A 72,089-nucleotide genomic window follows, 5' to 3' on the forward strand; every position below is an offset into this window, starting at 1 on the left:
AGATAATATAGCAGGCACAGACAGCTGCAGCTGTCTCTCAGCCAGCAGTATATGAAATAGCCTACCCTTCACCCTCTAAGTCTCACATGGGGGATATCCAGTAAGCTGCCATCCTTCCAAGTCATCACCAATAATAGGTGCAACATATTCCATGTCCTGGGGCACTGCACATGAGGGTCTACCTTCAGCACAAAAGCTGGGTCCATGCCCAGCTGTTCCTGGACCAGAGGGGTTCCTGTTTTGGAGGCATTAGTGAGCACTACTACGGACTGCAGCAGCTGCAGCACTGTCTGTGGGAGCTGAGCTGGGCACTGGTGGGCATAATTAGCATCACTCAGAGCACAGTGCTCTGCACAGCACAGCAAATGTGAGGGACATGCTGGGTCCTTCACATGCTCATCATTTGGGAAACCTATCCCTACACAGAATCAAAGAGTTTTCCATCTTTGTATGGCACATTTCACCCAAGAAATGCTGCCTTTCCAACTCATTGCCTTGTAGAAATGGAGATGGTTCAAAACAGCCATGAAGGATTCTTTCCACCCTGGACAATTGCACTCATCAGCTTTGATTCCATGGATGCAGCATGAAGGAAGCAGTTGAAGATTTAAAAGAGCATTTAATTGCAGACAGCACAGAATGTCCATTGAGTGACCAGAACTTATGTCTTTCCTTCTTGCTGCACAGAAACTACAGTTTCTGTAGGCATGTAGGAACAGAAAATGTCATTTCACCTAAGCAGCAATCTCTCCTGCGTTTGGCAGAACATATGAGCAGAATCTTCACAATGAAAACGTTCACATTGGGTTTTTTTGTTTTGGTTTATTGTTTTTCCCCCTCCCATTTTAGTCCCTTTTTTCACAAAGTTCAAGATCCTTTGGTGACAGAACAAGGGGAAACAGCCTCAAGTTTTGCAAAGGGAGATTCAGTTTGGATATCAAGAAAAACTGCTTTGGAGAAAGGCTTGTTAAGCACTGGAATAGGCTCCCCAGGGAGGTGGTTGAGTCACCTTCCCTGAATGTGTTTAAAAACCATTTGGATGTGGTGCTCAGGGACATGATTTAGCAGTGGGTTGTTAGTAAGGGTAGTATGGTAGATTGTGGTTGGACTTTATGATCTTGAAGGTCTTTTTCAACCTGAGCAATTATATGAACAACTTCAACTGGAGGTTCGATTTACAAAGCCTGCAGCATACTTCCTAGTTAGGAACAGACAGTGATGTTACATCCTCAATCTATATTTTGAAAGGAACAGTGTCCTGTCCCTCCAGGTGCTTCCCTCCTTACCTGCACTTTGTTACCAGAGCCCTACCAACACTGCACCTGCCATTTCTAAAGAGTGCTAGAGGAAATCTTATAATAAACCCAGCTATTGCATTACAACCCATGTGGCATGCAGCATAGAACTGCAGAAAGCCCTCAGTGACAGATTGCTGGGTTATAAATAGGTGCAGGGTTGACATAGCTGGAGTGACTCGTAGCTGCAGAGCAGCCCTCCAAATTAGTGACATTTATGATGTTTCTCACTGCAGCTGGCTTGCTGGCTGCCCAATAACTGGATCTGTATAGCTTCCCTCCAAGCACTTGTACTAGGCATGGCCAGCCAAGGAAACCTATTGGAACATGTGCAAGCAGAACTGAAGGCAGACAGGTGAGGAAAATGAGTTGATAGTGTATTTCCAAGTTTATAAATCTGCTACATAGTGCTTCTCTTCTGCCTGACAAACTTTCTGGCAGCATGGGGGCTGGGAGGCACATAGTACAGCACACTGAGAGACCTTCTTTGGGCGCTCTCACCTCAACAAGCACACACCAAATGAACTAGTTAACACTCAGTTAAATAGAATTAAATGAGAACTTTAAAAGAACAACTTAAAGCAGCTTGTATTTGCTGTGAAACAACAGCAAGCCAGCAGATGGCTGACAGATTAGCTGAAAAAAAGGCAATCTGCACTTTTTCAAGTCTTACATAACACAACTTCATAATCTGGCTGAGGTTTAAATACCTTCCCAGCTCCAAGAGCAAGTAATAGTGCTATCCCTTCCAAGGATGCATCCTTTCAGGTACTTCCAAGGCCAGTTCTCTGACTGGGGCTGAGCACATGGAGGTGTTGGCAGGGAACACATCAGGACCGAAGACCTGAAGATGCCTATTTTTGCCCAAAGCAAACAGAGTTGAACACAAAGGGACAAATATGACTAAATCCTCTCAAAAATCCTACCAGAAATCTACAGCTAAGCAAAGGTCAAAGCAACTTCATCAAGGAGAGGAGCCACCAGAAGCAAGATTGATGGGCCTCATCTTTCTGGCAGAGCCACAGTATGAAATTGTAGAGAACCAGCACCTCCCCAAGAGCCCCACATAGGGCCTGCAGCTGAACCTGCACAGTGTCCTGTGCTCCCCTGTGACTAACCAGCCAAAGCTTAGTCACCGTTACAGTTTTGAACAGTGTTACAGAAAAAGTAAATATGCCACTAGTGGGTCTGCGAGCAATTTCACATTAGTAGAAGAAGGATGGTTTGCAGCAGTCATCAAAGCAGGAGGAAACTTCATCTTGTTATAGGTAGCAATAGGAGTTCAGACTGATACGGTAATGAAAAGTCTCAAATGGGATTTAGTCACATTACACTGAGTCCCAACTTTATCTTTCTGGCTAAATCCATTTCTTTACATTCTTGCCCCTTAAAATTGATTGCTAAAATAACATGTCGAATATATTCTGTTTTTAAGGAAAGACTTTCTTAGAGATTTAATTTTCACATAAAGTCATATAATGGATTGGATTAGAAGGGATCTTCAGTTACCTATAGCACAACCTCCCTGCTATGGGCAAGAACAACTCCCACTAGAGTAACATGCATTTCATGGGGACTGCAGGCATCTCCCACACCACAGACACTGCAAAACAAAAGCAAGAGTACTCAGCATCTTTGAGAGTATAAGCCTTACTGAAGAAGGTAATGACACACTGCAGGAGTCTTTAAGCCCCCTACAAATTTTATATCATTTTAAGTGACAGTACATCATACATACATGTCCTGATACCTGCTTTACTTTTTTTTTTTTCCTCCTGTTTTTAATTACCCAAATTCTTTGTTTCATGTATCTTTTATAGTGGAATGTAACCTGTTATATACTGTGTCATAAAAGTAAGAAATTATTAGTTTCCCAAGTAGTCAAATACTAAGAAGGCTGCAAACCAGGTCAGTCTAGCTTCTGTAGACTAGCAGAGAAGTTGTGCTGCTTTTCCTTAATGAGACCTTTCTTGCTTGCTTTTAACATCCCTTCTAAACATCAAAGTCACTTCTTTATAACCCCCTTGCCCACAGGCTCAAATACCCAACTCTGTCTTTTTCATTTACTGCTCATATCCCCCCCAAAATGTTTTTCCTATCACAGGCCCATTGCTTTCAGCTTCTTGCTCAGCTGCTGGCCAACTGGCCCAGGAGTTGGGCACACCATACATCATATTACATCAGCGAGCTTCTGAAGCCAATGTACAAACAGTCTGCAGAAGACCTTAAACACTCATTGGAGAGCTGACAAGCTTGCAGTGTTAACTGCAGGTCTAAAAATACCTCCCCAGGAATTCAGAATACATGGCATAGACATTAGGACTTTTGACTTCCAATTGAGCCAGAAGGTGGTTTAGCTTTAAAACAAAAAAAAAAACCACCAATTTTTTAGAAGGTCTTATCTCATGAAAGCTTTCAAATCAATCTTACGGTAGTTTCAGCTGCTACTGAAGGGCTTTAGATTAAGTTAGAAGGCAAGAATAGAAAACCAGAAAACAAAGCCCAGCCCTTTCCACAGAAGTAACATCTGCAGTGCCTGGTGGTAAAAGTTGTTCCCTCAGCAGTAAACTCCTCATTGAAATCCTATGAATATGACAAAACTGCCTGTGATATGGGACTGGCAAGTGTGGAAGTACCACACAAAGTAACTTCTGGAAATGATAGGACTAAGCAGAGGAAACTTTGCATCCTGACCCGGAACAGACAGAGGTGATGCCTGCTAGCAGCCAAGTACATTCTGCTGTTGCTAATCTTTTCTCCTTGTAGCATGCTACAGAGCAGCTCTTGGTAGCATGAGGAGCTGCAGTTACCTATACAGGTATCTAATCTAGTATACACTGGGTTAGAAAAATACCTTTTTTCCTAGTTCTGCCATCATCTGCTGTCTAAAGTTTGTCCTCCTGTAACTCTGCTTCCCTGCTGGTGCCATTCCTCTCCTAAAAACGTGAGGTACTGAGAAAGGAATGAAATGAGAGCAAGCAGGCTGCTAACAGAAACTAATACCAGGAAGGAAGATGTAGTAAATATTTATTTCATTACTATTTGTTTCGTTGTTTTTAAAGCAATCTCATATCTAGAAAGCGACACAAAAAGGATGAAGCAGAATTGTTGTCTTAATCAGCTGCTAAAATATTTAGCTGGTAAAACTAGGGTGTTGGTTTTTTCCCAGCAATGATTCTTTCTAGCATATCAGTGAAATCTTCAGCAGATAGGCCCCAGGGAGCAGTCTGCATCAAATGTACAAGTCCATAATCATTTGGGTTCCAGGATACACAGGTTAGAAATTTTCTATCAGCTCTTGCAACCAAACGTCATAATGTTCTGTAAGGGGAGAACAGCTAAAAATAAAGAAATATCAAAGCTGGGAAGACTGCTTTGTGTTCTTTGGACATTGTTTTGATGTATCTCAGTGCTCTGGAAGTAAGGCTTATAAATTATAGATGTTATTGGGAACTGCATGTAAATACTGCAAGACAGAAGCAGGTTATTAGAGAGAAGGCAGTGAATAAAGAAAGATGGAAAATTATTTCAGATAGCCTAGGGAAAAACAGCAAAGGCTGCTCTTGGCTAATACTGTTCATACAGAGAAGTCTTAATTGGAAGAGGTAACTTCTTCTGTCAAGTACAGAAGCTTTGTTGTCACTGACACCCCAGCAACAAACAAACGTATGAGTCAATACTACGCAAGATACAGCGCAGATTAATGAATTATCACCATCTCCTACACATCTCCAAACCATGCTAGTGAACGCTAGCGAACAAGGCAATAAGCTCCCCAAGTGTTTATCTCTAACACAGCTTTCTCATTAGGCATGATGGACAGAATTTCAGCATAAGGAATTTATTTTGGAAGATGTCAACCTGCCAGAAGTGTAAGCTGGCCATAATTCTAAATCATCAACTGCAATTTCAACCATTTTCTGACTCAAACAACTTGATCTAGCAGAAAGCAAGCAAGCACAAAGCTGGAACAGAAACCAAATGTTTTCAATGCACGAAAAAATGCTTTGGCTATTCATTTTGAACATCACAAATGCAGAGTCCAAATCACTAATCTAACTCTACTTCCTGCCATTTCATCCAATTATGAACAGTTGACAGGAAGATAGAAAGCCATAAACAAAAACATGAGTTATCATTTTTAGCAGCATTTTATTAGATAACCTAGAAATGAAGATGTCGCATTCCAAGAAAGTCTTCAGTGATTATAAAAGCATTTGGCTTAAAGAGGAAACAAACCCAAGCTAAACTGTGACAAGAGTGAAATTAATAGTCAGTAATATAAATGTAAACACAAAATAAGAAGGCTGAAAGAAACCTGAATTTAGGACAATAAAGAGGACTGGATATCTCTGAGCATGCAAAGAAGAAAAGCAAGTGATATGGAACCAGAGTTAGCAGTAGTAATGAATACTGCACTTCCTTCAGTGGTTATTTCAGTACTACAGGAATAGGTAAAAGAACATGTATTCATCACACATGGAGATGAGATACTCAGCATTATAAAAACAACAGGAGAGTGTTTAATGGAAACTAACTCAGAGTTGAGTTATAAGAGAGATGTCCAAAGAATTATTCAGATCACTGAGAATGAATCTTCAGCTCTTTGAATGTTGAAGTTCTAGGAGAGGACAAGAATGTCCACGTTGTACCACGGAAGACAAAACCCTAAGTCAGTAACAGAGTTGATAGTGTTTTTTACTGTCCTGCAGTTCCTCAGATCATTAGCTACAGTCATAAACAACAGATTGTTTCCAAACACACATGATTTTGTTAGGATTCTATAGGAATCAGCATCCACCTTCCATTATTTACTGCTTGGGTTGATCCTGCCATTGACCTCAAAGCACAAACAAGCACTCTAGATCAACGGTTACAAACAGACAGGGATTTGAAGACTAGCAAGTAGTGAGGACAGCCTTCAATGCTTGAAGGTCTGAATTGCTGGTTTGCTAAGGACAAGAAAGTAGCTCTTGCTCCAGGAGGACCAGCTGTTTTTAGAAAGCACTTCTGTTTCTGGCAATTACTAAGCCACTGTGACATACTGTGGCCAGTAAATTTAAAGTACACAAACGGGAGAACATCAAGAAACCAAACAACTGCTCACTTTGCTTTGTTGCAGCTATTGCTCTGCTCCGTTCTAGTATCCATGTCTAGAAAGCAGCTGAAAAATTCATAAAAGGATCAGTGAAAAATGAACAGAGTGAAAATGAAGGATGTACACCATTCAGTCTATTTAATTTACAGAAAAGAACATTACAAATGTTTTCATCACAGTTTAATCATCAGCTTTCACAACTGCCATAACTAATCACTCTTAAATTCAGTAACCAAAAGTACATCAGGATCCAACTGATGCGAGAGGAAGCTAGGAAAGCTCACACTAGAAAGAAAAGACAAAGCAAGAGGAACTAATCACTCAAATTACACATCGCATACCTTGTGACAGATCATCCCTGGAAATCTTGGAGCAGAAATGAAAAGCATCATCTGGAAGCATCATCAAGAAGGCCAATGGCATCCTGACTTGTATAAGAAATAGTGTGGCCAGCAGAAGCAGAGAGGTGATCACCCCCCTGTACTCAGCTCTGGTGAGGCTGCATCTCAAGTAATGTGTTCAGTTTGGGGTTCCTCACTACAAGGAAGTCATCGAGGCTCTGGAATGTGTCCAGAGAAGGGCAACAAAACTGCTGAGGGGTCTGGAGCACAAGTCTGATGAGGAACAGCTCAGGGAGCTGGGATTGTTTAGCCTGGAGAAGAGGAAGCTCAGGGGGGACCTCATTGCACTCTACAACTTCCTGAAGTGATGAGGAGGGGCTTGGCTTCTTTTCCCAGGCAACAAACAGGACCCGAGAAAATGGCTACAAGTTGTACCAGAAGTGGTTTAGAATATACCTAAGAAGGATCTTTATCTCTCAGAGAGTGGTCAGGTGCTGGAATGGCTGCCCAGGGAGGTGGTGAAGTCACCATCCCTGGCAGTGCTCAAGTGGTGTCTGGATGACGAGCTACAAGAGATGGTTTAATGGTTTGCTGTAGCTATGGTAACGGGAGGACAGTTGGACGAGATGATCTTGTAGGTCCTTTCCAGCCCTGTAGTTCTATGATTCTATATTACAGATCAACAGTGAAGTGGACTTGGCATTATCACCCTCCTAGGGAACTGTTATGACGTTTACAACACAAGAGGTGATCACATATGAATTCTCTAAACAAATTCTTCTCAAAACTGCAACTTAAAGTTGGAACATAAGATAAAACCCCAAGAAAATGCACTTCCAGTACTCAAACCTCAAAATGGACTATGCCATGTTTTCACATCATGGGTACATCCTTGTGTGCCTGTAATGCTGATTGCTTAAAGAGTGGTTTCTTGAACCAAATACTGAATTCTGAAGTTGATTTTTGCTGGTTCTTACTTCACCTTAGCAATAACATCTGAAAAGGCCAGGACAAAAGAAAATTATGAACTGACACAGACCCTAGAAATGGACTTTTATCCAGTCTCTTGTATATTTAGAGAATACACAGAACAAGTTTTCAGAAGTACAATAGACTTCATTACTAAAGAGAGCTGCATGTCTACAGCTCCTCTCAAGTGATATCACGAACTACAGCTCGGTCATAAGATTAGGCCATCAACTGTACTGGTCACAGCACTCTGAGCTGTCACCTCTTGCTTTACAGAGGGTTGGCCACACAACACCATACTATTAAGCTGTTCAGAGTTTATAAAAGGTGCTGCATAGCTCACGAATTATCAAGAAGTTACTGAAAATTCTCATCTCTGACTGCCTCATTGACTCAGCCACTCAAACTTCAGGACACAGTGTTCAAATGGAAATAACTTATTGCTGTCTCTTATCTATTATATGCCCCAAGGCGATGATGAAAAGAGTCATTTCATTTTGGAGCCTGAGGAAATGCTACAGATGCTTATCAAACCTTATGAATAACCACCCCTGTTGTTAACTGCAGTTGTTCTATAGAAGGGGTAAATAAAGAACCATGCATGAAGAAAAAGACTCATCAGCAGTCCTCTACAATTGGAGCAGCTCTGAGAAAGGGACACTGGAAGGAGGATACACTTCTTAAATCCAAACTGCACGATGCCTGGATTCAATTAAGTCAGGAGGTAGAGAACACACATAAGGAAAAAAACGGGTGAGTACTAAGTACAGCTTGGGCACTGTCAGGGAAGACAAAGTTCAATTTAATTGTCATGGATCAAAGGGTTTCTTCCTTTGCCTATGGTAGTCCTATGCCCCAGCTACAGCTGGCACCTCTTTGTCCTTCTCAGAATTCCTCTGCTACCAAAATAAAACAGCAACCTCCATATTTTGTATCTGCTGGGTATTTTCTGATAGTTCAAGGGAATTAAATGCTGCTGTTTCAGAAAATGGCACATACAACAGTCAGCAGAAAAAAAAGTAAAATAAAAAGCTGGTGTCTCTATATAAAGCTTCAGTTAACGCCTTTTGAAATCAGCATAAAGCCTTGCATTGATGTCAATGAGCTTTCAGATTTGTACCATCGGAAATATAAATTCAAGTTTTCCAGTAGCAGAATTCATGTAATAAATCACAGTTTTGATGTACTGAACATTACAGACTCTCTTTTGATCATCCATAGCTATCTCCTTCTGCAGGTTTAAAGTGCATTACAAAGGGCAGCAAGCATCATCAGCTTCAATTTACAAGTGAGAAAGGAGAGGCAGAATGATTAGTTAAGCTGCATAATACGTCAGCAGAGAGATGAGAACATTGCACACGCTTCCTGATACCCAACAAGGGTTTTATCTAATAAGTCACACTGATAGAGGATCTAGATTATTACACAGATATCAAAACAATCCTCTCTATCTTCCCAGGCAAGGCTTTCAGAAAGAATGTGCTCCAAAAAGCTTCAAACAGAAATTCCAGCTGATATGGAGGTATAAAAAGTAGCAATGACCAACCAAGAAAATGAGTAACTATGAAACAGAGCAGAATCCCTGTGATGGACCTATGTGGCCTCTGCATCATCTGAGACCGGGCTCAGGTCCACTGCAAAGCCTCATGTACAAACATACCTGTAACTGAGGAAAGGTCTATGGGAGATGTAATTTGTAGATTCCTGTTTTCTTTCTCCTCCTTGAGCTGGGCTCCCTAACCAGACAATACCTTCCTCTACATCCCCATATGTCCCTTTCTTGCTGTTTGGACCACATCCCTGCCTCACGGCATGATCTTCTAGAAGGCAGCAGCCCAGCTGAGCAAGTTGGCATGACAGGGTAACAACCTCAGTTTCCAGAGGCAAACTGGAAGTCAGCGCAGGCAGGAGCTCTGTGCACAGCCTTCCTTATCCCCCTCAGTGAGGTCAGCCATCCCATGTTCAGCTCCCCCAGGTGCCTCTTTGGGCTCACCTGCTTTTTGGCCTGCCCGTTGATACCAAAAATCCTGCCTTTGGGATAGACAGCTACAGTGCTGTGCTGCACCCCATCTCATCTCATATAGTACCCTGCATATCCTCACAGCAGGAAGAAAAATGAAGATTAAATCTATTAAGGAAAAAAAAAAAAAAAGAAAGAAAAAAAAAAGAAGCTTCACAGATGAGATTCTTCATATTTCTGTGTCAAGGCATGATACCATGTGCTGACCGCTTGGCGCACAGGTAGAGAAAGGAGAAAAGTCATCAGCTCACGTTAAGTCAAGCAATCACATAAATTACTCAGTAAAAAAAAAATGATAATAATAAAAACAAGAATGTCAGGTCAGTACAGATAAGAGAATCTAATATTTAACACATCATATCCTCACTCAAAACCTCCAGCAGAATTAGTCCTTTGCAAATAGCTTGATTTCCCTAAACGTCAGTGGACAGCATGAAGATATAGCAATATTGGATTGGCTGCCAGAAATGCTCATTGTTTATGCAGAGAAAAGCCTGATTAATTAATCAGTGTGGGTATTTTTGTTTTCTTTAAGCACAGAAGTGGAAGGAAAAGCAGAGATACAGAGCCACACTCCAAAAGACTCTGTAAGGAAATGCTATTTTTACTAAAAAGGATTGGCTCACGGTGCAGCACTCAGAGTCAGAAGGACTTAAAAAGCATTTTCTATTTCTGTTAGCAGAGCAGTCAGTTCGGGAAGCTGGAGCTCACTGCTTTTTGTGTATCAGAAACAAGCCTATTTATGTAAGCTGCCAAGTGTTAATATACACAATCACAGAAAGCACGGTTTGTAAACAGGCAGACAATGTCAGAGAGCCAGTAATACAAACACACACACTCTGCGAGAGGAACAGGGAACACAGTGCTCTGAGCTACCTGAACTTTGCGTGCACCAGGCAGACCCGAAGCTGCCAGATCAATGTTCTGCAGGACGCACCTGTGCTCATCAGTGTGACATCACATGGCAAGCCGGATTAGCCTCAAGTGCTTGCTCTTAACCTGCTTCTGCCATGTCATGCTACAGCTTGTGTCCTTCCAACCTCTTGTCCAGCCCTAGCATCCCGCCTGCGTCTATGTGAGATTGCCCTTATCTTGTGGCCATTGCTACATCCTTTTAGCATCTCCTTTGCCATGGGAGGCACACAACAAAACAAAGGTAAGGTTCTGCCCATGGGCATGGGACAATTCTACACTGTGCACCACATATACTCCCACACACCAATGAAGAAATGGCCGAGCATTTTTTTTGTCACAAGACACATACCAGTAACCACACCACCATGACATCCCCTTGTCTCCAGAGATTCCATAGGGTGCTGTTATGTTTAAACTTAAAATCCAGTTCTTCACCTTAGATGATTCCCAGTGATCCAGAGGAACACAAGCAAAAGATTTCCCCTGTCAGAAGAATGACTTGATATGTACTCTTCCCCCCACCCTGCCTAAAATCAGGAGTTTTCAGTGGGGAAAGCCTTTAACTCCCTAATGACATTGTTTCCTCTTAAATTTTGCTGCTGATGGGATTATTACTGGAAACTTCTCCAGCTGTTACCAGTATCCCACCTGCATCCATGTGGGCTCCATCTACCAACACCATTGGGCAAGCATGGAACACAAAGCTCCTGCGGTCTTGGGCAGTACATTCAGGCTACACTCCTCTTTGCTGATACAGATACTTGGTTGCCCTATTTAGGTTTCTAAGATGCTCCTCTCACCAGAGTAGGTCACAGACAACTTGGAGGCCTGGCTGGCAGCTTCAGTGGCAGATGACATCTAGGGTAAATCAGGTTGTCTGGGTCTTTCCTAAGGAGATCGAAATCCAGAATTGTTTTGGAGTCTGTTGAGCTGCACCAAGCTCGTCAGCAAAGCCTGGGAAGCAGGGCTGTGTCCCTTCTCTTGCTGGGCAGTGGTGAGGGTGGTGATAGGGATTATTCACATCCAAGGGAAGGATTTTGCATTAAGAAAAAAGTCTGTATTAATTTGAAGCAGCACTATCATAGGGCTGCCTGAAGCAATATTAGGACTACATCTTTGTGGAATTTACTAATCATACATAAAATAGATATGTTCTTCTCCTGATATTCTTTAACAGTGTTGGGTGCAGATGGGGCTGAGACTGCACTTTATGGTGAGGAGGAGCAGGGAGCTCTGCCTACTGGAAAGGCAGAAAAACCACTACCATAACAGACTGCAATTTAATATTAGGAGAAACTGTATCCCCTTAGTACATGTTCTTGAACTAGGCTTTATGTAAGTAAACACAGAAAAACCTCATCCATTCTTATGTCACTAATCCACACACCTCATAATTTGCACTGGGTTGAGGGAGGAGAGAAAAACAAACAAACAAACAGTGCACCACTATTTTCCAGCCAAAACATAGCATTAATTTTTCACTGGTAAGGTTTCATTAACTTCCTACTATACAACAGTGTTTACTGCTGCACACAAAGCCACACACAGACGCCCAGTAGGGGTAGGCCACAGTAGGTACTTAGTAGCCTTTGATCTTCAATAGCTATGTATAACTGGATGCCTATGCACATCTAGGTGCACAGTATCTTTTTGTCATGATACACTTTAGAATGAAATAAAAGCTCCTTAATTGTCTGAGGGCATCACATCTCTTTTCCTGTATTGTTGAAGCTCAAATATCTTTTACAAATCAACATGTCGTGTTTTGATGTATTTTAGGAGTAAAGTCTCTGCATCTGTGTATTGACTACTCTTGGAAAGACAGCTCAGTCATAAACTCCTTTGCTCTTCCATCGCTCCCCCCATCCACATGTACTCCAGATGCACTGAGTAACTCAATCACTGTTTTCTTTTAGCTGCCTCCTGCCCGCTTTGAGAGCACACTCCTAAGAAAGAGACATACCCCCACACATCAGACCAACTGAGTCATACATGGGGACTTGGTAAGCTTCCACCTCATGAGGCAATGGATGTGCTTTATGATCCATTGGCAGTACCCAACAGAGTGTCTATATAGGCAGGAAAAAAAAATGAATTAGTTGCTAAACTAATGAAAATGAATTAGTTGCAAAACCTTTCTCAGGAACCACACTGCCCTCAGATTCAGTGATGTCATCTGCTGGCTTTTGGGGCTCTTCCTAAAAACAACCGATTCTGTGAAAACTGGTTTGTTTGGTTTATTTCATTCATAGGCACATCATTCTCAAGGCCACACGGTAACATCCACTGAGTTTGAAGCTCTTGTTCCTCAAGCATACCATCACATTATTTAAAACTCCCAGTGACCACGGATGTCTCATTCCTCCTTAAATGGGCGCCACAAGACTCCAGTTCTCCTTTGCTATCAGTAGTCCTAAACAAACATACCCATTCAACAAGCCAAAACAGAAACATCTACCAGCAGGTTTCCAAATTTTTCCTCTGAAAAAGAAATGTTATTGTTGGTAGTATCCTATGGACAAAAGCTCACTGTTACATCAGCGTGAAGCAAAGCAATTATCACAGTATTTAGTGAAGATGTCTTTGGGTAAGGTGCAGACATCCTGGGCACAAGCTCATTCACAAGTGCTGAATAACTGCATCAACACTTCATCTCCTCTGGTAGAAAGTCACATTCCCAATTGCTTACCCTCACTGTTGTCAGTAATACTGCTTCCTCTTGTGAAAGCCCAGCACTAAACCATGGCCTCCTGACCAATTCTGTCTCTTCACGATCACCCACAGACAGATGTGGAGAAGGGAATCATTTCTTACTATCCAGAAAGCTACTTTTAAAGCAATCCAAGTTTGCTTCATTCAAGGTATTTACTTTACCTTTCTCACCCAAACTTTATGCCACTCATCCCTGCCTGGAGGCAATTACTACCGTCTGGGTTTGTTTTAGGATTCATGAAAATGCTTCTATAGATTTTGGCAGCAAATATGTTTGTTATTTTTATATAACACTCAGAGTGCAAATGATCACTGAGGGCGTTATTGCCAAAGAATTTCCTCCAGGTTAGCACCAGCGTTATATTACTTTAGAGTAAATAAAAGGAAAAGCAGCTCAGTTTTCCTGCCCACGCACACAGATCAGGAACAACAAAGCCTTTAGATGAAAGATATGCAGTCTGATCCTCCACTCGTGAAATTGCTCACATATTAAAGAATGATTTGTTTTGTTTTAAATGGAGAACCGCAGGCTCCAACCTACAACTTCATTTTCCTGATGCTGAAATCCATTCACAAGCAACTGATGCATTTCACAGCTGTCCTTCAGCTTTTGGAACCTACTTGTTAGAACCAGGTTTGAATAAGTGACCTGACGGTGATTAGAAAATATTTATCCTCAGAAAGAAATGGTGGGACATGGCAGGGATGAGATGGTGATAGGACATGATCTTAGTGGTCTTTTTCCAACCTCAATGATTATATAGCAATGCAGATGGGCTTATCCCATCACCCTCCCACTGAGCCATCTGAGCTCCAGAAGCTGGAGTCAACACTCCAAGGCAACTCAGTTTCTGAAGTACAAACTTAAAGATCATGCTGTCCATTTGGAAGGGAAGAGAGCAAAGGAATGTGGATCTCCAGGGGTGGAAATTTTCAGGTCATTATCACACAAGTAAGGAATTAGATTTATTTCTTTGCCACTTAGAAGTCAATTTAAGTTATCATACAAACTTTAAAACTCAGTGTAGCTACCAGGATTGCAATAGAGTATGAATATAAAAAAATCTCAACACAATTAAGATTAAAAAAGGAAGTGCATTAATAAAATAACTACATTAAATAATTATCCCCTTCTTTGGATTAAAAAAAAAAAAATCCTTTAAAGGATTACAGAATAAACTTGAAATACAAATCAGTCAATCAGGCAGCAAGTATGCAGCTTGGATGACAGAAAGCAGGCTAGCAAATTGTTTGTGGAAGGTTACTGCTGTGGTATTCAACCTCAGGGTCAGCTAAGGAGAAGATGATGATGGAGTAAAACTGAGTAAGAGCAAGATAAACAGTATGAAGTACCAGCAGAGGGAAAAATAATGCCGTTGGTGGACTGAGGTGGGTCAGACTGTAAGCATGAGCTACAGTCAGCTCCAAGTGTGGAGACAGGAATAGAGCAAGCAAGCGATTAAAAAAAACCCTGGTGCTAAACATGATATAACTTAAAATCTGGATTTGTAAGTAGACACTTAAATATGTACACAAATTTTGGCTTGAACTGCCAAAATTGTGAGTAATTTTAAAAGCATGGGTACAGAGATACAGACTTGTTCTGTAATTATTCCAGCAGTGTGGTTTCGATAACTAGACTGGAATTTGAACTCTTGCTGATTTATTTTCTAGGTTAAAGTGGGGCTGATAAGAAAGCAAAAAAAAAGGACCATTTTCTGAGAAATACTGCATTCTGTCTGGAACAGAGTAATTGAGTGTTCCAAAGTTAGAAGGCAGGGAACAGAGGGAGTTCTAGGGGGAAGAAAAAGGAAGAAATAAAGATATTTTTCCTCACAAATTATCTCCAGATTTCCTTTCCATGTCAGTCCCAAGACAGTAAAAAGAAAATAGGATGCTTAAAAGGAAGTTTGCAAACTTCAACACCTGACTGTTAGTAGAGAACAGATGCTAGAAAAGCATCACCCTTTTTCACTAGCTACACTATGCCATGGTAAATATTCAGATAAAACCTAAAGGAAACTTGCTGATAAACCATATACATACACCTCTCTTGAGGTTACTGTTTCAAAATGCACAGCAAACACCAGGTCAAAAAGGCTGTTCATCTTTCACTTCCATTCAAGCTGCTGACTGTAAGGATAGCTTTGAGGAAATTAGGTCGCCAACATTGTGATCATAGGTCTGTTGAACTGTTGAAAGCAACTTTCAAGAGCAAGAAATAAATGCCTATAAAACAATTCAAAGGAGACAATCCTAGCTTCATCCACGCAGCACCCAAACAAGGGGAGCATACTTCTGGCAAACAAAGCATCGCATTCCAAAATTCACATTTTAAGAGAAATGTTATTGGAAAATTATTTTAGATTACACTTTTTACCTCATCAGTGAAATGAAAAGTTCCCTGGTAGCTACCCTGAAAACAACACGTAAGTGCTCTTTAAAGAAATAAAGCATATGTATACAAATTACCAAGATGTTAAATCCCTTTTTGGCACATCATTTTTACTTCTCCACAGGAAGAGTTTAATCATAGTTACAAACCCTTTTGTTCTTTTTAACACACTCTCAGCTAATTTTCCTATATTGCACATTGCAAGTTTTTGTGCCAGTTCTTGCTGTCCCCTTTTCTCACAGAGGGACCAACTTCAACATACTGAAGCTAGAGAAAAGGCACTGAAGGAGCTTGTGGCCCTCAGAGCAGGAACACTGCGTTGCTACAGCCACAGAATTGCCCTTGGAAGCATGGTATGTTCTTGGTGTTGGCTTGGAGCTGATGAGTTCCAGGGGGCCCAGCTGAACTGTACCTTCGGATGCAGCCAAAAGATATGCCAGGAGTCGATATCAAAGCACATGTCAGTACTTCTGAAGGTCTCACATACATAAGTAGAATTTCATGTTCACACTAAGACACAAGCCAGGGAAACACATCCATTTGGTCTCACTTGCAGACACGTAGTCATAGAAGAAAAAAGGTATTGTCAACATCTACCCTCCAGGTACACTGACAGCAGCCCTGCAAGTGCTATCAGCCATAAACATGGACATTGCCTTCTCACAAGAGTACAGGCTTCCTTTAACTATCACCCATGCTGCAGAGCCAGCTGCTCAAAGACAAGCTCTACCAACAGGGCTCGGAGTCCTCCTTCCTACCAAAGTCAGGCTGGGCCAGATCCTTCTCTGAGCTGGCTTCAACCATTTAGAAATCTGTAAAACAAGGCAGTTGCGTAAAGCTCCTCCGCCCACTCAGATATACAGTTTGCAATAGCTGATACCTGAGAGTATTATCCACCAGGACATACTGATGCTACCCCATTGGAAGAAACACCTGCCTTTCAAAAACTGCCAGCATCAAGCCACATCAAAGATGGTCGACTTGCAAAGCTGAAAAGCTTTGACAAGAGTTAAAGAGTTTCAGCGGCAATTTTATTTCATTTTAGATACATACCCAGAACATCAAGTCCTTTCTTGGAATGAAGAACTGAAAGGTTTCATTGCTGAAAAGGTCAAAGTGAAGTACTCTGACCTTATCAAAAGGGATTTTCAGTTATTTTCCTAAACAAAACGTCATTGGAATGATGTATTTCAGCAATTCCCTCGCTGCTAATGAAATTAATATTTACGTATTAAAAAAGTAATGATTATCGTTTTCCCAAAGAAGTGGGGGGGAAAAAAAGAAATCAAAACATTACTCCAAAATTTTTTTATCAGATCAACTTAAAAGAGAATTATCTACAAACAGAAGGAAAATAGTCAATCAGCCTCAGCTGAACACAAAGGGGTACTCAGCCTTGACACCCACCTGGCATGGAAAATCTTAGTTCAAAATAGCAGAAGTTTAGCAAAGTTATAAGGAACTGAAACCTGAGTGCACTGACAATGCAATGAGACCGATGAAGTCAGCTGGATAATGATGAAGTGCCCACGGCCCCTCTTTGAGGCAACACAGCCAAACTTTCATGGCAAAAAGGTTGCAGGGAAGCATAGAAAGTTTCCAGGTGTGCAAAGCTGCTGATGGGTTGGAAGCCAGTACTGGGATGCCAACTGGACCCAACAGTCTGACCAACAGTAACAGCTAACTTTGGTCCTCACTGGCAAGATGAAAGCTTCAAGAGATCTCAGACTCTTGGATGCACACAAAACATCTCCAGAGCTCTCTGTATGTATCATATCAGCACTAGGGCTCAGGAGACTTCATTATTTTTTCCCCAGCTCTACCAGCAGGATAATGAGAGACAGCTGTGTTTTAGAACAGTGATTTTTTTCTTCTAGGTGAGCACCTGTACACCAGCTTATTTCTGGCCTCTGCATTGATCTTAGCCACCCATCTCTCTCCACTGCTCAGAGACAAGGACTGGAGTAGAATTTTAGCCATGTAGGAACTTTCTGGGTCACTCTGAAACAGGCCAATGATATCAAACCCTTGAGTGATGAAAGGTTGTTTTGCTGTGCGCAGCTCACACCACCCTTGTCTTTCCCTGGTTAGCAGCGCATCCCGAGAAGCCCAGCTATCAATTCCTGATATCCCACCACACAGTACAGGTCCTGCATCATATCCAATTCCAAGGGAGTTATTTCTTCACTTCTGCATCCAGTTTGCCCTATGCATTTCTTCTGTTTTTCAGCATCTCTCCACCCCCCCCCAGTCATTAAAAGCATTTCAGTTTTTTCACCTTTAAGGTGAAAAGGAAGCAAGGAGAAATATCATCTCCAGCTGAAATCGAAAGGAAAATTTTAATAGGTAGAACATTATTATTCTGTGGTTGCAGGACATGTGCCTGCAGTGCTCCTAGAAGCATCTTCCAAACAAATACATAGAATAAGAGAGGCTAAAGAAGTGAAATTTCTATAAAGTACCTCTTTGGGATCTCACAGTAACCCAGATCTCCTTTTGCCCAGTTTCCCCATACATGACCCTTGCTCTGACAGAGTGCAGTATGTCATGATTCCTCCGCTTCCTCATGTACAATGCATGGTCATCTTAAGCAAAAGCAAGGCAAAGGTAGCAGGAGCTTATTTACTTAATTCCCCAGCAGCTTATCAACTCAATTCCAGCTCAGTCACCCTGAGAATGCAGCTGAGAGGGACATAAGAGCCTGGCTTGCTAGAAGCAGCTCTTCCCAAGGTAGTGGGTGGGAAAAGGCCTGGCTCTACAGAAGCCCATGCTGAGCCAGACTGGTGCATATCGAGTGGCTGCAGCTGGCTGATCCCCACCCAGTTGGGTGTAATAGAGGATGCCTGCTGTCTTCCTCAGCATTCAAAGCCAATAGGATGTATGCAATTAAAATGAAGAAAGCAGACAAAAATATTCCAAGCCTTCAGCAGGCATCAGCCTGTCCCAGAAACCAATCTGCCTACACAATATATGTAGTGATTTAGACTGAATTATCATTTAGCAGTCAAAACATCAGCCCTACCGCACCTGTACTGGCCCTGTCTCCACAGTCCCTGCTGTCCTTGAACAGATTCCCTCCATCACATAGAACCCACCAGCAGCTGACCCAGCCTTGCTCCTGCCACAGGGATCTGTGGAGACAGCAGCAGTACTGAGCGCTGCTAAAGAGTCACGTTTGGTTTTCAGAAGTTTACACTTGTCTCCTGAGAGAAAATTTCTGCAAACACAGCTTTAACAGGAGCCAGTGAGGACAGCAAGAAAACAGGTTTTGCTCATTAGCAGTGCAAGCTGCAGCCTCCAGAAACACTTTGTGCAGGTGTCCAAGAAGAAAGCTAAGAAGAGAAAAGAGCAATGCAGCACACAGACTCTTTGCACAGCAAAGCCCTGCCAGCACCTGTCGGGTCTGTACCCCAGACACCTCCCAAAGCACACAGCCCCGCAAGTCCAGGGCCATCCCTGCTGTCCAAGGCAGTCCAGCCAAACAGAGTCCCTGCCAGCCTGTGCTAGATCTCATCTTGTCCAAATACGTCAAAAACAGGAGCCCAGGGCGGGATGTAGGTTTGCTGAGATCAGGTCTATTCTGGTGCAGACGAGCTATGTGCTGTTGATAGGGAGGATTAATGAGCCAGGCTGCTCATCCATTGCAATTAGAAACAACACTACAGCTATTCTGGTGCCATTTCTCTGCTGAGAACTTGGGCTGCTTATCAACAGCTTCTCCTTACATGCCTCTGTGTAATCACGGCTACATTAAACATAGGATGGCAAACTAGCAGCAACGCTGTTGGCACACATTGCACTGTGCCTAGAGCTAAGGTGCAAAGGGCCATTTGCAGGTGCTCACACAGCAGTAAAAGTGGTTTACAAAAGGGCACTAAAAAGACTTCTGCGTCACCTAATTGGACTAAAAATTGCTCAGTGCATACAGGAGAGATGGGCACATAGAGGACCAACTTTGTTTCGACTCCAAGAAGGGGGAGCTCAGCTAGCGAGATTTCAGCCAACCGCAACACTTTTCAGCAAACAGTGGAAGTTTTAAGAAACAGATTAGTGGTGTTAGTAAAGCAAGAGAACCCCTGGGCCATTGGCTCTCTGTTCCTCATTCTGCTCTGTAACCAAACACATCTCTGACCCACAAAACAACAGGAACACCACCTCCGTAAAGGCTGGGTACTCACCTTCTGCTTCCACAGGGTAATTTACACACGTGGGCAAATCTTAAGGTCAGAGAAGAGTTCCTGAAGAATCCCAATGCCATGTATAGCAACCATGCTGTGCTTTATACAGAGCTGTAATCATTTTATCTGCCTACACTAGAAAGGCTATATATTCGCAACTGCACACCAGCAGGCATAAAAAAATGCATAGAAACAACTGAGCTCTCATTACAAGCTTTCCAAGATTCTTAGTAGCACTACACAAGCAGGAGCTCAGCTGACAGCAGCCCATCTGCTGCCTGCAAAGTCCCACAGACCACATCAGGGACCCCAGCCCAGAGCAGCTAAAGAACAGCACAGATAGAACATTCCTCAGCACCTTCCTAACTCCCACTAAAAGGCAATCACTGCAAGATGACCTCAGGTGTCAGAGTATTAGGAGACAGGGCCAAGCAATCTGAGGCACATGCACCAAACTACACCTGACCTGCATGCATTTGGAACAGCTCTCAGACAGTTGCTACCCGGGCCAAAGCTCTGTACAAGATTGTTGGATAAACCTTTGAAAACAAACAGCTCTAGGTAATTCCTCAGTCAGTTTGCCAATACCTCATCACTTTTCATTCCAGCATCCTCTTCCATTATCTCAATTAATTTTACCATTGACCACAACGTGTTCTCTGGACAGCTTCTACTATAACTCTGTCAGAAGCTCTATGCCTAAACACGCCTCATAGCAGAGCAACACCTTCCAAACCCAGTGGCTCTCTACTCAGAGCCCTTGCATCACACACAACCTCTTGTCCATCCTTAGAGCAGCTGACCACAGCACTCTATGATGTGATCTTCTCCAAACACTCCACTGTGTGCCAAAAGCGCAACCTGATATAAAAACCTCAAGTGCCAGACAGCTCCTTCACCTCTCCACGACAAATAAATCTTCACGATAAACCCACGCTCTCTTACATCACATCTTATATATAGACAATCAAAGGAGCTAAGGTACAGCAAGAAATATAAAGTCAAAGTACATGAGTCAAATTACATTTAACCTCTGACTTAGTACCTTCAACTAATAGTTTGCACTACAGTGTTTTAACTTTACTCTCTAATTAATATTAGTTCCCTTAAGTATTTCTTGCTGTACCAAACTCTCCCTATCACAAATACAGCCACAGATATCATCTGTCACCAACCTTGAGGTGCTCTTCCTTTGTCCTGGAGATGAAGCCAGTCTGAAGGCAGGAATTCACTAGAACAATCCACTGTCGTTTGCATAGGAATGCAGCAAACAAAAGAGTAACTTCTGATGATGGGTTTAAGCCTGACTGGGTCCAACAAAACCCAACACGAGCTCAAACTTCTGAAAGCAAAAGACTATTTCTGTAGACTCCAGCACGCTGTATCCACACAGTCACAAAAAGATCAGCCGCTGACTCACCAGCAGGTTTTCTGCATCTCACACTGATTAGCTACAGCTGCAGCTCATTACACACCTGCTATGCCTCCCCACCCTAGAGAACATGAGCTGGAAAGACCTGCATGCTGCTCAGCAGGTGCTTGTGATGTGTAATTGCTTCACCTCACAACGTCCCTTACCCAGTAACAGAATAGCTCCAAGTAGGGGTTGCTGCAGAACTTAAGTCTCTGGAGTTTTGGAGAGAGATGCTGCCTGGACAATCCTCAAGTCAAACCAGGAGCCCTTCAGGGTGCCTGAAGACATGCAGGGGCTGTTAAGAGGAAGGCAGCCCCTCAGCAGATTTAGTGCTCAGCTGAGCAGGCTGATCAACATTGCCCTCACCAGCAGGAGGACCTGAGGGGCTGGCAGCACCAGGGGTCTGTGGTTCCTGAGACCACAGCGTAGCTTGTGCCACCTCCTTCCACTGCCAGCAGAATGCTCAAGTGTGCTCTGTGCGATCCACAGCACTCCCATCAGCTCCCGATGTCAGGCTGTGCTCCCACTGTTGTAAACCTGACATTGGTCAACACTTGTGTACCTATGGGAGGGCAAACAGGCTACAGGAAAATAAACACCCGCTAACGAGCCGGCCATCAGCCACTCATAATCTTTGATTGCTGCCTTAACTCTACCGTAAAGAGATCATTTATTTCTGTCCTCCCTTTCCTCATGAGAAGCCTGATGGGACCAGTCAGGCCTTGAGGAATACATACTCTCATCCTGCTGGGTGCCCTCCTGTACCCCTCACAGCTCCTGCCTCAGCCCCGTTAATTCCTGGGAGTGCTTTTGAACCTTTGTACAACCACTGGCTGTCAGACCTTGTGACCATACAAGACATTGCTTCCATGTATGTTCCATCCTGAAGCACTGGTAGGCTGTATCTGCCAAGTAAGTCGGACAGGGACCTCATATTTGCCTTCTCCCCAAAGGAAATGGAGGAAGGCACCAACAAACAGTAACAAAGGGGGAGGCTCGTGTTGAATTTAGCCCTCTTTTGTTCCCCTTAGGCTTAGGACTGCCATGTCCTAGGTTAACATACTCCATTTTCTCTGTAGAACTCCAGCATTATCATGCAGATTCTACTGACAGTAATGTAGGCTGCTACAATCTCAGCCAGCCCCTCTGCTCTTTCCAAAAGGCCTCCCCTTCCTCTGGTCCAGAACTGCAAGCAGTAAACAGCTTTTCTAACCTCCTCTCTGCCTGCAAACAACTTGACCCACGTGCAGCCATCTGCAGTTCATGCAGAACAGCTGAAAAAGGCTGAGCCCAATGGCAAAGAAAGGAACCCATCTTTAGGGAGGGATGTCCTTTCCCACAGCAGCATGCTGTCCTCAACCCACAGCAGCTGGAGCCCAGCAGGGTTTGTTGCCTGGGTAATGCTCCCCACCAAGGGCATCTCACTGAAGGGACCAACCATAGGAAAGAAAAAAAAAATCAGTTCCAGTAGAAAAATAATTTAATAAAGGGATACGTTTCAAGAAAATATCGGTATAGTAACAACATTTTAAGTAAAATGTCCACAAAAATATACATGTCTAATGTGATTATACAGAAGTTTTCTGACAGGTCCTGTTTTAATCTTGGTTCAGTCCACATTGGTTTTCAACTAGGAAAAACCTTCCAATGGCTACAAGGCTTCCTGGGATATATATCAGCTTGCACAACAGAATCATACGAGAAATGTTTTGTTTTTTTTAAGCTCATTTTAGACTCAAACAAATTTTAAGTTGGTAACAGTCTGGAAGAGATCAGTTTATACCATACCATTCATTAAAAAAAATACAAACAAAGAAAGCAAAAGAAGTCAGCCACCTAAGGGACATGGCTGGGTAGAAGCCTCGCCATACACACCACACTTAACAGTGACACAACTGGGAAAGGATGAAAGAAAAGTGGGCAAAGGGAAGGAAAAAATCCAGCAGGACCAGGGATCGTGGAACTGCTGAAGGAGCAGGAGCTGCTAAAGGAGCAGGAGCTGCTAAAGGAGCAGGCTTTGGAGAGGCCAGGGAAAAAAATAAAACCAGAAGAACACTCATCTCTCTCTAGAAATTAGTTCCGAAACACGGAAGGTAAGCTAATTGCAGGAAGATGGAAAGGAATCGTTGGAAAATGTTTATTTCTTATTTGCTTTAAATAACTGTTGAGCTGTAGGTCTGTCCCAAAAAGCCCACCTCAGTCATGCAAATTTATCTGAACAGTTCCAAGTATGGTGTATTTCCAGGAGATTTAAAACACAGCTACAGAAAGCAAGGGATGCAAGAGTACAGAAAGGAATACAGAAAACACGTTCCACCAGCAGAGGACAGGAACAGGACACTGAAGAAGAGATGTCAAACAAAAGATATCAGCTTTGTCAATGGGCATTGTGCACTGCAAAAGAAAAAGCAAACAAAAACAACCCCCCCCCCCACAAAAAGAAAATCAAACACAACCAAAAGCCCATCCGACAGAAAGCAAATGGAAAACTGCTAAAGAAATAAAAGGACACACATTTCCCAAAGGATTTTTTGCTTTTATAATCAAATTTCTTTTACATAGACAACTGAAACACACCAATATTTTGTGCGAAAAATAGTTTTAAATAAACTTTGCTCGTTCTCGGTTTTTGTACATTCTGATATACATATGTAACAAGGTTTATGGCACTGTAACTAGGATCAAAATCATATAAAGGAACAAAATAATTACTTTCACCTATCCCTTCTGAACCAAGCCAGCTGCCATTGCACTATTAGACTTTAAAAATTATCTTATTATTAGTGGGCAGCCAACTCTAATTGGATTGAGCATTCAAAACAAATCCCAAATTATTATTGCACAAGAAGCCTGTGAAGGCATATGGCATAGAATGATCCAAGTCCCTTTCTGTTAAAACCTTACACCCCAAGATAGAAAAATAGAACTGGAACATGAAACACGCCGAATAAACTTTTTTTTTTTCCTTCTTTAGTTCGAGTCAGGAGTGTGAAAAGTGCCTGCAGACTTTTTAAGCTGCTCTGATCTCCTTTGTGTCAGTGAGTGATTTGCCAGGTGATCTGTAGCAACGCCTTCGCAGAACGAAGGCCCTCATGCTTCAGCAAGTTTTTTCTGCTTCGTTTTGGCTATTTGTGTTTTGTCTTCAGCTTTAGGTTTCTTCAGTCTATGAACCTGCACAGACTACTTAGCCATATACTCTATGAGTAGCCGGAGAGGAAGAGGAGGAAAAAACCAGCCAACAAACAAACAAACAAACAACAACAACATCAAAAGCCCAATATTTCTTCTTGGCTTTTGGATTTTAAAAAGTACTCCTCTTGCTCCAAAGCTTCTCAGCTCTGCCCAGTGCCCAGGAAGGAAATCACAACCGCATCCCAAACATGGCCAAGTTCTTGGATCTCTTTTAAAAACCTTTCCTTACAAAAAAAGGTTTTCATTCACAAAGAAGTTTGCTGCAACCCCCTCCCTGCCCAAAAGCTAAAAAAACAAACAAAAAAAACCCCACAGCCCACCCCTCACTGCCCTAAATCAGGTGAAGAACAGGCTAACCCCTTCATTGAACCCCTTCTTTGCAGCTTCACCGTCACACAACAGTTTCTACGCCGATCAGCTTTGGTGTGAGGATTCGGGGTGTGACGCCATTGTTTAGGTCTTCCTCAAACTCCAGTAACTGCCCCATAAAGTTAAGGTTAGGGGAAATGATTGGTCGTTTGCCTTTTACAAACTTATAGGCATCCGTCATGGTCATGCGCGTGTGCTTCATCAAGTATGCAATAACTATGGTGGCGGATCGGGACACTCCGGCCTGGCAGTGAATGAGAAGACCTTTTCCACACTGATGGGCTTCCTCTGCAAACAAGAACAACAGAAGAAAGTAAGCTCTCTACTATTTAATAAATTAGCAAATCTCAGTGCAATGAGAAGTAACTTGATGTGAAAAGTTCCTCTATTTGGCTTGAAGCACAGCAGCATCTCCTCCTCTTCCTCCCTAGTCTACCCTCCCGTAGGGAGTCAAAGCTACTTCATGTGAAACATATAGGCCAGTCTGCACAGCAAGCTCTGTCTGTTTCAACTGGATCTTTGCCTCACAGCCCAACTTTTGTTGTCTGAAAAGGCTACTGTCATCTTCACCCCTTAACATTTGGAGCACCTCATTCTGCCAAATGCTACCTTTCCCAAACATCTCCCTAGGAGCAGCAAGGAAAGAACAAGGAGGGGAAGGAGAAAAAGGACAACACACATGTGCAGTCAGATGTACATGTGCTCCCCACCAAACCACATCATCTGCACAAAGAGATGCAAGAGAGAAAAAAGCTCCTGGAAGCACAGAACCCAGGAAAGGGGAGTTAGTCACTGCCACGCCATCTTTGTTTCCGACAGCTTACGTGAAATGGAAGATAAAAGCTTTCAAGATATCACCCTTCAGTATATTACTTTCTTTCATTCATCTGGAGAACATGCATTTAGCTTACAGCTTTTGGTGTGAACCCAACCCCACCAAAAATAAAGTGCACCATATTTCACAAGTTCTGCACTACAAAAACTTAAAGGAAGCTGAATTCTATGTTTCTATCAGCCAGCATTTAAAGAAACTCCAAACTCCAAACCTAGTTTAACACACTTCTTGAGCTTCACTTCCTATGCCCTTAATCTTAACTAAACTTTCATCCATTTTCTAATTTATTTAAATAGATACCTGCCAATGACCTACTGTTTACGTATTTCCCTATTGTCTCAAATGAAATTAAAAAAGCTTACCCTGAGGGAGGGAAAACTTTGGCTAAATTTGCTAAGGAGAAAAACCTCAGTGGGGAAATATTTGTTTATGAAAAACAAAGCTAGCCCCTCAAGCTGTAATTATCGAAGAGGAAAGCAAAATGGGTTTCAAAATACTTTCTAAACGCTCTCAGAACAAGGCTGCTTTCTCTGCCCTTAGTAAGGTCATCAAACCAATTAAAAACTTAAGAGTTTGAGTTGTTGAGTTCTAACATTGAGTTCTATTTGAGTTCTATTGCTGCCTGCCATCAAAACTACGGTATAAGCAGTGTTCTGCTTACTCACCTTCACTGAAATAATGTGACTACAGATTGCATGTGTCAGCATAATAATCCTCTGCTAACCAGAACACAGCCAGCGCTAGCAGCACCCAAGAGCTGCCTGCTTCCAAGCAGTGAGACCCAGCTCCAAGGCAGATGGGATCAGAATATGCTGAGCCTGGGTTTCCGACCCTAGGTCCCAGCTTCACAAGCAGGGCTGGATCCTCAGTGAGCCTAAAAGCACCCCACAGAGCCAGCACAAGCAAGCTGAAGTTCCAGAGAAGCTGTGCACCCATGTTCTCACCCAGGAGCCATAAACACAGTCTATTTTTGAGAGCAGGAATCAAGGAAGACAGCTCTGAGTCCACTTCAATAAGTCCATGGGGTTAGCTAAGGACCTAAGCTGTGATGTGGCAAAGAAGTAGGCTTTGGTCATCTTGGCTTCCGCTATCAAACCTGAACTATTGATAATAAGATTAGCCCAGCTTCAGCAAGAGGAAAAAATAATAATAATAATAATAATAATAATAATAATAATAATAATAATAATAGTTCCTTCCCAACACCAGGATGTTTCAGGAAACATCTGAACACACGAACTGCTACTGGAAAAACACCAGCAGACATCCACAGTGCTGCAAAAGGCTGAGCTGTGCGTGTGCACTGCAGGAAACTGCCCACAAATGCACAGAAAAGAGCAAGGAAAGGTCCTCACAAGCTTTCAGTATTGCTTAACATCCTCAATGACCAGCTCCACTTAAGAAGGTTGTCTGGGCTTAGTACAGACGACCAGAGCTGAATGCACAGCCTCACTGATCAAACTGGATGAGGTATATGCTGTGTGAATCACAGCGAGGTTTAGACTGACACAGGTAATATCATTTCCTGAGCTACCTCCCCTGTTTCAGATGGAGCTGTATTTTCACAGTGAACTGTCTCACAGCCTACAGGAATTTGAAGCTTATTAATACTAGTTTTCACTGCTATCCACTCGCCCACACATACACTGAAGTTACAAATCTAATGATAAAATAAGTGGAGTGTGAAAGTTTGTCATTTCTCTCATAAAACTGAGTTAGGGAAGACTCAGCTGTCATTAAAAATAGTAACTACAAAAACTTGGCTAGAAGCCACTGCGAAGACTAGGAAATGCAAAGGAATCATAAAGAGGGAATGACAAAAATCTCAGCTGGGAGAAGCAGGGGTGGAAAAGACCCAAATTTGGAGGGTGAGAGGTAGGCACTGCTATCAATAGATAAAATTGTACCTCTGGGCTACTTAGTCAGATGTGCCAGAAATGAGAATCAGCAGAAACACGAGGTGCTCAGTATTTCTGACAATCTAAACAGAAGTAAATGTGACCTTACACAGCCTTCAGGGTAGTTAGCAAAGCACAAAACTCATTCCAGATTCTTGTAATAGGTGAGGGGAGGGGGGAGAGAATGTAGTTCCAGTCAAGCATAATTACCAATGAATTCAAAAGCCTCTTCAAAATACTGCCTGAGATTCTGCTTGTTGCTGTCAGTGGCTGGGAGCCGCTTGTAGTTGAACATGCCTTTTTCGTAATGGTACAGGGGCAGGTGGGTGGTCACGTTGATTACATAGCCTATGTTCATCCTCTGCATTTTCTCCAAGTCCTGAGCATCATGCTCATTTCCAAGGAAGAGGAAAGGCAGGATGGGGGTGAGTTCGGCATTCTCGATGTCCGGCGTGGTGGGGATGGACTGAGGTAGTGTGGGGGGCACTGCGGACGCACCGCCACCTCCCCCCTCCGGGCACTCTTGCAGCTGGAGGGAGTTATCGCAGAGGTTTTCATGGTTCTGCTTGAAACCGCTGAGTCCCCCTGGGGAGAGAGACCAAGATATTTTGGTTAGAGACCTCTACAGGGCACCGCAGTGCTCGGGACAAGGGACAGCACGCAGCTCTCTGCAGCCTTTACTCCTGACAGCAGCACATTTCCCATGCAGTCAGACAAAGTAACACCACACCTTGAAACGTAACAACCACCAAGGTGCTTGCCTAACATAGGGCAAACAGCTCTCCTTTTCCTGCCCTAGTTGCACGAAAATATCTAGAAGGTTATTTTTAGGACATTCATATGGATGGGAAATGGGTCCAAGGGGGAAAGGAGAAGTCACCTCTTGGCTTGTGTTCCCCCTGGATCTACTGCATGTCACACTGCTGGCTTTTTCAAGCAGCAATTTCCCCCTTTTTTTCCTCCTCTCCCACCCCCCCTCCCTCCAGGAGAGTGGCTGCAGAGCTAGGAAGAAAAGCAGAGCTTCTTTCTACACCTCATTCGGCAATTACATCAGCCCCGGGCTCCCCACCTGCCCAGTTTCCATAGCGATTACACAAAGCACACAATGACATCAGCTGGCATGACATCAGCTCTTTGAGCGCAAACAATACAAGAAGAACCACTTTGTTTCAGGCCTTTGGTACGAAGGCGTTCTTGGGAGCCAATGATGTAATGTTAACAGGTGGCTCGCCTCCACGCCTGGGAAGAGAGGGGCAGGAGGAGAAGGGCAGCCATGCCCCCCTGCCGCCCACAGACATGTGGGTTTCTGTTGGAGCAGGGTACGTGGGGCCACGCGTTGTGCCGAGACCAGCCAAGTGTTTGGGCTCAACTGCACTTTGCTAAATGAAAGCCAAGAAATTCCAGGAAGGGGAAAACTACACGTAAATTACTAGAAAGAGTTACTCCAGCCAAAACAAATGCTGCTGTCACCATCCTGCTATTTTTTTTCCCCTCTCCTTCTAAAAGGTTATTTGCCTTTTCCGTGCTCTTTCACAATGATCTAGCAAAAGGAAGACTTTAAAGCCACGCTGTCACACAGACTTTGGTTCAGATAGAAAGACATCTAACTCTTGAGCACCACAGCTCCAACTGCCCGGTGCCAGCACTCACCTAGGGCCCATCTTGGAGCCTGACAGCATTAGTGCCCCTCACCAGGCCACAGCCAGCTTTGAGAAGGGAGATGCCCAGCTACAACCCATGTATACTACCCATATTCCTGCAACTGGCCAACAAGGGGGAAAACAAGCACAGTCAGACCTCACTTGTACGATGGGGTGAATTTTAAATCCCAGACCTCCCTCTGGAGGTTTGCAATATGCAGGCTGTCCTGCATCCTTCTGCTGAAGGCAGGTGGCCATTCCTCACCTTCCACTCTTTGCAAAGGAGGGTTATTTCTTCCTTTCCTGTATTCTCTGCTCCTCAAGCAATCCCCCAACTCAGTCCCCTCCTCTGCAACAAGTGAGTTCCCATCCTTCAGACAGCTCCAAAACTACTGACCAGGCCACACACCAGAAGATGGACACACATGGAAGCACAAGCCAGAGCCTGACAGGTCTGAGTGCCTCCACATCAGGGCACTTCTGGATGGACACCAGAATGCAGCATGCTACAGAAGTTCTCGGGCCTGTCTGATCCAACCTTCTTCCTGTCCTTCACACACTGCTAGTAACTAACCTTTCCAGAAATCCATGAATCACTCTCAAAATGCAGAATACTTCCCATGCTTCAAAAGCATGCTTATCTTCAGCTGTTTCTGCAGTTTGCAGGACAAAGCACAAACAGATCTGCCTTAAAGATCTCGGTTCACAAAGCTGTTGTAACAGGGCAAAGAGCTGAAGAAAAGACAAGGACAAAACTCTGAGCTCTCCAGCTAACTACACCACCCTCTGTGGAGGCTGTAAAGTCTTCACAGGCTGCTCAACAACAACAGAGAAGACCAGGGTCACCATGATGATGCCATCTGACATCTCACCCAAACCAACAGCCTAGGCTAAAGGCTGAACCCTAACCACATTCCAGTCAACCCAACCCTACTCTAACACTTACTCTGCTCCTGCATAGGCAAGCAATCCATTCAGCTTAAATAATTGTGCAAACAACACCCAGAACACATAGGGATCCCCAAAAAGCAGTCCAAAGAATAAGCAGTTCCAGTGGCCCTGGGGTCAGTTCTCACTTTCCACCTCTGCCACAGCCTTCTGGGAGGTGCAATACACTGACTAAGGAAAGTGCTAGCAGATAGGCCAGCTACCACTATTCACCATTACAGAACGCTGTGCCTGTAACCAATCTTCTCCATCTTTGAAGATATCACATAGCTTTAATAAACAGAGCATGGTAAAAAAAACCCAAACCATCCAGCCAGTTTGACAGCCCTCACACAGACACAGAGAACATCCCACACGCTGCTCCAAAACAGCTGCTGAGCAGGTTGTCAGGGAGCCTGAACCTACCCACACCCAAACAAAGCAACAGGCATGCAAGGATGCCCAGCACACTTGGATATTCTGAGTTTTTTCTATAAGGAAAGGAATGAAGGAAGCAGGACCCCTGTAGCAGACAGCCTGTCCTAATATCTAGAGGAACACATCAGCGGGCAGTGCTTCTGCTCACCACTGATGTGAAGGGCCAGAAATGTTCGCAGTTATCACTGCATGAGCTGCGTGAAATATTCCACTGCTGTTCCTGCCAGAACAGTTAGTGAATGACCACAGGCTAGGGATTGTCTGAGACGTCAAAACTTTGAGGAAGCTTCAAATCAGCACTGTATACATTCCAGCTATTCATACTTGTCTGTGGGCAGGTGGTTGCAAAAGGCCTGAGCAAACATTTCACATGATGCCTCCCGAACCCCTGCTGCGCAGCAGCTGCAGGCAGATTCCCAGCTCTGAAGCCACCCTGTGCTCCAGAGGCCAGGTGAACAGCTGGGCAGGAACCAGAGCTCAGAGCAAGTCAAGAAGGAGCAAACGACACAGAAGTCATGCCAAACAGCAGCTGTCATTTGCCATCGTGAAAAGGTGAGCATAATTCAAAGCAGACACAAAACGTACAGTAGAAACAAGGTGACTGGTTTTGCATAGGAACAGCCATCTTTACGGAAAGCAAAACCAACACATCTTACCTGCAGACATTCTATGCAAGGGACTTATAAGGGAAGACAACTGGAAAAAAAAGAATACTCAAGGAGTACAGTGACACCCATCCTCATTCTGCTTGCTTTGCAATACCTCTTCATCAGTGGTCTCATCTAGAGCCAGGGCTGGATTCTATCCTTGTGGGTGCCTTCCATCTCAGGATATTCTATAATTCTATATGTGAGGTTGTGGCTTTTGATACGTTTCAGTAGTTGATGTATTTCCTACTTTGAAAGAGATTCTTATCCCACAGTAAAGTTACCTTGCTCCCTCTCCCACAGTAGGGATGACTTAGGCAAAGTCAAGCAGCACAAAACACCCTGATAACAGAGCAATACCTGTTGCAGTTACAGCAGGAGCACTTTTTATACATGACAGATTGAAGATGCAGGATCCACATTTAGACAGAACATGTGATCCCCACAGACAAACAGACCTTTTATATAACTTTGAAAGCTATTCAGATGGATTTTTGGATCCACTCATCCTCAATTACAATACCACAAAGCCACCTAAAGAAAAGAAAACAAAAAGACAACCATAACAAAACCACTAAACCAAAATTCACATGCAACAAAAGCAGAAATCCCATAGGGCTGTGAATTATCAGAAAAAGATATATCAGAGAGTTGTCCAAAGGCGGCCTAGAAAGATGGAGAAGGGCCTGGAGGACAAGGTGCGTGAGGAGAGCTGAGGCCGCTGGGTTTGCTCAGCGCAGAGCAGAGGAGCTGAGGGGAGGCCTGATGGCGGCTGCAGCTCCTCACAGGGAGCGAAGGGCAGCGCTGAGCTCTGCTCTGTGTGACAGCGGCAGGGCCTCCACAACAAACCAAGCCCCACGGCTAAGTGTGGCTGTGTTTAAGGTCAAAATGTTACACCTTTAAGCAGTTAACGTTTGTGGCATGAGCACAGCACCACAATATAAGACATTCAGGCAATTGGTGCATATCCATTTAAGATGACGCTCTGAATTTGTGCGAGTACAGCCTGTTCCTTTAAACCTGTGACCTCATTTATTTACATTACTGCAGAAAGCATTGCCAGAAGCAACAGCTGATGACAGTCTCATGTATTTTTCCACTAAGACAACAATTAAACTGCTTCTGTGTTATTAATGAACAGATGACTTTGTGTCAAGTCGACTCAAAGTGCAGGATGCCTCAAGGTTAAGCAAACGCGACTTGAGCCGGTACAAACAGAGGTGTGCTGTGGGTTGGGGGTGCCCAGCCCTGTGTCACCCCAGGTGTCACCCAACCCCCTCCACTCCCCACTCCCACTGCATGTGCAGGGTGTGCTAAGGCACCCGCTAGCAAGCATGAGCTCATCTGGGTCGTGCTGTTATGCATCCTCTCTGCATGCTTGGGTGTGCTTTCAGCAGCAAATCTATCACAGCTCACTTCCTTCCCCAAGGGAAAAGCAGCTTTACAGGTTGAAGCAGAGCTCTCTGCCAGTCATGACCAAAGCCACGCTCAGGATGTGGACAACCGCTGGGATCACGTCTTCACAATACCAACCCATGGCCTGCAGAAATGTATGGTCTTGAATCTGGGCTATAACCCAAGCAGAGCTCCACCAGTCCTACCTCCACCAGATGACATGGAAAGGGACTTCCTTTATGCTCTCTCTCCATATTTCTCCTGCAGTACTCCCTCAGCCTCCCTCTGCTTTTACCTCAAGCAGGGGTAGGCCTACATGATGTGTAATGCTCAGGACACTACTGAGAACAGTACTTTACAGACCTCTTGGAGCAATGGGGCTAACTCAAGCATGGCAGGAGTGCTCCTGTTATCCAAGACAGACATCCTTCCCCTCAGCACAGCCTGGTTCATGCTCCCTGCTGAGGAGAGCTCTAGGGTTGTGCTGTGGTTGAAGACAATATATTTGGTCCACACAACTGGAAGCAGATATGAGAAGGACAATTCTCCTCTCTCAAAACTAGTGGGGATCTATCAGACCATGTTCACCTAGACAACAACAAAACTAGCTCCTTTGACTTCAAGAAAACCATGGGGCTTTTATTTGTTTTCATAAGAAAAACACTGGAAGGAGACTGAGGCATCAAGCCCACTTGACACCTCAGTTCAGTCAGGGTGCAAGGAGAATACAAGGATGTTAAGATTGTTTTTGTACATTTCTGCTGTTAAATAATAGGGGGGAAAAAAACACCAAACAAGCATAACTGGAACCATACTCAGCTCTTCAGAACAGAATTCTCATTTACCATCCTTTTGCAATGTAAGTACCCCCAGTGGTCTCAAAAATCAACACTGATTTTGGAGAACTGGGGGTGGGAGAACACAGATAAAAATAACTGAAGACTTTTGTATTTGTGTGGCTACCAACGTGCAAGTTAGGTCTCCCTTTCCAGTCCTACAGGCAGGCTTCTCACCTGTCTGCAAACCACCCATTGCAGGGCTTCTTCCCCCATCACCCACACGGCATTTGGCATCAGCCCTGCTGCAAAAGATTAAACTTTAAACAAACAACAAAAAAGTGAAAGTAAACATAGTTCACAAAGAACAGCTTCCACTTCGATACACTCAATCTAATCTAGTCGCTGCCTCTAATCAAGCAGCCAACGGCACTTCAAAACAAAGCAAAACAAACAACAACAACAAAAAAAACCACCCAAAAAAGCAAGCGGGTGCATTCCAGAGAGCTTGCCAGGTCAGTTTTTTTCCATGTGGGAATCACCCTTAGATGCTGCTTCATTGATGAGTTCTGGTCCAGAGGAGTTACAAGCACATCCCTGACCTGGTTGCTTTGAAGCCCCCTTGAAAAGTCAAGAGTCTGACCAGATAAAAAGAACTATGTCATCCCCCAGCATCAAGGCGCATGCATTTGCATATTCTTTCTAATTTCAACTTGCTGCAGCTCACACCAACCGCATATCCTCTCCTGCTGGCCTCTTGCAGCCCCTGCTCTTATCTACTTTGCTCCAGTACTTCACACCAGGAACAGAGCAGCTGGCTGCCCTGAAGGACACATGCCAGGTGTGCAGGAGAGAGGTCACCAAAGGCATTGCCCTCTGCCAAAGGACACAGGCTCTGCCCAGCTCCACTTATTCCCTTCCATCATGCCTACTACTCACTCTCCACCACATTTTCATCCGCAGTACCTTCCACATCTGAACACATGACTTGCTTCTTCACATCACTAGCTGTCATGTCATTGCTTTTTCTCTTCTGAGAAAGCACAAGGTCATCCATGCTGGTTCTAATTAGAAACAAGCATTGTATGCGTGTGTACATATATATATATATACACATTTATTTATTTTAACTGCTACTGGGGACTGTTTCTTGGTTTGAGAGTTGTTTTTGGTTTGTTTGTTTGTCTTAAACACAGCTTTGCCTCAAACAGAGCTTGGACACCCAAGCCACCTATGAAAGCAACATGCCTCCCTCACCAGCTCTCCCAAGAGATGCCACTAGTGCTTCTGGACATCTTGCCAGCCCTTCCTAAAGTCACCACACATCTGAACTGAGGACAGTAGTTCCAGTTTTGCAACTGGAAGTCCCCTACACATTGAGTAAGCATAGAGTTTGTCCATTTAGCAGAAAATTTAAACAAAAATGTGCTGATAGGAGAGAGGGACACACCACGGGACAACATCCTCCAAAGCACTCTGTTATTCTCAGAGAATGATAAGAAAGTTAAGAGGAGGAGCTCAAGGACTTGGAACAAGAAATTAAGCCCAGTGACAGATGAGGTTTGGACTCGCCCTCCCTGGAGGGCAAGCATTTATAGCAGAAACTCAAAATTAGACACTTTACAACTTCTCATAGCAAAAGTATGCTCTCCCGTGGGGATTCAAGCTAACATGAAGAGCAATTAAATAATCACTGGAAATGTCAGCATAAACCCTGAAGGAATACATACTTCTACTGTGAAATGCTCCCATTGGAAATCATATTAACAAAAAGGTCATCAAGAAATGCTAAAGCTATGTATGAAGGAGACAGGGGAAGTGAGGGGGGAGGGAACAGAAACTATTTTCATGCTATAACGATACCACAAATGGTTTTATATTGACAAAGAGTTACAAGTCTGCTTTCACAGAGGCAGAACGGGTGGGACCTCCAGGCTCTGGGATGCACGAGGACCCAGACAGCACAGAGGGTTCAGTGCATCCAAAGAGGGAGAAGGGCCTCAGCAGAGTTTCAGACGTCTGTAATCCTGGATGTGTAGGAGTGGACGTTTCTGTTTAATTAGCAAGTTTTAGAGAAGGCTGACATTTCATGGTTCAGTCATCTGTGTATTCATTTTACCCTTTTAAGGGCAACCACTTCAGGACAGCTTCACTCCAGCAACCAAGCAAGCCATTCTGTTTCTGCTGAGAATGAATGCAGGCTCTTTTCCAGCCCAAAGCACTGCTCCTCTGCATCAGAAAAACCAGCAACATGTTGCAACAGCATGAAAGGAAAGCACGGTCCTGCTACAACACACCAGTCAATGCCATTCATTCCTGCTGGATCTAAAACCCCTTAAAAATAAATAAATAAATATAGTAATAAAGAATTTCTTTCCCATTAGCTACAAATATATCTGGCACTCTTTTGACACTTTCCAACAGTATCTTTTCATATCCAGTAAAGGAAGCTGCCTTGAAATATCCTAGTGCCACACTGTCCAAAACAGCCAAGTCCTAGAAGCAGTGAGATGCCAGGCACCAACCTGCCTCTGCCATGCTGCCACCAACACCAGGCCCAGCCCAACTGGCACTTGAGCCCCAACGTCCTACAGGTCTGAGCACCTGGCAGCTCACTCCAGCCTGGCTATCAGGGGACCCAGCATTGCATGACAGCCCTAACAGGCAAGAAAGCATGGCTAGAACCTACACTCAGGAATCAAGGAAAGGAGAAAACATACACTAAGAAAAGCCAGAATTAAACAGCGATCAAACAAGGAATGTCTTCAGCTAGATTAAAACTAAATCATGTCTTGTCTCTACAGATAAACAAACAAGAATATTTCCCAGGAAGCATAAGTAGTGTATTATTCCTTGATAGAGATGTAATACTGCCTTACAGAGCTAAGAGGAAAATATCTACAAAAATATGATGGTTTGCCTTGAGGCTAATCACACATTGAGTGCTTACAGACAAAACTCCCAGTACCTTATGATGGCCAGGATGAATTAGAGTCCATCACTAGCATAATACAGGTCAACTGCTTCAACAAAAGTTTTGGCTTTAAAACATTACTGGCAAAGTGCTTTACTTAAGCCTCAATATCTCACTCTGGCATCACAAACTGGCAACAATCAATTCAACTAGCAAGCTTCTGTCAGCTATTTTCCAAATCTCTTAAAACCACTGTAAAAATATATATGGTTAATATATATATATATATATGTATGTGTGTGTGTGTGTGTATTTCTTTTTAATAAATTAACTCGTGGGGACAAGCAGCGACAGCAACAGGAGGCTCGTTCCTCTGGGAGAATCATAGAATGGCCTGGGTTGAAAAGGACCACAATTATCATCTAGTTTCAACCCCCCCCGCTACATGCAGGGTCAGCAGTCACCAGACCAGACTGCCCAGAGACACATCCAGCCTGGCCTTGATTGCCTCCAGGGATGGGGCATCCACAACCTTCTTGGGCAGCCTGTTCCAGTGTATCACCACCCTCTGTGTGAAAAGCTTCCTCTTAATATCTAACCTAAACCCCCACTGTCTTAGTTTTTAAAACCATCCCCCCTTGTGTTATCACTATACACCCTCGTAAACAGTCTTTCTCCCTCCTGTTTATATGCTCCTTTCCTACAAGGCACTGGTGGCTTCTTGAAGGCTTGTTGGCTCAGGTCAATGTGGGAGTAGTGATGCTCTCTTAGGGGCACCACTAAAAACAAGTGGAAGGAGAAGACAAGCTCCTTCCAGACCTTGAGCTGCTCACATCGGCTCCTTTTAGCAAGGAGATAATCTGCTCACCAAAACAGAGAAATAAAACTGAACCTTGAGGTTTTTTAAATCAACAAAAATGCCAACAGGCAAATCAGTGTTACTTTAGAAAGGATGCACTGCTAAAAGTGGAGGCAAAAAGCGTGCCTGTTATTCTTTCTCCCACTTTCTGCACAAGACGGATGCATTGTTTCAGAGCACTGCTGTGACTGTGGATGGATCTGGGTTCACTACACTTAATTGCTGATCTAAGTAAGAGATGAGCTCAGTGTTACAAATGGTGCAGGGAACAGAAAAACGACACAGACTAAAATGACTCGTCCAAGGTCTTACAGCAAGCCTATTGTGTGTGCTTAGTAACAGAGCGAGAGAATGACCAATGTGTGGCCTTGGCCAGAGCTCCCCTTGCCCTGAGACTGCCTTGGTACCTAGTCACAGTTATCCCTAGTCTGAATACCCTTTTTCTGCACCACACAGGGAAGGAATTTGTTTATTTTCCTCTGTCCTTTAAGCACTTAAAAAGATGCTATCTACTCTCAGGAACCTTCTTCAGCAGGAGGTTGGGCTACATGATCTCCAGAGGTCCCTTCTAACACCTACAATTCTGTGAAACTATGCTATATGAGCCCAGAGCCATGCTGAGACCACCTGCTGGAGGATCGCGTGCTCCTGGGGAACCAGCAGCTTTCATAGCAGTGGGAGGATGCACTGAAACCATCTCCAGTGGGCTGCGATGCTTCCAGGCACGAGGTTGCCTTCATCACAGATATTAATTGAAGCAGTTTCCTGTACTGAAAAGTCACAAGGCATTAAAAATCCCCACAGATTCACTGCTGAAGCTGCTGGGGCATAAAGCATCAGTTGAACATGCGAGCGCAGACCACGGCTGCCCCAGGACATTCCAGCTACAAAAATAACCATGCTGAAAGATTTTGAAAGCAGGGGCAGTGCTCCTCCAGGTGTGCTTGTCATAACAGCCTCCCTCTCTGCCTCCACATAGGGGACACAGGGGCACTGTCAGGTCTGCTGGCTGGTTTTCCATCCCAGCCAAGTCTCAAAGGCACTGGTGCACGCTAGAGCTCTGCCTCTCCAACTACTGTCAACACATTCATCAGACTAAGACCACAGCTCACAGTGAAAACCCCTGAAGGCCCTGCCAGCTTAAGTAAGCAGGTGCAATGCTCAAGAAAGTACCTCTTCCCAGCTTGCTCTCATCAGACCCAGCTGAGTAGCTAGACACCAAACTCCAGTCAACAGCCAGTCATCATATTCAGGTCAGCCTTGTATTCTCTGCAGCCAGTGCTCCCCCAAACCCACCAGCAAATCCCAACAAGGCCAAGGCACACATGGTCTTATCTTTTGCACAGAGTGACAAAGCACTAGGTCTTCTTTTAAGTAGATAAACAGCGTTCTTTTCCTTTGCAGAGCATGACTTCTATAGCCCTGCAAGGCCATGCTGAATATCTAAGAAAAAATTCTCTCCCGGTGGGTTAATAAATGTGCAAGATAGATGAGTGTTAAGACTACAGGCACACTGCTCCCATTCATGTCATTTTTTTCCACTTTAGTGTTTCTGGTGTAAATAAGAAATTGTGATATGGATTTCCATAGAGTAAAGAAAGAGTCCTAGCCTAAAGACAAGTGACTGACCCCCTACTTCAGAGGTGTTGTAAATCAAAGATAAACTTTCAGGCTCCTAAGCATAGTAAAAAAAACCAAGAACAAACATCAGCTGTTGCCTTAAGAGAAAGGAACAGAGAGGTACGTGTAGATCCTACAAAATAGATCCTACAAAACAGAAGCCTATCTGTATTAGTTGACAACCCCTCAAGCCTCAAATACTACTACTGACAAATATATTCAAGCTCCTGCAATCAGACTCTGAAAACTGAAGCTGAAATCTCTGTCTGTGAAGAGGCAGCAGAAGTTTTTTCCCCCCAGTGACTGATGAGGCCAGATTTCCTCCGCAACACAGAGGGAACACGTTTTAAACACACTGGACGCATCGCACGCATTACTTAACACTTAAAAATACACACTTCCCTATTTCAGCCATGACCTAATAATTATTCAGTGGAGATCTCCAGTGGAAATAAGCACCAGGCACATATTTGCTGGACAGCTGGATTTTTTGACCGTTGTGTCAAGTCCTACTCTTGAATTGCGCTTCTGCAGTGTAATTCAGTTAGGGCTTAAAGTAACGCTGGCACTGCTGGATTACATAATAATAATAAATCATGAGTTTGCAACAGATTACAAAAACATCAGGTATTCCAAAGGCAGTTGATCACAGTCCTTTGAGTTAACGCGAGACAACGTAAAGCAGGCACTTATTCCTTTTATAGGTCTCTCGGTCCCTTTGTAGTTGTTTCAACTTCTCTGATAGGTGACTTCAGCGCTGGTAAAGAGATCTGAAGCTATTCTTAGACCACAGCAGCGAGCATGAAGTGGTTTGCTGGCAGTTTCTGTGCTCCTTGCTATAACGAGACCCAGCCACTTAATTTATTTCCCTGTTAGACAAGCAATGAGAAAACTGCAAGCCAGAGTTTAAAAAAGCTCCTCAAATTCAGGAACAAGAACAGAGAAGTAACTACGTGTTATCACTACCATTCCGCTCCTTCCCAAGCCCCTCGCAGTGCTCCAGCCACCACTTCACAGCACAGAGGAAAATTGGGACTATTAGCAAATTTTCACATCACACCATTGATCTGGACTGGTTCAATCTGGAGTCAAACAAAGGAGATTTCAAAAAAGAATTGAGCCCAAGGCTTCAATGGGTTCATGAGGCTCCCACAGATGGGTCTCCAAGGCAGAGGAAGGTGGGTAAGGTGAAGCCAATACCATCAGGGACTGGATAGGGACATAAAAGCAACTCCTCTCGTTTTAAGAAAAAAAACCTGTTGAAATATTTTGGCCCAGACATTACACTTGTTCATTTTCGGTTCATTTGTACATTTAATTTAACTTGAAAGGAGACACTCAACTCCAAACCTAAACACTTCATCCTGTGTAAAATAATACTTTTCGTTTGAATGCCAAAGCATTCCCCACTTCCTATTTTTATGTCCCAGGAGCAAACTAAAGCATGCAAAAAGCCCAAAACTGCAAGCCACTTTCACTATGAGCTAATGCACACACGGATGGCAAATTCTTCCAGTAAGGCTGAAATACACTGCTGCTATCCTATGACAGTCCCACCACGCTGTGTTGCTGGGCTTTGGATAGGAAAATGGGCACAACCCCATTGAGGGCAGCCTGGGCCTCTGAGCCAACCTGGGGGAAAAAGCAAAACAAAACATAGTTTTGCCCTCATCAAGCGGAAAGGGTGACTGATGGTCTCCCATCACTGTTTGAACCTCCTCTCATCCCAATACTGGGCAAAAAAAAAAGATGCATCCACTCAAAGGAAAGCCTTTAGGTTTCAGTAGGAATGGAACACCGTGCTCTAAAAAGAACAGCTGTGAGCACACAGGGAAAAACAGGAATTGTTCACATTTTGTACACAACCCAGCAGCAGCTCCAGCCCTTGATCACTACTCAGGCTGCTAAAGCCCATGTAACAGCAACGTGAAGAACACGATACCTTTTTGATAAAAAAAAATGAAATAGTCATGTCAGTCTCCTAAATGCTGCTGTGCCTTCTGAACAAAGAACGGAGCAAATCTTTGCTTCTGAAGAGCTTAATTGAAAATGACACTCCATATTAAAGGAAGTAGCAAGGAGACACAAAGGGAGGCACACAGCTCTTAAAAGCCCTGTAAAGCCCAGCACTCCCTTGTCAGCATCAGTTTATGTCAGTCTGTGACATTAAAAATAAATCAGACAACCTCTTTTTAACTTGAGCCTAATCAGGCACCCTGTCCATACATTTATCTATAGAGCCGTGTGGCCTATTGGAAACAGTGCTTAAAAAGAGTGGGGCACCTAACCCTAAATACACCGAGGGCCACGCTGCTGCCGGACAGCGGTAAGCCGGGGCCGTAACCCAACCCCGGGTTTGCCGATCGGGTTCCCCCCACAACGTGACACCACACTGTGCAAAGAGCAGCACAGGCTGACAGGCAGCACCAAAGATGGAGAACGTGGCACTGGATCAGGGGGACATAAACTTGGCCGGCTAGGCTAGCAACCAGTGTTTGCAAACATAACACAGGCATCAGATGGGTTGGCCATAAATTAGGAGTGGATTACAGCAAGCAAGAAAAACCACTCGAAAAAGGGGGGGTGGAACGGGGGGGAAAGAAGAAAGAAAAAAAATAAAAGAAGTGGCAAAGATCTCTCTCTGGTTTCATTCTTGTGTCTGCAGCCACGGGCCTGCATGCACACATGGTGTTAGCGCTTGGTCTGCCAGGGCATGATGGAAAAAAATGCTATCTGACAGGGGGAAAATGAACAACCGCATGGCCAGCACTGCTCCTCAGGCTCAAAAAATGAGGCAGAGCCTTCCTAAGTGCTGCTTTACTACATGGTAAACTTGCAGAACCATAGAATGGCCTAGGTTGGGAAGGACCTCCTTTAGAGTCCCCTTTGAGCCCCTGCTTAGAGAAGGGAAGGTGAGGTGATGGCAAAAGCACTTCTGTCCCCTTACACGAGGCCCATTCTGGTCCAGCCAATTCCTGCACCCAAAAGAACCAAGGGATTTGGGCTTCCTTTACCTACTAGCACAGTCTCAGATCTGTTGGCAGAAGCAGTTCAGGGAGGGGATTTCTCCTAAGCAGGTCTTTGAAACAGATGCTCACATTTCTCAGTAGCTGAAAACCAAAAATAGCCCGAGTAATCCCACAAGCACCCAGCCAAGCCCCTTGCAGCACCCAGGAAACGGTGGCCAACCTCAGAGAGGGCTGCCCACAGCCTGCCCACGGGACCCAGCAGCCCCACAGCCTTCTGCTCCAGGTACAGCTTGAAGTGGCAGGAGCTTCAGTGATACAAAGAAACTTGGAAGACAGACACCTTCAGCATCTCCCTTTTCTAAGGGCAGGAAGGCCTGCAGACCACAGGGTTCAAGTCATAGATGTAGCTGTTAAGGACTCTGCCACCAACCCATACTTTCACCACACCGTGCAGGGTGGTTCTGCTGTACAAGTTACTAAGTTACTGTTTTCAAGTGAATTATCCTCCTGTAGTTTCACAGTACCATAGCCAATCTCTATCAACCATGCCTCTAAGTGGCATAAATACCTAGGGGCAAAGAGATTTATAGAGGGCAGCATAGTTATAAATAGAAGCTACAAAATAAAGGGAAGAAAGGGAAGCGTCCTTGGATGCTACCTTAGGGCAAGTGGGAACGTTCCTCTCTAGAATATTAAGGAATAGGGTAAAAAAATACATTTAAAAATGAACCTTTAAAGGAGGAAAAAATACACACACAGAAATGCGCATCCACGCACACATATAATCACTGCCCTTTCAGACCACTTTCTAGAGGAGCATCTCCCTCCGTCCATTACTCTCACCCTGTTTCACCAAAGCAAGACTGGACTTCTCCTTGAGTTTTGTCAGCTGGTCAATGATGCAATGCCTCCTTTATCTTTCTTCTTCATTTGCTCTCCCTCAGCCCATCTCCAGCACCCAGGAGCTGAGTTTAACAGACTAAAATAAGGATAGCTAAGTAAAGGTCAGTCTGGCAAGCTAAAAGAGAAGTATACTCTTCTGGACCTTTGCCCCTCAGGCTATAAATACCTCGAGAAAACACTGGGGGAAATTCTTTGTCTACACAGCCAGCCACCAGGAAGCACGCTTCCTCCTTCGTTCAACTCCCACCCTGCCACAGCTGAAGGACAACCATTGGGGAAGGCAAGCACCTCACCACTGCCGAGTGGCCCGTTCCACCACCTGCCCATGGAAGATGTGCTTTGCCAGCTGTGTATCGAGGCACAGAGATGTTCCTAGAGGTGTACAGCCATGCTGGAAGCTCTACCATCAGCAAGGTTTGTGGTGGAACACTTGCATAGCACATGGGACGCAAAGAGGAAGATTACCTTTTAGGACTAGGGGTTCCTTGCCTTCTCTCTTGAGGGACTCCAACACTATGTGGAGGGGCTGGGAAGGCATTACTCTGCTCGGCTCATTGGTATTCTCATCATAAACTATGATTTCTTTGGAAAAGATCCTCTTGAAGGAGTCCTTGCCTTCCCGGCATGAGATCAAGTCCAAGACAGTGATCTTGCCCTGCTGGAGCCTTCTCCGGCTGATCTTGTCAGCGCAGTTGATGTGGACGGCCCCTTGGATGTGGCTCTTATTATACTCCATGAACGGCCTGCAGTCGATGATGACAGGCCCTTGGTTCTGCGCGTGGCTCTTGCTGCATTTCGTCATCTTCTTGGCCAGGTCGTTGGGGTAGATGATCTTGATGCTGGCTAGCTGCTTGCCGCCACCTGACACCGGGCTGCCCACCCCGCCCAGGGGGCTCAGGCCACCACTCTCATTGCTGTTGACCATTTGGTTGGCGGGGCAGGAAGGGGAGGCTGCTGCGCTGCTGGCGTGGGCTTGGGCCTGAGCGTCCTTGTCGTACGTTGCCACAGTGCAGCAACTGGCACTGCTGCATCCACAACTCAGGGAGCGGGCAGAGCCGTTGGATGAGGGCATATACGTGAGATTCGCAGTCTTGAGGGACACGACGGCTGCGCCGAGCAGACCGGGGCGGCTCTCGCCGGAGGAGGAGGCAGGTTCCAGATAGCTAGAGTCTAAACACAGGTTGAGATCCTGAGGTCTCACCGGCCTCGAGAGTGCCACCACTACCCTGTCGTCTAAGGGAGACGGAGGCATGAGGAGGCTGAAAGCTAGCAAATTAGGAAGAACTCAAGATCCCCCTGCAAAAGAAGAAAGGGAGGGGAGAGCGGCCGAGGGAAAAAGGCGATGAAAACAGACCGCCACATCACATAACCCTACGGATCGCCTCCCCGACACCCACCGCCCAGGGCTCACAACCCACGGGAACCTTCCCCAACCCCGCGGCAACGCTACGCGCACCTACGCGAAGGGCCAGAGGAGCAGCACCCCGGCGCGAGGCGGGCAGCACCGCGCTCCGCAGCGAGCGAAGGGCCGGCCGGCGCTGCAGCACGACGCGTCGGCGGCAACGTGCAACTTTTCCAGCGAGCCGGAATGAGATCGAGCTTTTGATTCAACGCGCACGGACAGCTGAGAACTTCAACACCGAGTTAAACAGGAGGAAAATCTCGCCGAAAGCAGGAAACGTTCTCAGCAGCTGGACGGAACGCAAACGCTCCGGCCGCCCGAGGGGCTCCCCCCGCACGGAGCCGGGCAGTGGGCGGACAGGGGGCAACCGTGAAAAATAACACAAAAAGCGGAAAATCCCTCACGCCGTTTAGAAAAAGGATAACGGAGAGCGGCGCCTCTCTGCCTGACACGCTTTAGAACAACAACGGTAAAAGGGCAAACGGCCCATCTCCGTAAAGAAAGGGAAGCAAACATACAATAACCGCAGCGGACCGAAGCAGCGCAGAACCAAACTTTCATTCCCCGGCCCCTCCGCCCCTCGCGCCCCGGCGGCCCCGCACCGATATCCGCCCGCCCGCACTCACCGGCGCGGCGCGCTCCGGTGCGTCCCGCTTCCTGGCGGCCCCGCGCCGCTGTTTCTCGCGCCCGCCGCCCCGCGCGCCGCCCGCACCATCCTCGTTACTTTCTCTTTTGCTACCGCGTAAATGTACGGCTCGGCGGGGGCGGGGCGGGAGGCGACGGGCGGCCCCGGCGGCCAATCGGCGAGCAGCGGGGCGGGGGAGGGGGCGGGGCGGGTGATGTCATTGGCAGCCAATCGGAAGGGCGCGGCGCCGGCTCGCGCCCCGCGGCGGCGGTTGCTCCTGGCGGACGTGAGGCGCGCGCCCCTCTCGCGCCCCGGCGCCGTCAAAGCAACGGAGCGACGCGGGAACAGCGCGGCTCCACGTCCGGGCCGAGCAGCGCCGTGTCCCCGCAAGAAGGGGCGCCATGGCGGAGCGTGGAGCTCAGCCTCAGGGGCTCCTGCTGGAGGTGTCTGCCAACAGTCCCGTTGTAACCGCGGCGAGCCCGCACGGGATGCTCTGTGCGGGAAAAGTGAAGGGAGAGCGGCGAGCTGCTGTCAGACAACCACGAGGTGCTCCACGCTCAAGGCAGCCGCAGCCCGGCTCACAGCATTTAACAAAGGCAACGCGGAGCTGCATCCCAATTCCTCCTCAGGACACTTACCCAGCGCTTCCAAACTAAGGCTGGACCTCCTGTCTTGAAAAAGAGGCCAGGAAGGTGAATTCCTCAAATCAGTCCTATTGGAAGGTCAATGCGTGGATAACAGCAGCCCTGAGAGAGGAGGCCACAGATATTGGCATCCAGTTGGGCGAGATCCACTCTACCCTGTGCCCAGAGAGCCTATTGATCCCCTAAGAGCAAACTGCTTTCACACAGTGTCCTTCCCAGGAGCAAATATCCAACGGTGCTGACCTGGGATCTGCAGAAGGACGTGCATGGGAGGCATGCTGGGTCTAGCAGCACAGAACAGGGCTTTGGAGAGCCCCCCCAGGCTCCAAGTGAGCAGTACTGTAGGTACAGACCGTGCAAACCCAAACCCTCACTGGCAAAGCACCTTCCCTATGGGGAAACCATAGATTTGTTCCTTTGCTTAAAAGCCAGCAGCATGTGTCCGCAGGGCTGTGTGTGCCATGGTTCCTGAATAGGCTCCCAGTCCAGCAAGGACCGAGGCTGTAAAGCGAAACACATCCACCAGCCATGTTGTGCTCCTGTGCTCACTGGTGTTGCAGGGGAAACTAATAGAGCCATCATAAAATCACTCCGAATGCTTGTCCTAAGAGAATATCCTAACTCATTTGTTGACGGTGGAGGCTTTGTACGGTAAGCTGCTGCTAGTCTACTGGCTTTCAGGGCCAGATTCCACCATACCTTGTTTCCGTCTGCATTAGACGAGAGCTGTCACCATCTCACCTCTGACAAAAAGAGCATCAGTATTCCTTGGCAGCAGGCAGGGGAAGCTCTGCATACAGTGAGCACTTCGACACCCTCGTGGATGTGCAGCTCTGTGGGCCTGGAAACGTTTGCTCAGCCAGACCAAGTGGCTGAGCCCAGCTTCCTCTGGTGCAAGCAGCCATTAGACACAGAGGGAGCCGATCCTCGTTCTGTTCACCTGCCTCCTGCATGGCCATGCTGGTGGGATGGGAACCAACCCTGAGCTGCATGGGCCCTCCCTGCACTGCAGATTGTTGAGTTATGCTCATTTTCAAGCAACCTCTCTGCTCCCACTGGGGCCTCAGGCAGCATCCCTTCCATAGGATAAACCACCTCTTCCTCAGCTTGGTTACAGCAACCCTAAAATTGGAAGTGAGAACTTAGCAGGAAGAAAGAGCTCAGATCTTATTGAGATCAACTCTATTTCTGTCACGTTGACTGAGACAGGCAGTTGGCCTTGTTCTGCTCCCGCCTACCTCTGTGCGAGCCCCGGCTTGCTTTATCCTGATGCAGCACCACTTGGCCTCAGCCCCTTACCCAGGGCTCCTGCTCTGCATGTGACTATAAGCAAAGCCTCCAGTGGTCACCCTCCCACAGACAACATCAGGCAATGGGGAAAGTAGAATTCACGTTAATGGGTTCCAAATTTTGATGGCATTAGTCAAGGAGAAAAGTGCTCTGGGTCATAGGACAAGCTTGTTTGCCATCCTCCCCTGCTCCCCCGAGGCTGTGAGCAATAATTAGGCTCACCATCTTCCTTACACTGATATGACAAACCAGTTTAACAAGAGAGCTCTTCCCTTGCCAGTCTGTTGTAGCAAAGGCAGTTGAGCGCCATACCAGCTTGTTGAGCTTTCATCTAAAAGATTTCACCTTTGAGTGGGATGACAGCTTAGCCAAGAGCATCTCCTGCCTTCATGGAGCCACTCCCCCACCCAAAACCTACCCTCACCTCCCTCTGCTCTCACAGCTGCCAGCTGGTCTCACAAATGCACCCATCTGTCCCTTTAATTTTCCCCATCTCCACCGGTGCTAGTGGTGTGCCCTTGCTGGTCCCTGCAGGTGACACAAGGTGACATTGAATGGGGGACAGCAGCCCACAGGTTGCCTATCCCTAGTTCTTTTGCTGAGAGCTCAATGCTGCTTCCAGCTTAAATGAGGTGCGCCGGCACTGCGGAGCCTCTACAAATGGTGTTACTTGAAGAGGAGCAGTGATGTCCTCACTGTGGTTCAAGTGTCCCCTAGCCCTTCGGGAGGTGAACGTATGAAAGCCACCAGGAGTTCAAGGAAGGACACTGAGGTTTTTAGCGTGTTAAGAGAAAGCTAAAGATCAGTTTGGTGCTCACTGGGTGTGCCTGTCGCAGCGGCTTGACACCAAACTTCAAGCATGCAGGGAAGTGCCCGTGCTCTTACCAAACACACTGGCGCAAGACATTCAGATAACAAAGCCAAGAGGCGAGCTAAAAGGGAAAACAGTACTTTGACTTTCTCAAGAAGAGGATCCTTCTTAGGCAAGGCTGACCAGCTAATCATTATAACCAATGCTTGCTTAAATCTTTCCAGGCAAATCCTGCTCCCTTGACTCATGGGACTGATGCCCTGAGGGACTTCTGCTGCTCTTGGTACAAGGAAAACAACCAGATGCAATCTAGGGAGATGAGGAAGCTGGCTCCTTCATGCCCACTTCTGAGTACAGCAAGCAGCGCTTGGCCAGAAGTATAGATGTCATACCAAATGCCCACACTTGTGTAGAATGTAGGTAGCCCACGCTTGAATTAGATGAACTGTTGCTAATAAAGAATCTCGGAGCCCTTGTCTTTTAGAGCAAGTCACTAAAAAATAAAACCAAGTTCATTTATGGTCAATATTAATGTCCTAGACATTTCTTATAACTTCTGTTTTCCCACACTGATGATTCCATGCTGATGGATTGTGAAACCACAGTGGAGGGACTCACAAAACAGATGTCAGCAGCAGAGATTACAAACTATGGGCTTGTTTCCCCAGCCCACTGAGGATTATCGCCACACCTACTATCTACTCAGACACCTCCTTGAGAGATTGATTCATGGCTTGGACCAACAATCATTTTTCTCCCTGCTACCCGCTGAAAGCAATTCGGCATGCAGCCAACAGTTGACCAGTTCTATTTCTCACTCCGGTCCAATTCCTGTAGTCCTCCCGGCCTCTAATGAGTGAGTTTACAAGAAATACTATTCTCATTAGGCAGCCACATGACTGCTGCTTAGCTGACTATAAAATCCCTACCAGCAAGCAGTGGTCCTGGCTCCAGATCCTAGAAGCACTTTGCTATAGCAGGTGCATTGTATTGGAGGGAGATCCCCTGGTGAGACATTCGTGCTGTAGTTTTGGGTTACATGGCTTGGCTCTGCCTATGGTCATCTCAAGCAGCACAGCTGTAGCTTCACTCCAGTGTCTGCTGGTGGTTTGGGCTAATTCAGCCCATTTCTCTGTTCAGCAGCAAGCCGCAGAACTGGGAACAGGACTGGACAAGCTCTAACTGCAGCCCCCTTCACATTCTCAAAGCAGTACCTGAATGGCCGTGCATGTGGTGTGCGGGGAGGTGTAGAAATAGCAATGCTGTTACTACTTCTGTCAGTACAGTATGATTCCTGTGTTATTCCTGTGTCACACCATGTTGTTCTGTCACCCCAATGCAGTGGCCTCTGCTTTCCCAAATGCTCTCTGACGTATGAGCCACCTTTTCAGCTCTGGCTGGAAAGAGCCACTGAAGATGAAAACAGTGGTAATACCCACCCTCAGCAACAAAACCAGTGTATCCCATCCACCCGCAAGGACAAAGCTGCACCAGCAGCGGCCCTGCAGACTCCAGTGACGGTCTGAGCAAGATCCGAAGGGCAGTGTGGTAGCTTAGGGATCCCAGGGGATTCAGTAACAGGACTTAAAAAGGTCAGGAGCAGATCAAGAAGGAAGAACCTAAGGCATATGCCTCCAACCCCAGCATCAAACCAGTAAGAGTGCGTCAAGGCACATCAGAACTGCAGTTCTACACAAACCCTGCAGCAGAATCGAAATGCTCGGGCTGATGGAATAAATAGCACCTGGGTGTTCTCACCACTGTTTCTTAATTCTGCTCATCTTCCTAAGGCCCTGCTAAATTTCACTTTTATAAACATGCTTTGAGAACACTGCTTCCCCTCTCTTCCAATATAAGGCCATTAATTAGAGAGATCTAATAATAACGATACGGTAAACTTGCAGGACTGTGTATGTTATATATGAGGTGGTGACTCAGCCTTAAAACATGGCAGAAGCCAGCGTAAGTAGCTGTAACCTAACTGGAGAGAAGGGTTTCTATAGAGAACTCAAGTAAAACAATCACCTCCTCACCAGGACGTGGGGCTGTGTAAATGTTCCTGCCCTGTGCCTGTTGCTCCTGCTCGCATCAGGGAAGTCAAGCGAATTTCATCAGAAACTGAAAGGATTTTCTCTAGTGCAGCAAGTATGTTTACTATTAGTCTGATTAAAGTAGTTTTCAATCACGACTAATCTGATCTGGCCAAGGAGAATGCAAATAGCCGCTCTTTTTCCATCAGACAGCCCAGTAAGCACTGTCACTCCCTGCCGCACGTGGCCCTGCTCTGGTTTCTGTCATGGGACTTCCATTCAGGCCCTGGGCCTCCTTCCTTCCCAGGCAGCCATGCCATCTGGATGAGGCACCCAGTCGGCTGCCCCCATAGCAGCGCTGAGTCACTAGCGGGCCCCCTGACCGCCTTATCGGAGGGGATCGGCCAGGAGATGCCAAAGTCAACAGAGCGAGTCGTTACTCACTTCTTTAATCTAAGGAGTGTAAAAATAAAAAGTCATGATGTCATTGCGAGGGAGAGATTCTTCCTTGACAAGCCGCAATTAAGTCATGGTCACAAAGCCCTTCTGGAGCCTAAGGAGGCTCTGGGCTCCAGCTCTCAGCTGGGGTGGTAGACATGGGCCTGCTCATCCTGGGAGACAAAACTCTGCAGCTCCCTGGTCCCTTCTGGCCCTCTCCCTCGCTACAGAGGGGATCACACCCCTTATCTCATGGAAGAAATCCTGGTTCCTTTTCACATCTTGGCCCCATTCTGTCTTGCCTCTTGACCAGGGTAAATCCACTCGATACCCAGCTGTCAGGCGTGCATGTGTTTTGGAAACACCACAGAAAATCACTAAGAGATGTTTCCAGCAGCACTGCAGCAGACGTACATACATAGACAACAGCAGCTACTGGAACTCTGCGTGCCTGTGCAGGCACAACACATGTTCAGGAAGATTTATCTTCTCTATTTCCTTACTTCCTCATTGCAGAATGACCATGTCAGGAAGGAGCACTCCTGACGGACTTTCCCCATGACATTACTGAAGATGTACATCCCTGCTGACATGAGCAGCCTTGCATCATGGCCAGCATCCAGCAGCACTGCCCAGGGGCTGCTGCAATGCAGGAGTTGGGAACTGGACTTTTATTACCCACTTAGGGGCACAGATCACAGAGCACGTGGGTTCCAAAAATAAAAACATCAAGCATTTTAAACTATGCTTTGTATTACGTTAAAAAAGAAAACAACCTTCAAAAAGAAAACATCAAAGTTTCTTTCCGACATCATGGCCAAACACGGGCTAGCAAACATCACAGCTCAGACAAGCCTCATGTCCAGAATCATTCTCACTGGCGTACAGGGAGAAGCCCTGTGCTATACTGTGTGCTCTGTCATATGGCAGCCCTCTCATTTTGAGAACACAAAATGCTCTCGGTACACACCTCGGTAATTTCTCTCTGTGCTCCATACCTCTAAAATGCGCATGTAGTTTGTGCGTGCAAGGTAACACGTGGGGAGAAATCTATTTACAATGAATTCTGCAAAGAATGGGGAAGCTATGCTTGAAGTAGTGTACTCCGAGTGTGTTCTGCATTACTGAGATGAGTAACTCCGTGCCAGTTTTTAGCTCCAAACTAATTTTAATGGCTGAACCGTAAGCACTCAAACAACAGAGTAATAGAAATACTCACAAGCCCTTATCTGCAGCAGCTCTGCCAGCTGCTGCTACAGTGCTGTTGCTGACTTCTAACATCTTTTTTTCTCAGAAGAGCCTTTGCCTGTCACCTAGTTATCTGCAGGATGAGCTGAACAGGGATTGAGAAATGTGCAGAAAAATTGTTTCAGATCCACGGAGGCTCCAATAATGAATCACCAAAGCTTGCTCTGCCAAAGGAACACATTTCTATCCCAAGCACAGCCTGAGCCCTGCTTCTCTCTGCCCTCAGTGGCGCATCAAAATGAGGAGTCCTGCGAGGACCAAGAATCTCAGTCTTGCCCACTGACAGGCCCCTCCGGCTCTATGCACCATGGTGGGAGCTGGGACAGCACAGTGTGCTCCTGGCAGGGTGGGACATGGGCTCAGCCCTCACCCCAGGGAAGGAACAACCTTGGCGACCTTGGGTCGCAATTGCCCCATGGCATCACACTGCTTGCAGCAGGCAAATCACTTCTGAGAATCATGAGGTGATCAGCACAGGGCTGGTCCTGAGATCTTGTGGGCCTAAAGGTTTAACAAAATCAACACCCCTTCAGCTTTTCATTTCAGATACCACATATTTGTCTGACTACACTGCCTGCGATTAGCACTAATTGTAAATGCCACAGGAATGAGCAATGTCCTCTGCATTAAACACAGAGCGCACACAAACAATTAGCGCTTGATGCAAAAATAAGGAATTGCTTCATCAGGTGAAGGATGTGTGCAACCGGCCTGATGGACCGATAAACAACAGGTCTCTTCATCTGCTCCAAGTACAGCGCACTCATCCCCCACTCACAGCTCTTCTCAAAATACTGCATTGTATTATAAAATCTCACATCCTTTCAAAAGAGATGAAGTAAAAGCTTAGGAAGACGGTTGTGTGATCTTATGGATACTTCATTGATGACTAACATTCTTCTGGCAAAATCTGCCTAAATAAAACTTCAGCTCGGGCTCAGGGGAGCAATGGGGGCTTCCAAGCATTTGGTCATCCGGGCTGGAACATCTTCTTGCAGCAGGGAATGGCTGGGACTGAGAGCCACTGCTCAGACCCCGGGACTCACAACTTACAACAACATGTCTGGGGGAAAACCCACAAGAGCTCGGGGATTTTAGTTTGACCTCCAAACTTTGGTGTGAGGATTTTAAACAGGGCAGATTCAGTGAAGGAGCGGGGAGAGGAAGGGAAAGGAGGCTGTTTTAACACGATTGCTTGTTCAGCCCATTATAAAGGTAAAGATTTGCAAAATTCAAACCTAGCTCAGTGCATGATTTGGGAACATGCACGGGTAAGCAGTTGGGAGGCTTTGTTTTGATATTTCTTCTTGATACTGCTGTCTTCATTGCTACATTTGCTGAGGTCAGTGCACAAAATGGAGCCTGCAAGCAAAAAGGTGATAAATGCAACTTTTCTCCTTGAAAGTGTCATGCCTTCAGATTTTCCAGCCACAAAGCCTGCTGAGGTCAGACCAACTATGCATACTAAACAGTTTCAATTTACATAGCGTGCATATGTATATTTACACACACAACAAGCTTTCCGCGGCTCCCTCCATGTTACACAAACAAGTTGCTGTTGTGGGTAATTCCTGTGACCCACTTAATTTTTCGCTGAATCTGTCCAATTTCAAGAGTTCTGATATCCGTGAACCTCTCAGTGGACAATGGAGGAACAAGGACATTATCCAAACACTGCTAAATGCTCCCAGAGGTGAGAATCGTCAGCGCTTTCAGTGCTTTCTAACAGACTAGTTATGAGCAGTCTCATTAGCCCTCTAAGTGTTTCATTCGGTCTTTTATTCCTGCTCGCCTCTTGACCTCAGGGCTCTCTCTGAGAGGTGTTTCCATGCCTTAATTATGTCATGTGTAAAACTGAGCATTAGTGCTTCTATATCTGCTGCCTCCTGCGTTTTCTGGGATACTCCCACACGCCGAGAGGCACCATCAGAACCCAGTGATGCAACTTCTCCAATTCATTTGTTAGTTACCTGAGGAGAAAAGGCTATGATAATCCTACTCAGTTTCAGGGAACTGCTCCTAATCTTTTGTTTTGATCTTTCTCATTTTATGGGAGCCTTCCTGTGCATCGGTGACTTTATTCCTTTGCTGATGAAAAATGCCTGGGAGAAGAGTCACGTTCTGATTTCCAATGATGAGCTCACTCATCTTCAACAAGGGACAACATTGCACAACTTGTAGTCATTCACTATAGCGATGGCCAGAGCTGACCAGTCATGGTCAAATATTTGTAGTACAGGGAACACTTGAAAGGAAGAACATTTGTTATCAAACGAACAGAAATAAGAGGTGATTCATGAGCTTTACACACATGGAAATCCAAACTGATACAGGCAGTTATTATGCTGGAAAGGTGGTGCAGCACATTGAAAAAAGAAAAGAGAACCGTAGAATTATTTGAGTTGGAAGGAACTTTTAAAGGCCATCTAGTCTAACTCCCCTGCCATGAACAGGCACACCTAGAGCAGACCAGGTTGCTCACAGCCCCATCCAGCCTGACCTTGGAAGTCTCCAGGGATGGGGCACCCACCACCTCTGTGTGCAACCTCTGCCAATGCCTCACCATCCTTAGTGTAAAAAACATCTACCTTATATGCAATCTAAATCTCCCCTAAACTAAAAAGTTTGAAACTATTTCCCCTTGTCCTGTCACATCAGACCCTGCTAAAGAGTCTATCCTTTTTACAGCCTCTCTTTAGATACTGAAAGGCTACTCTCAGGTCTCCCTGGAGCCTTCTCTTCTCCAGGCTGAACAGCCCCAGCTCTCTCAGTTTGTCCTCAGAGGAGAGGTATTCTGTTCCTTGGGTCGTTCTTATGGCCCTCCTCTGGATGCACTCCAACGGGTCCATGTATCTCCTGTACTGAGGACTCCACATTTGGATGCAGTACTCCAGGTGAGGTCTCACCAGCACAGAATAGAGATCACGTCACTTGACCTCCTGGCCACACTTCTTTTGATACAGCCCAGGATACAGTTGGCTCTCTGGGCTGTGAGGTACACTGCTGGCTTGTGTCCACCTTGCCAGTGCCCCCAAGTCCTTTTCAGCAGGGCAGTGTTCCACCCTTACATCCCCCAGCTTGTAATGGTAGTGGGGATTGCCATGACTCATGTGCAAGACCTTGCACTTGGATGTGTTGGATCTCATGAGGTTCTCCTGGGCTCACGACTCAAGCCCATTGAATTGAATTCTTTCAGTGACTACCACCCAACTCTCACACAGCTCACACCGTGTGGGGACACAGACAGGATTTTCTTTTTTTTTAAGAGAATTAGATGCAACCATTGCCGGGGGAAGAGAGCTTTTGCTGAAATACAAGCAATAGGAGAAGGTATAACACGTACCCAAGGGTTTCACACCATCGCAGTTGAACAGCAGTCAGGTGGATATTACAAAGCCTTATCCTACAGCAACCACAACCATCTATGGGGCTCAGGGGACATCAAGAACAAGATCCCTAGGGCTGCAGAACACCTTCCTCTGTTTTGCAGTGCCACAGCTCCATAATCCCCCGAGCCAGCTGCTTTGAGAGGAGATCAGAGCACACACTATGCAGAAACTGGAATTCACAGGCAGGATACGGGTCCATAAACCTTTTGAGTCAAATCTGCTTGACCAAATCAGCCTGTTTATGTTCAGGTTCCACAGAAGGTGCCTCTTTGTTGATTAAAAAAGCAAAGGAGACACTTATTATTTTTCGGTGTTTACAAACAACATTTTCCATATTTGCAGGACCTCCAAGCCACATAGGCAACAGACAGCAGTTATCACAGAGGTTTTCAAGCCAGACACTTGTATTCCAGGTCCTATAATGCTGGAGGAGCACAAGAACCCATCGGTAATGTAAGAACCCATCCTTACAGTACTGCGCACCCTCCATTAAAGCAGGCAGACCAGAGTATTATTGCTTGGGATAGATGTGGGAAACTGTTGCCAAATATGTCAGACTGCTCCTGCCTACACAGACAATAGGAGCTAAATATTCCAGTGCATTTAAAAGCTTTTTTGCCTCCCAGTTCTATTGGTACGTCATTCTGCACAGCCCCCTGGAGCACTGAATCCAATACAGCATAGCTGCATGCAGAACTGTGAGCATCGGCTGCCTCAAAGTTGTTTTGGTATTAGAAGGAGACATTGCCATATAGAGTAAAATACTTATCCTCCCCTGACATATATACTTTTCACAAATCAGGAAATTAAAAGTAATAACAACTCATGTTAGCATAAGATAGAAAGAACTATGTTAGACTCATTCAGCCCAGATTTAGTCACCAGATATGGCCCATTTGAGAAACTACTATGAGTAATGCTGAGTGGAAAACTGAAAAGATGAGTAACCGATGGTTACAATGGTAACAACGAGGCCAATGTCCACTGTCACGTGTGTCAGAGCAGCTTCACTGACCCCAAGACCATCCTGCCTGCTTATGGTTCAGGCCCTTCCTTACAAAGGGATGGCAGAAGGTATCAAGAGCCCCTTTACCAGTCCCTGAGAAGGGCAGGTGTTTGGCCATTCCTACCAGACCCCGTAGTAACAACCTACTGCTCAAGGCCCTGCTCCACATAAGCTTATGCCTTGAGCATTTCTGATGGGCCAAATGCTCATATGTTTTGTTGCCTCACAGAAGCAGGTAGCTCTGACACTACTAAACTCATCTGTTACCCTCAGGGCACTGATGTTTGCTGGGTGTTGGTGACCCCAGGATGGTATTTGCCCATCTCCAGCCACTTCACTTCCGTGCATCAGGCACAAGCATCATGCTAGAAGATCACTATGTCAAAATATCAGCTATAACCCTGACTTTCCAGCAACACTTCTCTGAGCCCTTAGACATGGCCTGCATTATCAGCTACTGATGCACCGGAACCAGCAGTGCTCTTCCGAATGAATGAGAAATGACAATGGGAGACAACTGGACAACCTTTTAAAATGGCTTTTTGTATGCAGATGCCTATATGCGTGGACACGCACAAGCTAACAGGGTGCATGGCTGAGGTTTCGCTCCTTTGCTATTTACAAAGTTTCCTGAAGTGCTTACTTATACCTCATGCATCAGACATGCAAGAGAAGTGCAGTGCTTGCATCAGGCAGGCTCCTGCAAGATCATCTGCTATGTGCTCAGAACACCGACTGGAGCAAATCCCCTGCTGCTCCCACAGCACCTCTCTGATGCGTTCACAGTCACGGGGTGCACCATGCCTGAGCTGCCCCAGCCTGAATGCTCACTTCAGAAGGTTTTATCCTTGGAGGGAATGGCTACGTTTGCAGTCAGAGGCTTTATCAGAGTCAGAGACATTTATCTCCTAGTGAGGATCTGGCTTCTGTCTTTTCCTCCATAGCATGATCTCTACTTTTACACAAGGTATTTTCATACCGGTACTTTCAGACTCCTTCCTGCTCACATCCAGAAATAATAAACACACCTGAATAAGAAGGCAATAAAAATAAATAAATAAATAAAAAGAAATCCACTGCAGAGGAGAGAAAAAGGAAAAGCGTTCTCCTTAGTCATGGCTTTATGCAATTATTCACCTCTAAATCCAGAACACTTTTCCTTGTGATGCCTTGTGATACACGGTTCATGCAATACAATCTAGCCAAAGAGATGCTGTAAAACCTTCATGTGGCTTCTGCTTTGGATCATCTCTCTTGGAAAACTTCCAGTAGCTGAAGATGAATCCCACCTCTGGAAAACCCCTGCTTGTTGCATTTCAGTCCTTTTTGTCCATGGACAAAACTTGAGCTATGTGCTTTACTCCTGTATGCGTGTACTATGAGGTCAATCTTGCATGAACAGCATTTGAAAAGGAGAAGAGGCAGAGGTTATTTCTGGGTGCTCAGATAAGGAAAGAAGCACAGGCTGAGGAAGATGGGGAAGAATTAGATATGCCTCAGCTGGCATTTATTGTCCTGCCAGGGTCTGAAGAAGAAGCAAGTAGGAAAATTAAAGGAAACAGCCCAAGCTGCAGACACGGCTGCCCTCTAAGGCTTGAGGTGATGACCTCCATCTTGCATGACCTCATAGCTGTGGCTACCAGGTGATGCCCCATGGTCATCCATAGGCTGTAGCCTATGTACATGTCAGTGAAATCCAGCTGTAATCGAATTCTAAAATCTTGGTCCATCATCAGATTTAGTCCCATTCTCATCAGAACTAAGAACTAAAAAACAAAACATCAATAATAGAGAACCAGAGCAATTGCTGTCCCGTGCACAGCCGCCGTCAGACCCACAGACCCAAGGGAGGCCGTGCTAAGAGAGCAGCTGCAGGTCAGTCATTCCCCAGATTCTGGGGGAGCAAAGCAAAGGTTTTGTAGCAAGAATCCAAACTGCTATCCTGCTTTGGCCAAGACCTTCCCAGCAGCTTTGCTATGTGATAGAGGGGACATGGAATCCTTGTGGCCTGTGTGGCACTATCACATTTTGTACTTTTTGTACATCTGTACATTTTGTACTATCTGAGCACTCTCAGAGTATCAAGTAGCTCAGGTGTACAAATGCTTTGATAAGTTAGTACAGTCATTCCTGCTTTCTAGAGGGGGAAAAAAAATGGAGCTAAACTGGCAAGCATAAATCCATGTCAGTAAGTGGGCACAGCCAGCAATGTGACCCAGTGTCTGAGTTCAACCCTCTGCTTCAGCAGCAAGTCCAGCCTTCCTCTTTTCTCTTGTGCTTCCTGCAGATCTGAGATTGGAACTCCTAAGGAAAGTAAAAATGAAAGTATGCTGCGGTCCTGTAACTCGAGCAAGAAGAGGAGGCTAACACGTGTCAGACAAAGCTTTTATTCAGTAAGCTCTGGGTCAGACCACATTCTGCATCACATGGGTCTTTGATCAGCACCGTTTATTTAACTGATTAATTGTAATGGGAATGAGACAATACTGATAATTTTACATGACCAATCATGCAGAAAAGCTAATATTAAGCAACAATCACTTATTGGTCATTTAGCAACTGATTAGAATGTGGATAAAAGGGATAAACTTAAAGCCAGACCCCACTGCTCAGCATTTCTGTAGAGTTTTACCAGATATTGAGGCTGGGGATAGGGGAGGCAATTCCCAGCACCGCCAGCAAGCTGCAGGAACTTAGGGGCTGCCCTTTCCCCATGTGTGATGGGAATGGGGTGAAATGTCAGTGCTGCACAAGCTGCTTCCTGCTGAGCTCCCTCGTGTGCCGCCAGCTCTGTGTTAAAGCCACCACCACAAATCTGGGTCAGCATCTCGTTGCACCCTGTGGAATTGATTCCTCCCTTCCTCTTGCCATCTCCCTGTCCTGGCACTGGCCAGGGCATGCACTGGGTTCATCTCTTCTTGCATCTTTTTGCTGGACAGGGATTTTTTTCCACCGGCTCTAACCCACAAAATACACCCGTGTTTGGATACAGTCCCCAATTCACTTTGAGCCCCCAGCATTTGCAGGACAGACATTTTGAGTGGGTGAAATGCAAAAAAAAACCCAAAAGACTCCACATAGAACAACGTGCCTTGCAGCTGGAATCTCAAGTGAAGGAAAGCATGGCATGCCCCAGATTTGCTGCAACTGCCTTGGGAAAGGTTTTTCAAAAGCCGCTGTCTTGCAAGCACTTCTGTAACGCTGCGTTTGTAACAGCCTCCTCCTAATCTCCAGTGAACATTTGCCTGAGGCCCAACACCTACATCTTCAAATTGACGTGAACTTGAAAGTCCCTGATAAAGAAAGACGGGAGATGGGCATAGCAAGAGGTATTGAAGGTTACAGTTGAAATATACTGCAGGTCCAAGCAGAGTTAGCAACCTCATTTCATTCACTTCCTATCAGCACACCACACTTCCCCCTAAATAGTACAGACAGAAGATACACACAAACTGCAGCATCCCTGGGGCAGGAACGCTGCCTCTGGGCAGACACCAGGCTCCCACAGACGTGACTCCACTCCCTGATGGCCGCCAAGCGTTTCTCTGACTGGCAGCCAAAGGCCTGATGGACTCATTGATATCAATGCAATTTCACAGCCAGGGAAGGGTCTGAAATCCTTTCTCTGAACTTTCAAAGGTCTCGGGGATTGATTTGCAGCTCACAGCCATTTCCATCTCTCGTCTCTCTGCTCTGCATTAGAAAGCTGCTGACTTCCAGCACGTGGCAACAGTGAGTCCTGGCTCATCTTGTAGAGAGCAGATAGACCACAGGGATGCAGAAAGGCCAGAAAAGCAAAGAGGGGACATCAGAAGGACCTCCACTTAAACACAAGGTGGCAAGGAATAGTCCACAGAGCTTTCTTGGCTAAATACCAACAGAAGGAGACCAAGATCTGTAGGCATAAAGTGCATTTTTGTATTCAGCTGTTTGACTTGTTCTTTCCTCCTGAGCTTAGGGAGCCAGGCTGCACCAAGGGAAGCACCTCTGTTCTCAGTTTCTCCATCTCATGAATATGAACCCTGGAGAACCTGATTGGAGGTAATTGCTGCTGAGCAAAAACACTTCTTTAAGTTGATTAGACCCAGTGTAATTCACAGATTGGATAAATCATTCTCTCCCAACATAAATCTTTTTTCCTGTTAAATGAATTAAAACACTCTCTTAAGTAATATTTTGAACACCGTAGAAAGCAGCATGAGAAAACAAGAGGAACTCAAAACCTGCACCCTATTTCTGTGCAGTGTGAAGCCCACAAAGTTTTGTTTCCCATTTCCTAACAAAAATATTCTCATGAAAATTCTTAAACTCTTTAAATTGCTGCAAAGATACCACAGCAGTTACTGACCAAGTTTCATTCAAAAGAATCCCATCAGATCATTCTGAGTCATCAAAATAATACTGACAATCCTGCAAAACTTGGCTTTTTTGCTGGACTATAATTATTCTGCCTCTTCAATAAGCCTTATTAAGAGGAAGGATCTAGGTGGCACTGCGATAGCCTGCTGCACACAAGTTAATCAGAAGGAGCTAATTACAGATCCAATTTTCCTCTAATATTCTGTGGACTTGATGGAAATGTTCAGTCTCCCACAGCCATTAAATTAAGACTTTTTATAGCAATCCAGCTAAATCCACATTTGAGGTTATTGTTTGTCTACCTGGGAATAGCCAGGCTGTGCTGCCACAGAGAGTCAGCAAACAGAAGGCTCTGGGGGGTGAAATTCTAGAACAGATTGTAAAGGTCTGCATCAGTATAATTTCCTTCCCTTTTTTTTGTGAGCTGCTACATGACAGCTGATGGCTATGTAGCCATTTCTTTTGTTTTAGAAGTTTGGGAGTCAGGGAGAAACATTGCTATTAGCACACACAAAAAAAAACAACAAACCCATCCAAACAGAACATAACCGAGACAATCCCAAGGGCTAAAGCTATTTTTATTAACAAATTGCGGTAATTCATTCCTCCCTGTGTGTCTGACATTAGTAAGAAAGAAGCTCATAGCAGGGTAGAGCGCTGCATTAAACAGGGAGCACCATCCAGTCAGTCTAAACCACAGAATCATAGAATGGTGGAATCATTAAGTTGGAAAGACCATTAAGATCATTTAGACCAGCCATCAATCCATCACCACCATACCACTAAACGCCATGGATGAACTCACAGCTGTGGAAATACCTCACTTCTCCAATGATGTCATAAAATAAGTCACTACTGCCCTTGGTGGGGTTTACTACTAACATCACCATCAGTGTAAACAAAGTGAAAGGTAACAGGAACGTGGCAAGCTGAAATGAAATGTCTTCATCTCACCAAAACAAGGCAGTCTGGCACTGAGCAGAGCAAGCAGAGGATCCCGAAGCAGCGCATGTCCCTCCTTCCATCCTCTTAACACTTCAGTGCTCCCATAGGACATTTGGACTTCGGCAAGAGTCCATTAACCAATGAAAAGAATGGCTCAATTTTCTCCAAGTCGTTTCTGGGAGAAAAGCTGTAATTCCTCCTCACTGCAGCACACACCGACACAAACTGAAGGCCCTGATGCCAGAAAGTTGGAACAGACTCAACACGAGGGGGGAAGAAGAACCATCACTTCCTTGCTTTGTACCTTCCGTAACAATTTCAAGTAGTCAAAAGAACTGTGGTAGTGTGGTACTGAAGGACGTGGGTTGGTGGGCACGGTGGGGATGGGTTGGTGGGTGGACATGATGATCTTAGTGGTCTTTTCCCACCTTAGTGTTTCTGTGATGCTACTCAGATTGCACGCTATGTTCTCCTTTGCTGTGCTCTGGGCCATTCACATACTACAGCAACGTACACATGGAGCGGTCGTTAGGAGTATATGATAATCGCTCAGGAATGCACTGGTTGTCACATGGCACTTTGTTCAATACAGCTGTTAGCTAGCCCAGCTGAACAACAAACATTTCAAGGATTGCAAATGTTCTTCACGGGGAAAGGGTTGTCGTTAATGCAAATACAAAAGTACTCTTGAAACAGCCTGGCAACTTCAGCTTCGCTTGAGGAGTGCCCAGAGTTATGAAGGTAGAGAACAGAGAAATTCAAACACAAGACATTATTTCTCTGTTATTCAAGCAGTGAGAATTCATTTAAAAATATCTGCACGACCTCAAGGGAGTCACAACCACAAAACCCAGAAGATTAAAGAAAATAAGCTTGAAATACCTTCCTCGCAGAGTCATGCATTTCTTCACTGATTGTAAGAAGTGATGGGCAAACCTCAAAGGCCCGGAGGTTTGGTTACCACTCCAGTGCAGCCAATGCCTTTCTAAAAGTCTCCGTCTTGGGACATCTCCACTCATGTTATTAGGAACAAGGAAGATGGTCAGGTTTGAATTCCTTATCCTGCACTGCCAACTCTAGCCCTTTATTACCCATCTGCCCATGCTAGTTCTCACTAACTCAAATAACCAAATCTACAAATCCAATACCACTAACGACAATGTTTGCCAAACCACAGAGGAGGCAAGCAGCTGTGAAGAGTGCACAGAAAGTTGTTCAGATGGCATTTTCTGTGACCAGAGAGTCCTGGGGAAATTAAAACCATTTGGAGTCACAAAAATGGAAGGAAGTACAAGCAGCAGGCTTTCCCGGAGGGTGCAGCTTTCGCCATTGCAGATATTCTTCCTGTCATGCCAGGCTACCAGTCGTTGATTGCATTCATACAGCAACCAAGCCATCAGCTACCCCTTTTTTTAAATTTATATTTACCTTGAATTACATGTTTTCTGGTGTGGGCTACAGAAGTAGATAAAACCTAGCAGCAGCAATAGCTTTCAAATCAGTTATCATCCGTGCTTCAGTGAACAGAAACCTTTAATCACAGCACTGAGTTAGAGGTTGTGGTTACCATACAACTAGCAACATCTTCAAATACTTGGACTACAAACAATCTTCAAAACCTGGAGACAGACATCATCTTTTCTCCTTCGCACTGAAGGCTTTGCAGTCATTTGTAGGTACCTGGCAATAGGAAATGAGAGAATGTAGTGCTGATAAGGTGCTGCAACTCAGCAGTAAGGTAGCGCAGGAAAAATGCAATAGAAGTGTAATGGTTTGTAATCTTTCACTTTTTGTGCTTTTGGAACAAGCTCTGCGCTTACGTTATCAGAGACCTATACCATTTGATGGTATACCATGTTGTGAAGTTCAATTATGCTATGGTTCAAAGTATGAGAAGCTGCTCTTAACAGTGCAGAGCTATTTATCTGTACATGATATCATAAGCATCCTATTCAACCTTGCTCTTCACATTCAGGAGGGAGGACTTGCATATTAAAAAACGAGCACTGGACGTTAGGAAAACTATTTATGGAGGGAAAGAACAACTAAGAAGGTTCCTATTATCTTGGAGAAAAACATTAAAAGTGCTAAATTGGTAAATATTTTTCTTAGTCTGAGATATGTGTCCACTTAATTTAAATACAGTGAGTCTGCCAAAGCTCGTCACAGACCAGATGTAAAATGGTACTCAGACACCCTACTAAGTAGCCTTAATTTCTCACTTACATCAAATCAACAGTTTTGTATATCAACACCTATTTTTAAGTATTTACAACAAGTGATTTCTGCCCCTTACTGCTCTGCCTTTCATCAGAAGGCATCAGACCGCTGTCTATAATCCAACACTGTAAGACACATCACACAGGACCTCTTGCAAAAGAAGGGACAAGAGAAGCAGCAGAGCAGAGCCCATTGGTGCCTATGGAGAGAGCAGCAGATGAGGGATCAGGAAATCCATATCCATATCAGACCTGAAACCTGCCTTCTGATGGGCTTTGGGCAAATCCCCCAAAGCTGTATTTTCAGATTAGTCAGATACCTGAAGGCACAGATAAATACTCAGCGGGATTCCAGTTAATCTTCACTGAAATCCTCACGCACCTACTCATTTAATCACTGGGAGAAAAAAAATACAACAACCCCAGAAGCTTCCTTTTCTGATGCTGGAATATCTTTATAAACCAAGCCCCACATCCAAAATGATTAAATAATTACATTTACCCATTTCAAAAGGCATTTTGAAGACTCTGGATTTTGCTATCGCTTTAATAAGGCATTTCAGCAGATGTGAAGGATCCATGTTTAAAGATATGACCCCAAACTGAGTAAGAACAAGCCCCACCTACCATCAAGCCCTGAAGGAACCTAAGTTTATGACATCTCTGTTAGACCACTCGTATATCAGGTTCATCAGAAAGCTGCTGCATGATGAGAGCTGCCCAGGGGAACCTGATCCACCCTAAGCCTCAGCTATAAATTAGAAGTGTTCTCCATCTTCCACTCTCCTTGAAGAACAAGGAACAGCAGGGCGAATCCTCTCCTATGATAATCAACTCAAAAATGAAACTCTAGCAGTAGTGTCTCTTCCCCTAATCCTCCGTATATTAACTTCACTTTTATAGCAGGAAGGGGAGATTCAGCACCTTTCTGAGCCCATCTCCTACCTTCTCATGGGGCATTTCATTGTTCAGTTGTACAGATTAGGAAGAGAGTTGGTAAAGAATGGAAACAGACAAGAACATCTTCCTTTGGAGCACTGTCACAGGCAGCAAAAATCCACTGTCTATAAGACTAGATAGGGAGAGAAGAAGCATGGAGGGGACATCAGCCTGGAACCTGGTTAGAATGGCCTTGTCCCTCTTCCTGAGGTTGTGTTTGGGTTTTAATCAATGAGCCCTCAATGTTAAGTGTATAAACAGAGACTGAAGCAGTTCCAATCAGGGCTAATGCTTAAGAGAATGCTATTAAAATGCAGCACACATTGCCTTATTAAGAACCATGCAGCTCAAAACACCCTGCAAAGCACAAAGCACATTGTCCTGGAATGCATTTATTTTTTAAAGAGTTATGTATCATCCAAAGCCCATTCAGCTCAATGGGAAGCTTTTCACTGATTCAGTGAGGCTGAGTCAGGCCATAATGGCAACAGATTTAGTTGTATTCAAGATACATCCCTGATTCTGGAGAGCCCAGCACACTGCAACACACGTATTTCTATATCAGGCCATAGCAAAGGCAAAAGCTATCAATATTACCATTCTTCCAGTAAAGTATCCCACAGCCACACAATCATTCCTCTTTCGGCATCACCCTTAGGCAGTGAGCATTTGATACCCTCAACTATTTCTCTTTGCCTGTGAGCTCCCCGTAACAAGTACACTTTTTTTCTCTGTGAGCTTCACTTTTAAATCCTTAACTGCTGAACTGGTTAAAGAAACAAGAAAGTACTTTGTGTTCAAAGCAGCACAGATATCACAAGGAAGGCCCCCTCCTCTAATTAAAACCATCCATTTGCTCTTTGCGTACAGAGAAACAGAACACAGCAGGAAATAACTGCCATATCAAATGCCACTTTATGGTAATTGTGGTTAAATATTGACTTTTTAATGGTAACCTACTTATACAGGTTTGGCAATGGAAGCAGAAATAAGTAATCACTTTTTCTGGAGGACAACCAAAATGGCAGGTTTCCCAAGTCAATCAGTCCACGCAGGGACTGGGAATGCAGAGAGCAATTTAGTACTGCGAGGAGTATGACAATCTATTTATAATGGCACAGTGTGCAAGGCTGAGAGGAGAAACTGCAGCTGTCATATATGGATTATAAGTGACTGTTCCTAACAAAACGTATCGATGTATCAGAAGGAGGTGCAGGTATAGCTGTCTGATCCTCTCTCCATTGTACAGGTGCATTCCCTGCTTGAAAGGAATCAAGCAGTACATGTCTATGATCTCTCCCTTGACGTGCCTGTGTGGCCTTTGTTAACTCTCTCAGAAACTTAACACACTGGAGTCCATCCAGCCTTTGTTAAAGCGAACAGAGAGGCTAACCCAGTTTGAGAAGACCCTGTGGGAGTATCCTCAAGGACACAACGCAACCCTGTTAAATAACAGTCCTGCCTCTTCAGTTCTTGAAGAAGTTTTGCTTTCTTTCCCGTATTTTCTTATTTTCCGCCTACAGTATGTATTTCTGTAACATTCCCTCCACCCAAAAGAAAGGCTGCTTTCACTGCAGAAAAGCAAACAATGCCTGCATACTGAACATTAAACAGTCCTTATAATCCTTTGGACCAAGGGCACACAAGTTAGCAAACAGTGAAATTATCACAGCACCCAAAACCAAGGGAGTCTGGAGTCCCACTCACACAGTCCCACTCCTAGGGGACTCAGACTGAAACAGAAAGCGTGCTCAGTGGCACATGCTTTATCAAGAAGGGTGCTACGCATGATCTTGTTGTTAATACAGGCACAAAGACTTCTCACTCATCGACATGGTTAACCATAATACAGGGTGTAGTCCATCTCCTGAATCCACATTCATTCCTTCTCTGCTTCTTCTCCCCTCGGCTTGATAGCTTTCTTCCTATGCACGTATCTACTCTGCAGTGACCTAAAATCTGGGACACACCTAGAAAAGTCCGATGTGAAAACTTCTTGTGTGCAAATAGTTGTATTTTACACACTTGACTTCCTTGGAGCCTGGACTTTCCATGGCTGTATGAGCATACTCAACCCAGAGCATTTGGAAGATACGCAGTCCTTTGTTTAAGCATCCCATTAACCTGACATCCTCAAAGTAAAATATTTACAAAATGTTGGGTCTCTTGATTCTAGAAACTCGGGGATAAGAGAGGGACCAAAGCAATTAGCCCATCCTCCTCAGTTTTGTTTGTCCTCATCATCTCAAGGTTATTCTCTGATGAAGTGCGAAGTCTGCAAGGCATGTGCTGAGGTTGTTTGGCCTCAGCCTGTCCACTGGGATGTTCCCAGTTAGCACTGTATGTCTCAAATATGTGAGATTTCAACCAATATTTTCACAGTGCTGGAAGAATCCTCTGATGATACGGCAGACCAGTTTCAAAACAGGCTGGTGATACATGAACACTTGGTAGGGGGTCACCCCATGCCACTCAGACAAAGCTGAAGCAGACAGTAGTGCATCATAAGGCAATAGATCAGGTACAAGGCTGCTGCAATCCATCTACATTCATTTCACTTTGCTTGAGCATACAAAGTCACCTATATGTACAGACTCTGCACCTGGTGGAGGCTTTTTGCTCTTTCTGTCACACAAACAGGTGTGGTGATACGGCTAGACCTGCTCTCACAGCCCTGCCCAGAGGCACAGGTGGGAAATCACTTTTTGTTACATCCTTGAAGGGCAGCCAAGGACATAAAATACATAAGTAAGGCAGAAAATTACAGTCCTGGCAGACTGTACCTTTTTCCGCATAAGGGAGGTGCATCTATAAATCCCTTTCATTGGGGATCTTAAATCACTCTGAAATATCAAACACCACCACCACTGTAAGAGCTGGAGCAGTTGAAGGAAACAAGGAGAAAGCATTCTTAAAAGGCCTTGTTTCATCTGGCTGGTCTAGGGCAAGAAAGTCTAGGCATCCTGGAAAAGCATGGGGGGCTTCAGGGGATTTTCTTCTTTTAGATAGCTTCCATTTGCCTTTCAAAATTTCCTTGTGTGAGACATCATTTAAAAGATAATCTAAACAACACTGACAGCCCAAACTCTATTTCTGGTGCCCTCTGTAAGCCTGCTTCACAGTGCTGCTGCTTGTGCTAATTCACTCCAGCCACTGCCAAGATGCACCGGCACGCGCAGAAATGGTCTGAATGCATCAGTTAGCGATAACAAGGAGCCAATGCAATTATTCTTTGCTCTCTAACACTGAAGAATGAATTAAAGCAGTGCTTTAGAATTGAAACTAACTAATTTATACCATTAAGAGGTACCTTTACCCTTTCAGACAGCACTATGAGGCCTTACTGCAATTAAAGTCAAATCTAATAGGTTTTCAGGAGCTACATAAAATTCGATGAAAGATTTAAATATTAGCTCCCCTTTGGTCTCATCTGAGCTGTGGGGCTCGGGAGCCTGCAGGACCACAAATGACCCACATTTGTGTCAGACTGCAGGATTTTCTGTCCCTCCTGGACACACAATCACAGCAGAAACATCATTCACTTTCTCCTTAACCCAGAGAATCATAGAACTGTTTCAGTTGGAAGGGACCTTCAAAGGTCGCCCACTCCAACTCCCAGTACAAGAGCTTCATCCTGTAAGACCTCCCAATTGCTCCAGAAAGAAGAGACTGATAGTTACAACCAAATCTCCCACTGAGGTGAATAGGCGCAGTGATGAATGGAGATGTACAGCAGAAGGTATGTACCCCAAGAATGAGACTTTCATTTCAGTTAAAGGTAATGACAGCACCCATATGTAGTAGTATCTCACTGCCACCACACAACAGCAGTTAAAGCCAGGCGTAGACAATAAATGGCACTTCATATTAAGAAATCAGGGAGCACTCTGATAACTAATACTCATGCTAAGATGAAGGTGACTTCATTTTGGTACTGGATCCTGCACACGTCTTCAAGTGCAGTCTCTTTATTAGTTGTGTTTTGAAGGATGCCAAGAATCTAGCTACAAAGAACACTGTACAACTCAGACATGGAAAAAGTTAGTTCTTTGTGGTATTGCCTTTTACATGAAAAGCCACTTCCTCTCCTGCACAGAAAAGCAAGAAAGCGTAGGCTTCAGCTTTATCTGCAGCTTCGTAACAAGCTTAAGGTTTGTGAGCCAAAAATGTGAGGTTTGTGGTCTGAATTTTCCCCTCTTTTGCATTCATGCAAATTGAAAACATCTAAAACTGAAGGTGGAAATGATGAACGCCGGAGTTTTGTCATCTTCATTTGAGAAGAGTGAACTGTGTCACAGAGTAACACGCTGCCACTGGAGGAGGCTTAGAAGTTATTTATAAAGCCATGCCAGCAAACTGTGCTGGCTCACTGTGCTGCTGCATAGGTTGAGAGTGGGTTCTGAGCAGTGGCCTGGGGCATAAAGCATGGCTCTGCCATGACAGCAGGCTGCCCTGGGAAAGAGAAGTGCTCAGCATCACTCACAACTCTTCTAGCAAGAGACTTTTGATCACAGCTGTAGTCTGTATTGACCACATAAAGAACCAACCAGTTCCTCTTCTGGCAATTGCTACTCCTTCCAATTATCGTTACAACAGAAGAATAAGAACATTTACTTTAAAGTCATCTTTATACCCTGAATATTTGCTAGTAGAATAAAAGAAGTAACAGTAGGCACACATACCTTTCCATCATTTACCTTGTTTTCCTTTCATATTCAGATATCTTTAGGAGAGACATCACTTCTTCAGTGCCTTTTCCCAGTTGAGTTAAGCGTAATTCTCAGTGTATTCCCGTAGTCATCCCTATCTTTTTTACCTGGCTATCTGATTAGGTAGCTGTCTAGTTTGATATTTCTAGCTTGCACTTCACCGAGCTGGATATTTCCCTTTGTCTTTCCCCATAGTCATCCACATCAATCAGAGTTCTTTCCTTGCTTTTGTGACAGAGAGGGCAGAAATATAGAGAAAGTCATGGTTATCAACGCTTTTGATGAAGAAAGCTACATCATAAAAGGTTTCATAGCTACATCCACCTAAAGATATCAGTTATTTGAAAAAGAATACTGGGCTTATAAAGTGAAATAATAATAATAAAAAAAATGGAATAATAATGTATTGCAACTGTTTAAAAGAACAAATGAAAAAACACAAACAGTTGAGCTCTTAGTAGAAACTACAATATGGCTAACAACAATATGGAGTCATAGCACCACTAAGGTTGGAAAAGACCTCTAAGATCATCTACCTACCATCTACCACAGACCCATGTCCCTTAGTACCACATCTCCACAGTTCTGGAACACCTCCAGGGATGGTGACTCTTCACCTCCCTGGGCAGCCTGGTCCAATCCTTCACCATTCCTTCTGAGAAGAAAATTTTCCTAACACCAAACTTGAACCTCTGCTGGGGCTACTTAAATATATCCCTGTGAGCTAAAGGACTCTGCTTTTTCTCATAACCATTTAACCAATGGATAATTTCAGTTGTAGAAAAGCCGTATGATTAATCCAGAAAATAAACACGTTTTGTTAGCAGAATAGGAAGTACTGCCCAGGTGACCTTCTTGAAGGGTTACATTTACACATGCACAGGCTGTTAAAAACAATGGCATAATTGTTCATGGTATATAATTCATTGATTTTAATACAGTATGACAATAGCTGATGATGAACATTTCATCAGAGAGTCATTACTATCACTTTCCCTCCGGCAATGCAGCTTTCAGAAAACAGTTTCGTTATTAAAAAATCAAAATCAAAAGGGAATGCTGAATCTCAGATCTTTAGTCAGCTTAGGGTTTTATATTGATGATCTTTTTCAGAAATATCATCGTTCACACATCCTGCACCTACTGCCGAAGCAGAAGGCAAGACTATTGGTCGTCGTAGTTGTAGTCTCTCCCATAGCTGTCACTTGTAGGAAACTGAAATCCAGTGCTTGATTCCCAGTCTCCAGGACTCCTGTCTGCTGGATGGCACACCTCAACACACTCTGTCTCAGGATTTCACCCTCATAAGCCCAAGATGTTGAAATCCTTGGCCTATTTCCATGATCATGGGCAATACTGGTGGTAGTTGGACAGCTGGACATGATGATCTTAAGAGGACTTTTTGAACCTTAAAGACTCTGTAATTACAGAAGAATCTCTCTACCAGGCTGGTGATTTTTCTCACCAAAAGCTGTAAGTTGCAATAATATTTTATTTTGTCTGGAGTTATTTTATATAAAAGGCTGAGCTCTAGGGAAAGTTTATCATTCCCCTACAGGAATTACTCTGTTTGTTGACTGTGAGGAGGAAAAAGAAAAAATCAATTTTTCAAACTTTTTAGAAACATTTTAAACAAGTACAACTAATTACAGCCTGATCAAAGCCAAGCAAAGTCCCCCGGAGCAGCTGCATTCCCTATATTTGTGAAAATCAGGCCATTTAGCTGTTTAAATAAGGACTATTGGAACTAAGCTAAAGCCCTTTGAAATCAATAGGATTTTTTAATGACTTCAGTGCAATTTTTATCAGGGCTTTAGAAAACTACCTCTTTAATTCATCATTGCTGCTGACTGGTATAATATGGTTTGAGAAGTTCTTCAGCTGCAAAATCTACATGGGGGATATTCATTCACACCAAAATGTTTAGGTTGGAAGATACCTCTTGAAATCAACCAGGCTAAGCTCTGAGCTCAGGTAGGGTCAGCAACATCAGGTTGCCCAGGCCCACATCCTGTTGAGCTTTAAATGTTTCCAAGGATGGAGACTCCACAATCTCTTTGGGCAATCTGTTCCAGTACTGAATTACTCTCAGAGTAAAACAGTGTCTTTCTGTATTCAGATGGAATTTTCTGGCTTTTAATTTGTGCCCATTATTGCTTCTCCTGTCAGCGTGCACTGCTGAGAAGAGTCTAGCTCACTCATCTTCATTCCTACCAGTCAAGTATTCATACACACTGCTAAGATCACCCCTGAACCTTCTCTTCTCCAGGCTGAATGGTCTCTTAGAAGGCTGAAGTCTATTATCCTGCAATTCAGGGCTGTGGTCCTGCTTTATGCCTTGCTTCCTCCTCTCACGGCCCTGAACCCCACCATCTCATGGCCCCTGCAGCCAAGACTGCCTTTGACTTATGTCCTTGGCCAATTGAGGAGGTGTTCCAAAGGGAAGGGAGTTGAGGCTTCCAGCCAGAACGATATGGGTTAGCTCAGGGTTTTCTCCAACAGCCTGCTCCAGGTTTAGTGACCTGTGCTCCTGCAGCCACACTACTGTGTGCCTCCGGTGGCGCAGCGGTAGAATTCCCGTTTGCAACACCAGGGGGCCCGGGTTCGAATCCCCCCCTGTGGAGCAGGGGGTAGAAGTGCCGCTTTGCTACACAGAGGGCTCGAATCCCGGGAGTTGGACTCGATGATCTCTAAGGTCCCTTCCAACTCGCACAATACTATGATACTATGATGATGATGATACTGGAGTGAGGGAAGCTCAGGGCCAACACACCCTCAGGAGACAGCATACAAAGTAGAGAAACCTGAATGTATGGCAGCCTTCCTATTAGTGAGGCAGCATTTATTCACCAGTATGGAGAATAGCTATTTTCCTTTAATTTTGACATGGTGAGATCCCTCTTAGGTCTCGTTTCTCTGCTTTTCAGTCTCTGCCATACTTCACAAGGCTATTTTCTGATGCTCTAATAATAGACCACGCTGTAATTCTCATGACTAACACATAATTCTTGATGTAATCCAGGTCCTACCTCTTCTTGTCTGGAGTTCAATCTTGACTGTCTAGCAATTGCTGGAAATGAAACTCAAACAGAAACTAAGCAATGGTTGAGTGAGCATAGAATTTATTATTCAGCTCCCTGCTAACATTACACATGGCTTAATTATCATTTACTGCCTTTTTCAGAACTCTGGATGTGTTTGATGATAGATACTATCAAGACCTCACAAAAAACAGTCATACTGTGTCTGAATTCAGTTTTCTCCCTTCTTGTTTCATTCCTGTAAGATACTTCAGTTTATTTATTTGTTTTTATTT

General features: G+C 44.9%; 1 protein-coding gene across 1 annotated transcript; it reads right to left on the bottom strand.

Moving 5' to 3' along the window:
* Nucleotides 1-22,801: 22,801 nt before the first annotated feature.
* Nucleotides 22,802-44,881, bottom strand: DUSP10 (dual specificity phosphatase 10). Its single transcript, XM_072333627.1, has 4 exons — nucleotides 44,748-44,881; nucleotides 43,185-44,015; nucleotides 27,842-28,216; nucleotides 22,802-25,186 (listed from the first exon to the last, which is right to left on the bottom strand). Exons 2-4 carry the CDS (start codon nucleotides 43,969-43,971, stop codon nucleotides 24,921-24,923), a joined length of 1,428 nt encoding a protein of 475 aa, XP_072189728.1. The 5' UTR covers nucleotides 43,972-44,015; nucleotides 44,748-44,881; the 3' UTR covers nucleotides 22,802-24,920.
* Nucleotides 44,882-72,089: the final 27,208 nt, after the last annotated feature.

Source organism: Excalfactoria chinensis, chromosome 3 (genome assembly GCF_039878825.1).
Source record: "Excalfactoria chinensis isolate bCotChi1 chromosome 3, bCotChi1.hap2, whole genome shotgun sequence".
Classification (NCBI taxonomy): Eukaryota; Metazoa; Chordata; class Aves; order Galliformes; family Phasianidae; genus Excalfactoria; species Excalfactoria chinensis.

Coding starts and splice junctions, on each gene's coding strand:
- DUSP10 (XM_072333627.1), bottom strand. CDS start 43,971: ATGCCTCCGTCTCCCTTAGACGACAGGGTAGTGGTGGCACTCTCGAGG. Junction 28,217..43,184: donor GGAACCCCTAGTCCTAAAAG/GTAATCTTCCTC, acceptor CTCTCTCCCCAG/GGGGACTCAGCGGTTTCAAG. Junction 25,187..27,841: donor AGAGGCTTTTGAATTCATTG/GTAATTATGCTT, acceptor TCTTGTTTGCAG/AGGAAGCCCATCAGTGTGGA.